Raw genomic sequence first — 72,089 nt, forward strand, 5'->3', positions numbered from 1 at the left:
ATATTTATTATTACAGTAGAGTCTCACTTATCCAACACTCGCTTATCCGACATTCTGGATTATCCAACGCATTTTTGGAGTCAATGTTTTCAATATATCGTGATATTTTGGTGCTAAATTCATAAATACAGTAATTACTACATAGCATTACTGCGTATAGAACCACTTTTTCTGCCAATTTTGTTGTCTAACATGATGTTTTGGTGCTTCATTTGTAAAATCATAACCTAATTTGATGTTTAATAGGCTTTTCCTTAATGCCTCCTTATTATCCAACATATTCGCTTATCCAACATTCTGCCAGCCCGTTTATGTTGGATAAGTGAGACTCTACTGTATATGCATTCTCATATAACATAGTATGGTATTCTACTGGTACTTATCGAGAGCTTGGAAATATTGCAGTTTGGAGCTACAAGTTCCAGAATCTCTCAGCCAATGTGGACTCAAGGATTCTAAGAATCGTGGACCCAAAAGGAACATTTTTTAGGCTCTCTGATATCCTGAAAGCAACATGAACATCAAATTCAACCTCAAAAAGGGTAAAGGATTTAGTTGAGAGGTATATTTCCCAGTTTGTGAACTTATCTGCAATTGCATTGTGCTTCTCCCCCCCCCCCCCCCCACCCGCAATAATTCCATAGCTGTTACCATTCTCCTACAAAGCCATATTTTTTAAAACCCTGGGTTTGGCATCTGCTGTATGCATAAAAAACCATGTGAGAATTTGCATAGGCATGTCAATTGCTACATAGAAGTGGCTTATATATAAAGTTTTTGGGGTAGGGTGCAGGTTATGTGTGAAGTTAATCTAATCTAATAAGACTAACAGTCTAATGAAAAATATAATAATTTAGAAGCGTTCTTCTGTTGCTGTTGTACCAGTTAAAAGAAAGCAGGCTTTCACATTAGAGAGAGGCAGCAACAACTGGGAATATGTGATCATATTTCTTAGTGCAAATAATTATTTTAGAAAAGAATGGCAGGATTACAGAAGGTTAACAGGAACTTGGGTTGGAATTCATATATGAGAAGTTAATCAGGCTGGTATGTGTTACGTCATAGGTAAGAGATATGGCCTATCTGTTTTTCTCATTATTTACTCTGACCTTTGGTCCCTGGGGTTCTGCATCCACCAATATGCAATACGTGTTCAGATGTGCTTGCCATTTTCATCGTCAGCACATTATGCAGAACTGAAATAAATTATTTTGCTAAACCATACTTTTAAACAGCATTGTATTGTTTTACCAAAGTTGATCCTCATGTATATAATTTTCTAACACATAGGTTAGAGCTTGGAAAAGTTGCTGTTTCAGACTAAGAATTGAATAATTTCTTAGTGTGAAGACATGCAAAGGAATTACATGCATTTTCTGTGCAAAATGGAGGTGATTCTAAACAAGTGCCTCTTTTCACAAATGGTTTTGTGGATGTATTTAATTTTCTTTCTTTCCCTAATAATTTCTTTCTACTAAGTAAAGGAATTAGTGGTGATTTCAGTCACCAATTACCTCCTGCCAAAATATGAATGAGCAGACTTCAGTGGGACCCCCTGGGTGGTTGGCAACTGAAATCACTGCTACTCTGCTCCATGTGGCTTCAGGAGGGCACAGCAGGATCTCCCCGCCCAGCTCTAGCAACACCCCCCTCCCCACACACACAATCTTCCAGAGAGGCTGTCCCCTCTCTCCCACCTTTTTCACGGGCGCGGCTTGTTGGAACAAGGGAGAGGGCCTTCTCTGTCGTGGTTTTGGAATTCCCTCTCTAGGGAGATTAGACAAGCTCCTACCCTGTCCTTCTTTAGAAAACAGCTAAAGACATGGCTTTTCCAATGTGCATTCAAATAATCAATCCCTTGTTAGATCCCTCCTATAGAAATATCGCTCCTCTGCACTTTATTCCGCCCTGGTATTAGAAACAACTTACTCCCTTCCCCCACCCCATATTCTCCTAGATAATTTTTCAGCACGTTGTCCAGGCACTTTATTAAAGTCCTTGCAATTATATACTTTTGCACTTTTCGACTTGACCTCCCCCATTCTACTCATTAGTGGTGATGTATCTTGTTTTATCATTTTATCATTATACCTTGTTGTTGTTGTGTTGCATTGTACAACTGTGTTTTTAATTTGTTTTATCATATTTGACTTGTTTTGTTGATACTGTTTATTTATGTTTTTAACTTTGTTCACATTTTGTTTTGGGCCTGGCCCCATGGTAGCCGCCCCGAGTCCCTTCAGGGAGATGGTGGCGGGATAGAAAAAAGTTATTATTATTATTATTATTATTATTATTATTATTATTATTATTATTATTGTATATAGCAAACAAGATAGATATGTTGGATTTCATTTCACAAAATCACAAGTCAAACACTTCCCAAGTGTCTAGGACTGTGTGATGTATTTTCGGATGATGCGCGCAGATCCCAGTAGGGTGGCCTTTTGCAGTTGGCAGATTGTAATTTTGTCAATGTCTATTGTTTCCAAATGCCGGCTGAGATCTTTTGGCACGGCACCCAGTGTGCCCATCACCACCGGGACCACCTGCACTGGTTTCTGCCAGAGTCTTCGAAGTTCAATCTTGAGGTCCTGATAGTGGCTGAGTTTTTCCTGTTGTTTTTCGTCAATGCGACTGTCACCTGGTATGGCAACATCAATGATCCAAATCTTTTTCTTTTCCACAACTGTGATGTCTGGTGTGTTGTGTTCCAGAACTTTGTCAGTCTGGATTTGGAAGTCCCACAGTATCTTTGCATGTTCATTTTCCAATACTTTTGCAGGTTTGTGATCCCACCAGTTCTTTATTGCTGGGAGGTGGTACTTGAGGCATAAGTTCCAATGAATCATTTGGGCCACATAGTTGTGCCTCTGTTTGTAGTCTGTCTGTGAAATTTTCTTACAGCAGCTGAGGATGTGATCAATGGTTTCGTCGGTTTTCTTGCACAGTCTGCATTTTGGGTCATCAGCTGATTTTTCGATCTTGGCTTTAATTGCATTTGTTCTGATGGCTTGCTCCTGGGCTGTAAGGATCAGGCCTTCTGTCTTTTTCTTCAGTGTCCCATTCATGAGCCATTATTTGAAACACAACAAGATGAGTCCACAGCAGACACTGTTGTATTGGATCCCATGTCAGACACTTCCCAAGTGTCTAGGACTGTGTGATGTATCGGTGAATAATTCATGCAGATCCCAGTAAGGTGGCCTTCTGCAGCTGGCAGATGGTAATTTTGTCAGCACCGATTGTGTTTAAGTGCAGGCTTAGGTCTTTAGGCACTGCACCCAATGTGCTGATCACCACTGGGACCACCTTGACTGGCTTGTGCCAGAGTCTTTGCAATTTGATCTTTAAATCTTCATATCGTGTCAGCTTTTCCAGTTGTTTCTCTTCAATCCTGCTGTCACCTGGGATTTCAACATCGACAATCCATACTTTGTTTTTTAACATGATCGTGAGTTCAGGAGTATTGTGCTCCAAAACTCTGTCTGAATTCGGAAATCCCAGAGTAGCTTGACATGTTCATTCTCTGTAACTTTTTCCGGCTTGTATTATTATTATTATTATTATTATTATTATTATTATTATTATTATTATTATTATTATCAAATCATCTTAAAGGCCGGGTGAACAAACCTAAGATGCTCCAGATGTGAGAAGTGGATAAACCACTGTTTTCTGAAAGAAGAAAGACATTCTTTAATGTTAAGTGTTTCCCCACTTCCTTTGCCTCCTGCTAGTACTTCTAGTGATTGGGAGTAAAGGAGGAAAATAATTCATTCTGTATTATCAAGTTTTTCCTTCTCCTATGAGTGAATGTGATAAACTTGAAAATAATAACAATGGGCCATTTCATCTCTAGATAAAATAATTTCCTTGTGCTATCATTTAACTTGGGAGTAGTGTTTGACTAACGTACAGGAGTAAGATAACATGAATGCCTTTGCAAATAACGTGCCAGGCCAGATCTATGTTTCATTCATGCCTGCTGTAATATGATACATGCTTCAAATGTGAGTATATTAAATGAGGCAGTTTTGGGGGGTTTCTTTCTTTCTTGAAATTTTGAAGTGGGATAGACAAAGAATGTTTTGTGTAAATGAATGAAAATGAATGCAAGAACAGAAGCCATATCATGAGAGGATATAGCTTCACTTCATGCTCCTAACAATGAAATCAAATTATTTCCACTGTTCAAAGTTCATACAATACAACTAGTTAAGGTAATAGACCTCTTAGTTTTATTTCAATGCTATTTGGGGGCCAATACAGTTAAATGAAAAATAATCAGAATATAATGGGGCATCTTTTAAAAACTTGCATCTGAAAAGAATTCAAAGACTTAAAGGTAAAGGTTTCCCCTGACGTTAAGTCCAGTCATGTCTGACTCTGGGGGTTGGTGCTCATCTCAATTTCTAAGCCGAAGAGCTGGCATTGTCTGTAGACACCTCCAAGGTCATGTGGTCGGCATGACTGCATGGAGCGCCGTTACCTTCCCGCCGGAGCGATACCTATTGATCTACTCACATTGGCATATTTTCGAACTGCTAGGTTGGCAGAAGCTGAAGCTAACAGCGGGTGCTCATTCCGCTCCCGGGATTTGAACCTGGGACCTTTTGGTCTGCAAGTTCAGCAGCTCAGTGATTTAACACACTTCGCCACTGGGGCTCCTACAAAGACTTAATCTGGGTGTGCCGTCCGCCGGACAATAAAAAACTATAAAACTGAAACGTGCCGTCCTTTATCCGGGCGAACTGCAAATCCCTATAAGCTGTCCTAAAATATTGAACGACTGAGTCTGGAGAACTTCAAAAAAGGATGTTTATTCATACAAGGTTGTAAACCTGGCACAGATCTTAAAGTTGCAGAAAATGAAACAAATTTCTATAGGTTTTAGGTACAGAATTATCCCTGGTTCCAGAAAGCAAAGGTGATTATAAAACCACTATACCCTAATCACGCTGCCTATATTAGAAGGAGAAACTCTTTCCTTCCCTATCTTTACAGCAAAGATTAGTTCTAGAAGCGACAGAATAACCCTGCTCCTCCAACTAGATTTCCTATTCCAGATCAATATAATTCAATACTTATCTAATTTGGATAGGCTTAGATTGGCCTGGTTTTGAGGATGATTTGTCCCAGTTAGCCTTGCACAGCTCCAGCACGTTGGAAGACTATAGCCAGAATGAAGCTCCAAAATGGAGACTAGACCCTGGTAAAAAGGGCGGTCCTAAGATGTTGCATTCTTTGACCAATCACTGCAAAGAAAACTGCAGCCAGCTCTTGCAGATTCCAAGCCATTTTTCCTAGGCTTTTGCAGCCAGAGGCTCAAACAAAATGTAAAGGAGGGAAAACAAACAAACGACCAATAGGTAAGGCAAACCATCGTCCTGGGGGACGGAACACTCCCCGCTAAATTCCCAGGATATGGGAATTTACCAATCAAAAACATACAAACACCTTTGTATACACAACAATACAAACACTAGAACTTTAAACATCTCCAATAAGCAACACGAGGTCACTAATTGGTCTGTCCAAAATGGACACTTTGCCTCTGTTGCAAGTCTTTAATTGAACTTTCCTGACCTTACCGTCCGGGCAAGGAAAGGTCTTTAATACAATGCCCATGGGCCATGCATGGCGGGGCAAGTCTTTGTCCTTTAACAACACAACGTTGTTAACCTCAATGTTGTCCTGTGGGCTTTGCCAGATTCTTCTAGCTTGAAGCTGGCTTAAGTATTCGGCCTTCCACCTCTTCCTGAAGTGGTTGGCTAAGGTCTGCACATGCAAAATTGGTGCCACAGTCCGATCGAATTGACTTAATTGGCCCTCTGAGGGCTATGAACCTTTTCAATGCATTTAAAAATGATGAAGTGTCCATCCCTTCTATGACTTCTATATGGACAGCTCGTATTACTAAACAAGTAAACAAAACTGCCCACCTCTTGTTATTTACAACACCACCCCTGGTTTTCCTAGTGACAACCTCCCAAGGACCAAACACATCGATTCCCACATGGGAAAAGGGTGGGTCTGTCAAAGTCCTATCCTGAGGTAGTTCTGCCATCAACTGACTTTGACAGTTTCGCCTAAGGCGCCTGCATTTAACACATTTGAAAATACAACTGTTGACCAACCTTTTGGCATTAACTACCCACAGACCTTCATTTCTAAGGGCTGCCTCAGTTAGAGTTCTACCCTGATGATGGATCCTTTCATGGTGATGCCGAACGAGCAGCAATGCAGTGTGACTATTAGGGGGTATGATGATGGGGTTTTTTATGCACGCCTTGAGTTTAGCTTTGGCTAACCTTCCTCCAACTATCAAAATACCCTCCTTGTCTAGAAATGGGTTTAACTCATTTAGAAGACTTTGATTAGGGATGTTGAGCCCTTGCTCTAGCCTAGCTATTTCCTGCTTGAAAGCAGATCTCTGTACTGACTTGAATATGACGCTCTTAGCCTTTATCATATCCTGGACCTGTAAAGGCTCACTATCTTTGCAAGCTAAACGATGTATAAGCCTAGCAATTGCTCTAAGAAGACTGTGCCACTCCGAAAAACATTCAAAACGGTGTGGTTCCAGGCAAGATCTTTGGCCCATCTTTATTTCTGTGGTTGATTTGCAGGCTTTCACCTCTGCACTTCGTGAGACTTGAGCATTCATAATGTCCGAAAACCTTTGCTCATCTTTCGAGAGCGCTGTGGCTTCGTCTCTCTCAGAGACTTTGAAGATGGAGGAATACTCTGGAGTTATTGCTTGGCAGTAGACTGAGATGTGACTTAGGCAACTGCGCACAAGTGTAGGACGTCCACCTTTAAGCACCTGTGCTTGATTGGAGTTCAACGACGATGGTGGGTGCATCTTGTTTATGCACACTGGGCCTATGACTGTCCAGCCTAATGGCAATTGTTGTGCGATAGGTGCACCTGGAGGTCCTTTAACTTGGTCGTTCACACAGAACAAGCTCGGGCAGTCCGAGCCAAGCAAAAGGGCAATGTCCACATCTGGCCGAAAGGCTGGTATAGCATTCTTTAACCGTCGCAAATGTGGATGAGCCTCCACAACTTCTCTGGTGACAATCTGCCTTTTGTTCCGGGGAATAGAGGAACACTCAATCAGGTCTGGCAACTTGAACTGTCTCTTCTGGTCGCAAGAGGAGACAACGAAGCCAGATGCTATGCGACCCTGCAACTTCTTTTTTCCTGCACACGTAGTCATAGTGTAGTCGACCATCTTGGTTTTAAGGTCAAACATGCGGAAGAACTCTGGAGTAGCCAGGGAGGCGTCGCTCTGTGAATCCAGGGCCACATAGAGTCTCTTTCTAAGCCAAGGGCTCTTGGCTGGATATACATCCGCTAGGCAGATAGGATGACAAACTCTGTACTGGTGCGAGTCAGAACACAGCTCTGTACAGGCGACTGCTGAAACCTCCACCTGCATCTCTGGTACGACTGGCTTGTCGGTGTCTTCGACTGCTGACTTTTCTTTTGGTGAAACGTTCCCTTTGGGGTGGGAGATGACACTGGAGTTGTGCATTGCGGTGCAATGCTTGAGGCTGTTGCATTTCTCACACTTGACGTTTTCTTTGCAGTTGGACGCAAAGTGTGGAGTTGCTCCACAGCATCTAAAGCAGATTCCCTGCTTTTGAACTAGCTGTTGCCTTTCTTTGTATGACTTTCTACTAAACTCCCTGCAGTTGGCCAAGCTGTGAGGCTTTTGGTGGATAGGGCAAAGCAACTCTTTTACCTCCGACCTGGGTTCATCAGTCTTGTGTTGAGTTTCGACTGCCTTTACGCTGACAGGTCTATTGGCCTCTCTAGGTGGTTTTTTCTCCACTTTAGGTGCCTTCTCTGGCTGGGTCCCTTGGTATAAGGTGGGGAGGCCCGTCTGCGGATCATTCCTTTCTCTGGCCGCCCTGGTGATGAACTGGACCAAATGAGAAAATGGAGGGTATGCCTGGGAGTGGGCCTCCTTGTAGTTGAAGACCTCCTGTCCCCAGCGTTCTTGCAAAGTGAAGGGCAGCTTGGTCAAGATCTGCCTCTGGGACAGGTGCTGATCGAGGCACTTCAAACCGGGCAGTTCTGGATTCTCCTTGGCCGACTCTAATTCCGTAAGGAGATCGCTGAGGTCCCACAAGAGTTTGAAGTCTTTGAGTTTCAAAGCTGGGAACCTTTGGAGTTTGTCCATAAGAGATGCTTCAATCTCTGTGCTGGCCCCATACCTCTGCTGCAACCTGGCCCAGGCCTTTTCCAGGGCTTTGTCGGGATCGGCTACGTGGGCTGCGTAGATCTTCTTAACTTGTGAGGATGAGGCTGGGCCCAACCATGCAGCCAGAAGAGTCAGTTCTTCCTCAGGCAATAACTTTAAGTCTCTGATTGCTCTCTGGAAGGTGGCCTTCCAGAGAAGAAATTCCTCAGGCTTGTCCGAAAACTTTTCGACACCCTTGTCCTTAAGATCTCTTCTGGGGCTTCTGATGATGGAGACAAGCTGGGACTCTGGCGTCGAAGGGAACAATTGAGGAGTTTGCTGTTGTGGAGTGGACTCCCACCGTGCACCTTGCGTCAACCTTTGGCCTCTTGGAGGGATGACATCGACCACTGACGAATCGGTGGCTCCCTGTGCAGCTGTCTGTAAGGGCCAACTAGCACTTGGCCTTGAGGCCCTGATTGACTGACCTAGGGATTTAGCAGGAGGCACAGGTAGCTCGGGCAAGGGTGAGCTCCCCGCTATGACGCTCTGCTCTGCAGGAAACTCAAAAGTGACTTTGGGGCCCTGCTCTGGGTAAGGAGAGAAGTCTTCCTGTTCCTCATCCGAAAACTGGCTGTTTAAGCTATTAAGATGCACAAGCACCTTGGAAGAAGGGTCCTGCTTCGGCAACTGACTTACATTTTCTTCTGTGAGTGGCTCAATTAGGGCCTTGGCCAAAGTCTCAGCCCTTACCTTTTTGGCAGTAGCATCCATCCTTATTCTAAGCATTTCTATTTCACCTTGCCTTTGGGCCTGTTCCATTTGCATTTCACTTTGTCTACGGGCCTGTTCTATTTGCATTTCGCTTTGTCTACGGGCCTGTTCTATTTGCAGTTCGCTTTGTCTACGGGCCTGTTCTATTTGCAGTCGTTGCTCTTCTTCTTTAAAGGGAAGGGTGAGATCAGCTGCCTTAGCATCAGCTTCCGCCCCCGCTACCTTGCTCTTTAGCTCCAGACGTGCAGCCTCCTTAATGTGCAAGGCAGCTAGGGAAGAGATGGCACTCCCAGCAGCAGAAGACTTGCTAGAGTGGCTATGTTTAGATGATGCACACTCCCTTAGTTTAGATACCTGGCTAGAGCGGTTGGACTTAAGACTAAGTGCCACAGCAGGTGATTTTAAAAGATTGGTCTCATGGCTGCTTAAGGAAGACTGATTTCCTTTTGGCTCAGACCTTAGATTAACAGATGGAGAACTAAATTCCAAGGCATCTAGAATTGCCCTCACCTTATTTTCTTTCTCATTAGTGTCAGCTAAGACACTCACTATTTCTAACTCTGAATCCTTGGCGTTAATGCGCTCGAGGACCTGGACTATCTTAGACACCAAACCCCTCCAAATACCGAAGGTCTCTTCAAGGTCTGTCTGTAATATGGATGGCACCCTTGTAATACCCAAGCTCTCAATTCTGTCCATCAATGTTACAATTCGCTCCCATGCCGAACCTAACCTCACATGGAGGAGCTCCTTTTCATCTATTAGATGGGCTAGCATCTTGGCTGAAGGGTGCTTTATCCTTTGGGGCCTTTCATTCCTACTTTCAGCCTCAGAAGGAGGTATACCATCTGTATCATCTTGAAATTGCATAGACATTATGTATCCTTAATAGCAAGTAAATTTACAACAAAGGCAAATACAACATACCAGCAAGTAAATTTACAATAAAAGCAAATGCAATATATAATACAATGCACAACACTTAACCATAGCAATATATATCACTAAGTAACTATACTTTACAAAGATTGTGACCTTTGGCGCCAGATTTTAGTGGGCAAGCTGCAAAATGCCAACTGACAGCAACTTGCCACTTGATACCTCCCTTGCCCGAGTGACGTAAACTGCCAAAATGGCGACTTCGCCAAATTTTCAAGCACCTCGTGCTCTGCGGCTCGAGGCCTGCCGCCGAAGGAGCACCGAGGCTGGCTTTGGAAAGGAGGAGAGAAAAGACGCCTCCTCCCCGCTGTGAAGGGAGGTCACCACCGCAGGACGATGAAGCAGGTCACCACCGCAGGATGATGAGGCAGGTCACCACCGCAGGACGATGAGGCAGGTCACCACCGCAGGACGATGAGGCAGGTCACCACCGCCAGGCGATGAGGCAGGTCACCACCGCAGGACGATGAGGCAGGTCACCACCGCAGGACGATGAGGCAGGTCGAAGCCGGCCGAGTGCTCCGGCCGAACTCGCAGCAGCGTTGCCAGGCCTGTCCAGGTTCTAGCCTGGTTCTGGTGGGCTTCACGCCTCAGAGCCAGCCAAAGAACTGTCGCTGGTGCTCCGCGGCTCGAGGTCTACCGCCGAGGGAGCCCTGGACGTTGCTGGGAACTGCACAGCCTGTGCAAACCCAGAAAGCCACTGGGCCACGTGCGCACACGCGAGCCAAATAGCAAGGAAATAGAGCCCCACTATTTGACTCCTTCAGGTCTGAGAGCCGGCTCCACTGCCTCAGACGCTGGTAGAGTCTTTAGGTATGCAGACTGAGCTCAGGCGGAAAAGCCGCGGCCTAAACTAAACTTCCTAAACTATAAAAAACTATAAGCCGTGCAAGCTAGCTCAAGCGGAAAAACCGCTGATCTACCTCAAAACTGTGCCGTCCGCCGGACAATAAAAAACTATAAAACTGAAACGTGCCGTCCTTTATCCGGGCGAACTGCAAATCCCTATAAGCTGTCCTAAAATATTGAACGACTGAGTCTGGAGAACTTCAAAAAAGGATGTTTATTCATACAAGGTTGTAAACCTGGCACAGATCTTAAAGTTGCAGAAAATGAAACAAATTTCTATAGGTTTTAGGTACAGAATTATCCCTGGTTCCAGAAAGCAAAGGTGATTATAAAACCACTATACCCTAATCACGCTGCCTATATTAGAAGGAGAAACTCTTTCCTTCCCTATCTTTACAGCAAAGATTAGTTCTAGAAGCGACAGAATAACCCTGCTCCTCCAACTAGATTTCCTATTCCAGATCAATATAATTCAATACTTATCTAATTTGGATAGGCTTAGATTGGCCTGGTTTTGAGGATGATTTGTCCCAGTTAGCCTTGCACAGCTCCAGCACGTTGGAAGACTATAGCCAGAATGAAGCTCCAAAATGGAGACTAGACCCTGGTAAAAAGGGCGGTCCTAAGATGTTGCATTCTTTGACCAATCACTGCAAAGAAAACTGCAGCCAGCTCTTGCAGATTCCAAGCCATTTTTCCTAGGCTTTTGCAGCCAGAGGCTCAAACAAAATGTAAAGGAGGGAAAACAAACAAACGACCAATAGGTAAGGCAAACCATCGTCCTGGGGGACGGAACACTGGGTCTTTTAACTGAGAGAAAGAAGTTGGCTGCATAGTTTTCGTAGATTAGTCTATGAAATCGGCTTCAGATTCATTGCTTTAAAAAACATTCACAAACATCTACTAACTTCCACCTCACAACAGCAATTGGCTTCCAAATGAAAACTCTGCCAGTTTCTACCCATCAACATCTACGAACTTCTGTCAGGTCTGCTGGAAACCACTGTCTTATATCTTTTCCAGAGATTTTTGCTTCTTTCTTGGGCTGGCATCCCTGAATCCCATATTTTTCAACCTTATTGGAAATGGATATGACACTAGAGTGCTCCCTTTTTCTTTTTCTTTGAATGCCCTGATTAACCCGATTTTCCTCTCTTATATTTTCTGTTGGTAAATTGATCCCCTAGTATCAACTACCTATTGCTGGCATTAAGTTTCTTCCTCTGAAGATTGCTATTTTATTCTATTCAAAACTAAAAACGTGGATATGGGATCAAGCTTTTAGTCAGTAATCTTTTCAGTGAAATAAGTTAATACGGAATAGAGCAATGACAACTGGAACTGCCTCGGACTTTGATTTTGGATTATGGTACATGGTTTTTAATAATTGGTTTTATATTGAGTTTAGATGGTTTTAAGTTTTTGGTTTTAATATATAGGTTTACTTCATTTGTATGTATTTTTGTGCAGCATCTATTGTTGCCTAGTGTAAGCCACGCTGAGTTCCCTTCGGGGTGATAAGGGCAGGGTATAAATACAGCAAATGAATAATGAATAAATATTGCCAAACTCTTGTTAGCTATTAGCTAACATTGGTCAGACACATTAAAAGGAATTGGTGAAATCTCAAACCATAGCAACTAGAGGTATCAAAGTTGCAGGGACTTTAGTAATTGGCTGAAATTGAATGATGTCAACTATCTTTCAAAACAAAATAAAGTGTTATTATAAAATCAGGTCTTCATATTCTCATTTTGTCTTTAAGACTGTGAAATCCATTGTTTAAAAACCACACATGAATCCTATTGGCATGGGGACCATTCACACGAAACAATTATAGTGCTATGACTCCATGCTATGGCTGCACCCTAAGGATTCTTGTGAATTGAAGTTTGATGATATACTAAAGCTATCTGGCAGAAATTTCTAAATTATTATAAAACTAAAAACTCCAAGATTCTATAGAATGGATCCATGGCAGTTAAAGTAGAATCAACCTGCTATAATTGCATATAATTGCAAACCATTACAGGGTTTCAAGTCATCCCTTTCAGAAGACTCTTTTGCATAAGGCATGGTTAACAATTAGACAACAAATGGAAGAGAAACAGCCAAACTTCTCTTGAGTGTGCAAAGCTCAAGAGTAACTCATTGGATCTTTGCCTTTTGAATGAAGTCTACACTTTTCATTTTTGTAATTCAAATACAGTAGAGTCTCACTTATCCAACACTCGCTTATCCAACATTCTGGATGATCCAACACATTTTTGTAGTCAATGTTTTCAATATATTGTGATATTTTGATGCTCAATTCATAAATACAGTAATTGCTACATAGCATTACTGCGTATTGAACTACGTTTTCTGTCAAATTTGTTGTATAACGTAATGTTTTGGTGCTTAATTTGTAAAATCATAACCTAATTGGATGTTTAATAGGCTTTTCCTTAATGGCTCCTTATTATCCAACATATTCGCTTATCCAACATTCTGCCGGCCCGTTTGTGTTGGATAAGTGAGACTCTACTGTAGTTGAACTAGAGTTCGAATACAGTTGTCACCCCACATTTACGATTTTGACTTTTTATGGATTTAATTATTCATGGATTTAATTAAAGGTGTTTTCTCTACAAATCTCTTGGTCCTCCAGTGTGACTATATGGTCAACCTCTTCCTGTCATGCTCGAGGACCATGGGATTTCTAAACAACTGTCTAGAAATTTCTAAATCTCCAATGCAATTCTGTGGAAGTTGGCTATAGAATTGTGTCAGAAGACCTAGAAATTTCTGGAGAGATATTCTCTCAGGTTAAAAAATAGCAATGTCTATATTTATGATTTTCCACTTTAACGCATGTCCTGTGTCCCTATCCCCAGTGAATGTTCAGGACTGACTGTATTCAGGAATCTTCATGAGACATTCTGCAGATCTTACACATCAATAGGCCTTTAGCAATACTGGGATGTCTTCTCACTGACAATTTCGCTTTTATTTGCCCTTACAGTACAAACTATTATGCTAACACTGGGGGAGGGAGACTACACAACAACTAGCTTGATAATCTGGATCAACAAAAGACTACTGTGTTTAGTCCTATGCACTACAACCCAACACAACCATGAAAGAGTGAGTGCTCGCAATCCACCCAAAGACACAAAAACTATTCAAATATTTATATTTCTTAGACCAAAGCCAAAGTACAGTACAGAGTTTTAAAAACACACACACACACACACACACAAGGCAGACAATCTGCCATTAATTTGTTGTTTTACTTCCACATTTTTTTAATTCTACATCAAATAGTTGTTGTCATAATCTATCTATCCCCAGGGTCAAATCTCCTTTTATGTATTGATAGTATTCATCTATTATGGTGGGTTTATTCTCCCATATGATAATGTGTCACAACACATTAATGAGGGACAGATGCAGATCACAACTGCTGAACACAATACAATCTATAAAGTGTGTCATTAGAACAATGTCCTAACATTGGCATCACAAATCCCAGCAGGTGTCCTCAGAACAGAAAAATTATCTGTAATTATTATAAAGCATCTACAGCAGTCAGAGGACTTATAGGAAACTGATATTGGTACAAGTACGTACGTATGTATGTATGTATGTGTTTCCAAGTTGCCTGTCAATTTATAAGGACCCCATGAGCTTAATAGGGAGATTTTGCTCAGAGGAGATTTTGTCAATTTCTTCCTCTAAAATATAGCTTACAGCACCTGGTATTTATTGGTAGTCTTCCATCTAAGTACTAACCAGGGATGACTTTGCTTATCTTCCAAGAATAGACAGGATCTGGTGCCTTAGCACAGTAGGGAGCAGAGATACAAGCTTGCTCCAACTTCATTTTATATAAGGGTTACCATTTTACTGTGTCCGCTGAACTTGCTGACCAAAAGATCGGCAGTTCGAATCCGAGGAGCGGGATGAGCTCCCGCTGTTAACCCCAGCTTCTGCCCACCTAGCAGTTTGAAAACATGCAAATGTGAGTAGATCAATAGGTACCGCTCTGGCGGGAAGGTAATGGCACTCCATGCAGTCATGCCGGCCACATGACCTTGGAGGCGTCTACGGACAACGCCGGCTCTTCGGCTTAGAAATGGAGATAAGCACCAACCTCCAGATTCGGACATGACTAGACTTAATGTCAGGGGAAACCTTTACCTTTATACAATGTGACCTCAGCATCCGTGGATTTTGGTTTTTACTGAGGTTCTGGAACCAAGCTAAGGGTCCACTATAATGACATTTGTTTTATTTTAGTCGCTTTTATGTAATTTTCTTTTCAACTTCTAATATGATGTAGTTGCGCTTCCTTGCATTCCCTCTTTTTCATGCTCTCCTCATTATACCATTATTTGGATCAGTTTTATTTCCTTGTCCTATACACATTGGTTGTTTCACATTTCATGTTCACACTTGTTTCATGATTCATTTTCTTTTTTGCTCAGTCTCTTTTATGTGGTGTCCTGTTTTGGGGAAGGGTAGTTCTCAAACTCCTTTGGTTTAGTTGTCAAAGTTGCCAGTGTTTATTCAGATCCTCATTGCCTGTTTAAAAAATGGTCTGATTGCCTTTATTCTGTTCAAAATAACAGTTTTTCCAACAGGACTCCCTTTTCCCCATGCTTCCTGTACCCGAGGCAAAGATTGTGAACTTTTTAATCTTGCTTGTAATTATCAACACTTCTTTTCTTTCTTGTTGTTGTTCTTTCTCCTTTCTCCTACAAATCTCACAACCATATATCGGCTGCCTGATTTCATCTGTCTGAATAAAAGTCCCAGGTAATTCTGTTTCTTCTTTACTTGTCACAATTATAAGTGAAGCTGACCTGTCTCTTTTCATCTCTTTGTCTCCCCCTCCCTTACTCCACTGGTTTCATTTTATCACTCCTTATCAGTCTACCAGATCTCGTCTGGATTGTTCTGTTTCTCCTCCCTTTGATTTTACATCATCACGTCCTCAGTTATTCTATTCTAATCACATGTCTTCAATTTTCCTTTTTGATTAGATCTCCTTTTTTGATGTTTCATCACTGGATTTTGATTTATTTCGGATTTCATTTGTCTGCTAGTGCTTGTTTTTGCTTCTGCTTCAGCAGACTTTATTTCTTCTCTCTCTTTCTTCTCTCCTTCTGTTCTTTATAACTGTGGGCTATTTTACACTACGTAAATATAGTACTATCATTCTGCTTTGACTGTCATAGTTGCAGTTTAAGGAGAGCCCTTTGGAATCCTCAGCCAGAGACTTTTGGTGCCTCACCAAACTACAAATCCTGGGTTTTCATAGGATGTAGCCATGTATCATATTGTTCTAATTCTGCTGTGAAAAACTCCTTTGCCTTTTTTGTCCTTGTGCCTCCTCCTGACCTAAACTATTCCCTACATCAGGGGTCCCCAAACTAAGGCCCATGGGCCGGATATGGCCCTCCAAGGTCATTTACCTGGCCCTTGCCCTCAGTTTTAGATGTAGACTCGCTCAAAGTCTGAAATGACTTGAAGGCACACAACAACAACAATCCTAATCTCATTGACTATCTCATTGGCCAGAAGCAGGCCCACACTTCCCATTGAAATCCTGATAGGTTTATGTTGGTTAAAATTGTTTTTATTTTTAAATATTGTATTGTTCTTTCATTGTTGTTGTTGTGGGGGTTTTTTTGCACTACAAATAAGACATGAGCAGTGTGCATAGGAAATTTATTCATATTTTTTTTCAAATGATAATTCAGCCCCTCAACAGTCTGAGGGATTGTGGACCGGCCCACTGCTTAAAACGTTTGAGGACCCCTGCCCTACATTATCCTGATATTTGTCATTTCAGATTTTTTCACCACCATCCTCCCCCTGCTTTTTTCAGGTTTGCTGTTATTGCCAAATAAATTATTTAGGATCTCCCAATTTTTATTTAATTTAAACCCTGCCTTCCTCCCTAAACAGGATTCAAGGAATCCTATTTATTGCGTTGTTTTGTATCTCCAGTTCCCAAGTTATTTGTCATTTCTTTGCATCTTCTTTTTTTTCATTCTGCAATTCTTGCTCTCTGCTCTGGGAGACTCAGTTTATAAATGATTTACCACTTTTCAGCTGTAGACCAGGACTTTTTCTTGCTCTTCTTGTTGCTGTTGTCTGAGAATGCATTTCATGGAAATGCTTTCTAATTTGGGCTGCTATCTTTTGTTAATCTGGCTGCTGTTTGGGCTATTTTTTTAAAAAAAATGGCTGCTGGTGATTAATTGCAAATTAAAGGTTTTTATTGTTTATTTAGTTTTATTCTTTTCTTCCTGAATTGTAACCTGGGTGGGGGGCGGTGGCACTACAGGGATAGAAGCTGTGGGATAAAAACCATTTCAAATTAACAAACAAATATATAATGAATCAAAAAGGATCTTAAGCACTTCAAAAAGGTTTAAATATTATGACAACATTCATATTATACAATATACCTTTGATGATATTAGATCCTTAATTTGTGGAGTTAATCATTAATTTTTTGTTCTCCTTTTTATTTGCTTTCTGACATTATTGAACATCATTCAAGTTAGATACAATCTGTCATTGCTTCACATTCTCCTATATCGAACATTGATTTTAAAGACATTATTGCTGCTGTTATCCTCATACAATCAATATGTTTTTATTTTCATATTCATTTCTTTAAACCCAGTGCTTTCTCTAATCATTCACCACAAGACATACTTACATTACTAATTGCCAGCTTTTTGAATATGCCTGGTGTCTATTGTTTACTATTGTGTGTTCATTTGAATGTTTCTGGTTTTCACAGACAAAATATTTTGGTTCCTCTTTCACCACTTTTTTCTTACACCTTGTCATGTCTCTTTTTCCTCTCCTTGTTCTGTTTGGATGTCCTGGGCTGCAGTCGATCGTTTGAAGATTTACACTTCATAAGCACAATGCTGGATCTTGGCCACTGGGATTTACATTAAGTGCTAATTTATCAAGTTCTTTTTGATCCGACAGGCTTGCTCTAGTAAGGACTAACAGTTGGATGTTGCCCTTGCAGCTACCATGGTTGGGAGGAAATGGACACATTTGGATTTCTATTCTGGAAAGGGAGCAGAACTACTCTTGTGTATCAACCAGGTTTTCAGGCTTGCATCACACTATAGGAAAATGGGGAACGGAGACAGTGAGTATTGGATACTGTCTTACACAACTGTGCAAAGATTACAACTGCTGGTATAACCAGGAATAACCAGTGTAATGCCACAACACAGCCTACCAGTGAGTCTAATGTCTTGCCATTTTGATTTTGACAACATTTAATTCACTTAATAACACTATTTAGTTCATATTTAATCTTAGATGCCTTCTTCCCATTGAACTTCTAGTGAGTCATTCTTCTCAGTCTTTAAATGTAGCTCCTATTATTGTTTTTATTTCCCCTCCTTGAATTCATCATCCTTTGTGTTAAAAATTATTTGTCTAATCTGTAGATTCCCCTCAACCCCCCCCCCCAAGGCTGAAGTACCTCTGTATTTGGTCAGATTAACTAAAAGAATCCTATTAATGCTTGGAAGTTAGTCTCACAGTGTTTAGTTGATCTCTGAATGAGTATGTTCAGAATTGCAGCCTCTATATACAGTACTCAAAGAGTGTAGCCCATTGCTTGTTATTGTGTTGGACATAAAACTTTATTTCTATTCAATTCTTGGGAGCTATAGTGACACAATGGGTTAAACCCTTGTGCCGGCCAAACTGCTGACCTGAAGACCTGAAGGTCGGCGGTTCGAATCTGCAAGATAGGGTGAGCTCCTGTCTGTCAGCCCCAGTTTCCCATGCAGGGACATGAGAGACATGTGGTAACACATCTGGGCGTCCCCTGGGTAACGTCTTTGTAGATGGCCGATTCTCTCACACCAGAAGTGATTTGCAGTATATTCTCAATTTGCTTCTGACACGGAAAAAAATCCCACCCTATCTCCCCGTGGGGACTTAGGGCGGTTCACAACATAAAAGGCAAACATTCAATACCGTAAAATACAACAGTAGACTAAAACAATTCAAAATAAACAAAACAGAGCATTCAACAATAAAGCAGATCAAATGAAAACAACAATAATAAATTATACAATTTTAACAAACAATTAACATATGGACGTAAACAATATGGACAATTCTATGTATATTTACAAAAGCCCATGGAAAGCAATAGGATAGATCCAACTTTACAGCAGATTCATTGAAATCAATAGTTATGATTTCCCATTGATGAAGTCTGACTATAACCCAATGTATTAAGTGGTCATAGCTTTGTTGGAGTATAGCCATTCAACTTTAAAATTAAAGCAGTGCACCATCCCAATGGGATATTCTAAACCTTTTGAAAAAGCACAAGCAGACATCTTTCAATTAATTTAATTTTTTCCTCTCTGCTCAAGCTTAAAACATAGGTAAAGCATGGGTGGGATAGAGTAATAATAACAGTCCTCTTTAGCCCCATCATTTCAGGATGAACTGTAAGGTAAAATATGCTTTTTTATATATATAATATATATATATGCTTTTTGCCTTTGGGTTGAAAGAGATTTCCCATCCTTGCTGTACAGGCTAAACTTCGTATGCATGGCAACATGCCTTTCTGTTAATAATAAACAAATATCGTATTTGCATTAGGTACTGAAATATCTATGTTTTCCCAAGCTTTCAGACAGCAGATATGAAGTTGCCATGGCTTTGTCCCTTCTGTTTACAAGCCACTTGTAATAAATATCTCCCACATTCAGAAAACATAATTGGCCAATATAGGTGACACCATTCAGGTTCAGCTGATAGCAATCCCTGGTCTCTCAACAGTTTCCAGAAATAGCAAGGTAAAATACAGGAACAAATATACAACCACAGTGGTCTTCCCTTCCTCCTCCCTGCCCCCCAACCTCATTTTTAGCAGTGTCTTTCACTGCTCTAAAGCACACTGTTCCATATATATTTGTCTCATTAATACTGATAAATGGGCTAAGAAACTTGGTTTCCCTCTGTGAAACAGGCTGAGCGTTGATAAGATTAGACAGCTTTACAGCTAACCCTTGAGGAATGGGGGCGGGGAAGAGAGAAGATGAGACAGGAATGGCCTGGAAAGTGGAAGCACATTTTGTGCAGGGTCACTGGGACGGATGGGGGAGAGCTGTGAGATCACTCTAATTGTAATGGTCTTTATTCTAGAATATCTCAGTTCCCTGTAACATAACAGAGGTCCCTTGCTAATAACCACAGTGGCTTTACTTCTTGCACAGGGCTGAGATTCTGCATTGGGAAACGGATGTAACGGATGTCGGGCAGGTAGCTATGTGATGCCAAAGGCATTCATCGGGATCTCTGGTGTCTTTGGGAGGTCTATCCAGATTTCATTGTTGTAGCACATAATGCTTCAGGTTGTTATTACCGTTATTATTACCTCTAGTCATAGCCCACATTTTCCGCAAGACTGTGACATTTTCAATCAATTTGTGCGGTGTTAACTTTAAACAATAAAATCAATTAAGAGCACTGAAAACATACTAAGTAGAGTTATTTTGTCCACAAGTATTGGCAGGCACATGCATGTTGCCTATGTCATTGCTGTATCCAAATACAGTGGTTTGTCCATGCTTGACGTTTTGGAACTAGAAATTGTGTATATAGAGGGAACCATTTTCTTTCACAACAATGAATTGTTTTATGTGTGTTTTATAAACCTCTGGACATAGTATCTGTTGATCTACATTACATCTTCAAACCTCCATTAACAAACATAAGATTGATGTTATAAAATTTTATATAATGTGATTTTATTTTGTAATGGTATCTGTTTTATATGAACTGTTGATTTGTAGATTGTTTTATATGAATTGTTGTTTTTACGTTGTTTTTAGGCATTGAATTTTTGCCATTTACTGTAAGCCGCTTTGAGTCTCCTCGGAGAGAAAGGCGGGGTAAAAGTGATGTAAATAAATAAATAAATAAATAAATAAATGATTCCCCAAAGCCCTCGAACAACATGAAAATGGATGTATAGGGAATGCATTGTTTACAAAGTGGGTTTGGGAAGGATTGTGATAATTGTGTAGCATTCCAATAAAAATGTGAATTAGGATAACAAAAGTTAGACTTTCATGATTGTAAATCTATAACGATAACTGGCATCCTATGAGTGGAATAGACAGTAAAAAATTATTTCAATGTATGTCTATTTGTGATCACCACATAGATAGGTATTTTTTTCTTTCCTCCAGTGACAAAAGTGCCCCTCATCCTGTATTTATCAAGGGAATTGTCTACATCCCAAAAGAAAATCTGTACCTACTTCTATTCCTGTGCTATATGAAATACAACCTATAGCTGTTTTAACAATGAAAGTGCTTCTTTTGGGCCTTTTTGCTCTACAGTTCCCAGGAAAAATGTTTTTCTAATGTACCTGTCTGGATCAGGGTGGTGTCACAGTAGTAATGAGGCAGATGAATGGATGGCAAATGTCCCTTTTTTAAAAAATAAAATGTGTAGATCATCTGGCTTCCCTGCCAAGAAAATCCCTAGCAGCTTCCTGTTTGCAAAGTTTCTTGTTCTGAGTTCGGAATGAGGTGCCCAGCCATGAGATCAAGGGTTTATTTATTTTGTGTCAAAAGCATTGCATAAATAAGTATAAAAATTGGTAAAAATAGAGGGAAAACAAGTGACTAAATAATTTTAGACCAAAAACGGGCAACAGCAACCGCATTGTCTGTAGCTTTTAAAAATTCTTCCTCTGTGCATGAGGCAGGGCATTGTGGGCGGAGTTGTTTGTTCTGCTCCACAGTTGCACAAGGTGGAGGATTCTTCTAGGTAGTGCTATTTTGTCAGGTTGTCTTTTGATCTGCCCACTCCGCTTCTCAGTCTGTTCAGGGACTTCCAAATTGCCCATTCTTGGTTTGCCCCTGGAGGAAGACCCTCATGGGGGGCCATCCATTTGGGATGTCCTGGTTTAGCTGCCCAGAGCTTGCTGTTGCTGGGGAAACATTAAGAGGAGCGGTGGTTCATCATGAAGCTTTTCCTTGATTTGAGTCTACTGGGAGGAGGCTGATATCCATACAGAGGATGGCATGGAGATCAAGGGTGAAAACTAACTTGAACACCAGACAGCAAGAGGCATAAAGTGACATTCTTCCACTAGCACTCAGCGTCAGAGCCTTTTAAATAGAACATTAACTAAAACTTTCTGTTGCACACAAAGGGATTATAACCATCCCCTTGCCAAGTTACAATTGTACTTAGACTATATCTTTACTTACTGGAAATTGCCTTGGTTCTAAATCAGTATCTGTCATCAGTAATGGACCGGATGAGGGCAAACAATCTGGTGGCAGCTCTGATCACCTGAAGTTTCCAAACACTCTTCAAAGGCAGCCCCAGGTGCTTAGTTTGTGATCCAAATTGGCTGTAACAAATAGAAACTTAATCCAGACAACACAGAGGTGCTCCCGGTCAGTCCAAAGGCAGATCTGGGAATAGGGATTCAGTCTTTGTTAGGTGGGCTTACGCTCCCCCTGATGAAGACACAATTTCTCAAATACAATGTTTAATTTGGAAGACCAGGTTTCTGTGGTGACCACAAGTGTTTTTGCAAATTTAAAACTTGTGCATCAACTGTGCCAGTTTCTTGAGATATTGGATCTGGCCACAGTGGTATATATATTTTTCGTGTCAGGAGTGACTTGAGAAACTGCAAGTTGCTTCTGGTGTGAAAGAAATGGCCCTCTGCAAGGACGTTGCCCAGGGGATGCCCGGATGTTTTTGATGTTTTTACCATCTGTGTGGGAGGTTTCTCTCATGTTCCTGCATGGAGCTGGAGCTGATAGAGGGAGGTCATTCACGCTGTCCCCGGGTTGGATTCAAACCGGCAACCTTCTGGTCAGCAGCCCAACCTTCTGGTCAGCAGTCCTGCTGGCACAAGGGTTTAACACACTGTGCCACCAGGGGCCCCTACAGTGGTACATGACTTTGTTACATCCAATTTGGGTCGCAAACTAAGCACCTGGGACTGCCTTTGAAGAGTGTTTGGAAACTTCAGCTGGTCAGAGCTGCTACCAGATTGTTAACTGGGGTAGATTATTGAGATCATATTATGTTCCTATTGCAACAGCTCCGCTGACTGCCAGGTTGTTTCCGGGCACAATTCAAAGTGCTCATTATGACCTATAAAGCCCTACATGGCTCAGGTCCAGGCTATTTGGTTGATCGCATCTCCCTGTGTGAACTTGCCCAGGCCTTGATATCCTTAGGAAAGCCCCCCCCCCCTTGATCCCACCTCCATTGCAGGCTTGGCTGGTGGGAATGAAAGGGAGGAGAAGACTGCCCCTCATCTCTGGAACTTCCTTCTCCCCAGGGAAGCCACAATGCTGTCCCTGCTGTCTTTTTGGTGGCAAGCTAAAACCTTTCCATTCAGACTGGCTTTTAAAGAAGGAAGTTTTTAAAAGACCAAGCCAGGGGGTGCTGTAGCTGAAGAGTTTTAAAGAGCTTACTACTTTTTTAGTTGTATTTTAACCAAAGTGAACAATTTAGAATGTACAAGACAATGTAATCAAAGAGAAATTTACAAAAACAAACAATAAAACAGAATCAAACGATTTACATTTCTTTCAAATATTATGTTTTAATTGTATTATTTAAAAACGTGAGCCGCTTTGAAGTCCTAATATCGGGGAAAAATAATAGGTACAGTAGAGTCTCACTTATCTAACCTTCGCTTATCCAATGTTCTGTATTATCCAACACAGTTGGCCTTTTAGTAGTCAATATTTTTGTACTCTGTGTTTTCAATACATTGCGATGTTTTGGTGCTAAACTAGTAAATACAGTAATTACTACATAATGTTACCATGTACTGAACTGCTTTTTCTGTCAATTTGTTATAAAACAATGTTTTGGTGCTTGATTTGTAAAATCATAATGTAATTCGAGGCTTTTCCTTAATCCTGCCTTATTATCCAACATTTTCGCTTATCCAATGTTCGGCTGGCTCGTTTATGTTGGGTAAGTGAGAGACTACTGTATAACAAATTGTTTTTTAAAGCTTTTAATCTTTTAAAATTGCACTTGGTTCTTTTATTTAGAGGTTTGTATGATTTTTATACTGTCCATAGTTTAATTGCTGTAATTTTTCCGGGCTGTATGGCCATATTCAAGAAGCATTTTCTCCTGACGTTTTGCCCACATCTATGGCAGGCATCCTCAGAGGTTGTGATGTCTGTTGAAACTCAACAAGTGAGATTTATTTATCTGTGGAATGTCCAGGGTGGGAGAAAGAACTCTTGTCTCTGTTGGAGGCAAGTGTGAATGTTGCAAACAATCACCTTGGTCAGCATGGAAAAGCCTTGCAGTTTCAAGGCCTGGCTGCTTCCTGCCTGGGGGAATCTTTTGTTGGGAGGTGTTAGCTGGCCCTGATTGTTTCCTGTCTGGAATTCCCCTGTTTTCAGAGTGCTGTTCTTTATTTACTATCCTGATTTTAGAATTTTTTTAATAATAGTAGCCAGTATTAAGGAAGGAATCAGCCAGGCCTTGAAGCTGCAAGGCTTTTCAATGCCTTCGACTGTCAGCCTCAATGCTACGGAATCCTGGGATTTGTAGTTTCCTGAGTTCACCAGCACTCTTTGGCAGAGAAGAACACCACTCAGAAAACTGGAATTCCAGACATGAATCTATCATGGCCAGGTAACACCTTCCAACAAAGGATTCCCCTAGGCAGTAAGCAGCCAGACCTTGAAGTTGAAAGGCTATTCAATGCTAATCCAGCTGGCCAATTGCAACATTCACACCTGCCTCAAGCAGACAAAAGTTCTTTCTCCCACAGATATATAAAGCCTTCTTGCCTAGTTTCCAACAGGTCTCAATAACCTCTGAGGATGCTTGCCATGCCATAGATGTGGGCGAAACGTCAGGAGAACATGGCTATACAGCCCGGGAAACCCACAGTCTTTCCAAATGGTTTGAACTTCCCTGAGCACGTTGCAGGGGCAGGAGGAGAGGGGAAGGCTTTGAAGCCGCCTAAAGGACGCCCGCCCGCCCGCCAACCAATAGAAGAGATCGTCAGCGTTCGAAAGGGAAGCGGGCCTGCCAATGGGAAGCGCGCTCCCCCTCAACGGGGAGGAGCCAGGGCGATGTGTCTGGCTGGCGGAGGAGCGCCCCCTGCCGGCAGGCCCCGCCCCCTCCGAGATCATTATGTCATTCGGCGGCCCTAAGAGCAGCAGCAGCAGCGCAAGGCGGCAGGAGAGCGGCTTCCCCGTTGCGGTTCCCGGTGGCTCGCTCTCCGCGTCTCCCGTGGTCCCGCGGGCTCGCCAAGGGGATGCCGCCGCAGCAGCAGGAAGGAGAAGCCGGCTACATTAGCAAGCCGCTCCCCGGCGGAGCAGCAGCAGGAGGAGGCGCGGGAGGCGGAGAGGTGCCCCCGGTGCCCCCGCGCAGGGTCCGCAGCAGCCGGGCGGCGGCGGCGCTAGGGGCGGCCTTGGGCAGCCGGTGCCGGGCTCCTGGCGCGGGGGGCGGACCGGGGCCCGGAGGAGGAGGAGGCGCGGAGCCCCGGAGGAGCCTCAAGTGCGTGCTGGTGGGCGACGGGGCGGTGGGCAAGACCAGCCTGGTGGTCAGCTACACCACCAACGGGTACCCCACCGAGTACATCCCCACCGCCTTCGACAATTTCTCCGGTGAGTGAGGACTCCCGGGAAGGGCTTTCCCTCCCCCCTCCTCCTCTTTCTTTTCCTCCGCCTCGTGGCGACCCCCAAGTAGGGCTGGAGGTCGGCCGCCATGCGCTTTCTCTCTCTCTCTCTCTCTCTCCCCCTCCCCAATTGCAATCCCTTCTTTTGTGCTTCTCGGAGGGAAAACTCAACCCTCCCTCCTAGACCCCCAATTCCCTGCCGCGCGATTCTTTGGGTGCACCTGCACTAGAGTGAATGCGGTTTTCAACACCTCTCGAACTGGGTGGCTGGGAGTTTTCCTGTGTTGTTGTGTGGCCATGTTCCAGAAGCATTCTCGCCTGACGTTTCGCCTGCATCTGTGGCAGGCATCCTCAGAGGTGGTGAGGTCTCTTTGAAACTAGACAAGTGGGGTTTATATATCTGGAATGTCCAGGGTGGGAGAAAGAAAGAAAGAACTCTTGTCTGCTTGAGGCAGGTGTGAATGTTGCAATTGCCCACCTTGATTAGCATTAAATAGCCTTTCAGCTTCAAGGTCTGGTTTGCTTCCTGTATGGGGGAATCCTTTGTTGGGAGGTGTTAGCTGGCCCTGATTGTTTCATGTCTGGAATTCATAGAATCAGAGTCAAAAAGACCTCGTAGGCCATCCAGTCCAACCCCCTGCTAGGAAGCAGGAAAATCGCATTCAAAGCACACACACACACACACACACACACACACACACACACACACAAACCTTCAGGCACTGCTTAAAAGCCTCCAAAGAAGGAGCCTCCACCATACTCTGGGGCAGAGAGTTCCACTGCCGAACAGCTCTCACAGTGAGGAAGTTCTTCCTGATGTTCAGGTGGAATCTCTTTTCTTGTAGTTTCTTGTTCCGCGTCCTAGTCTCCAGGGCAGCAGAAAACAAGCTTGCTCCCTCCTTATAACTTCCCCTCCCATATTTATACATGGCTATCATGTCTCCTTTCAGCTTTCTCTTCTGCAGGCTAAACATGCCCAGCTCTTTAAGCTGCTCCTCATACAGATTGTTCTCCAGACCCTTGATCATTTTAATCTCCCTCCTCTGGACACTTTCCAGCTTGTCAACATCTCCCTTCAGCTGTGGTGCCCAGAATTGGACACAGTATACAGGTGTGGTCTGACAAAGGCAGAATAGAAGGGTAGCATGACTTCTGTCTTCTCTGGTTGGATTAGCATTGAATGGCCTTGCAGCTTCAAAGCCTAGCTGCTTCCTGTCTGGGGGAATCCTTTGTTGGGAGGTGTTAGCTGACCCTAATTGTTTTCTGTCAGGAATTCCCCTGTTTTCAGAGTGTTCTTTATTTAATGTCCAGATTTTAGAGTTTTTTTTAAATACCAATAGCCAGATTTTGCTCATTTCATGGTTTCCTCCTTTCTGTTGAAACTGTCCTTCTTGTGGATTTCAGTGGCTTTTCTTTGTAGTCAGACATGGCGGTTGTTAGAGTGATCCACAATTTCTGTGTTCTCAAATAATATGCTGTGCCCAGGTTGGTTCATCAAGTGCTCAGCTATGGCTGACGTCTCTGGTTGGATTAATCTGCAATTACTCTGGTTGAAGTAGTCCCCACTTGCCTAGTTTCCAACAGACCTCACAACCCCTGAGGGTGCCTGCTATAGATGCAGGCGAAACATCAGGAAAGAATGCTCCTGGAACACAGCAATACAGCCCAGAAAACTTAAAGCAACCCATTGATTCTGGCCATGAAAGCCTTCAACTACACACCTCTTGAACTGCTATGTTTCAAGGCCTAGGGAGTTGTAGTTTGACAAGATCTGTAGCCATCTCTGCCAAAGAGCACTGGCGCCTCACCAAAGTACAAATCCCAGGAGACTGGCAGCTTAAGCCGCTAAAGCCGGGTCTAGACTGCATTCATTCTCTAATAGGAGATGTACTCTTGAGCTCTTGCAACTCCTTTTCCAAAGGGGCGGTTCCCCCTTGGTTTTAGTTCTGCAGCCGGGAAACAATTGCCTGGCTTGAATGGAGATTTCCCGCTTTCTCCGTTTGATTATTGTACTTTACTTCGTTGTAATTCCTCAGCGTGGGTGGGGAGACTGGTAGAAGGGAAAGTGGACAATGGTGTTCATCTACACTTTAGAATTAATTCAGTTCATCATGACTTTGAACTGCCAGGGCTAAAAGGAATCATGGGATTTGTTAGTTTGGTGCAGCACCACCACTCTTTTGACAGAGAAAGCTAAATAAAGGACCTTGTAAAACAGTCATGGGCAAACTTGGGCCCTCTAGGTGTTTTGGACTTCAACTCCCACCATTCCTAACAGCTTCAGGCCCCTTCCTTTTGCCCCTCAGTCGTATGCGACATACAAAGCAGTGTTGAGATTGGGATTTGTTTATTTTATGCAAATTTAGCATATTTATTGATTGAAATATCCCAAATAGGTTCAAATCTGAGAATTAAAACCAAGGCTGCCATTGTATGCATGTTGCTTCTTCCACTGTTTTTGGAACATTCGCGCCTAATATTTTCCCAGCTTATAAAGATCTTCAAAAGGTGGTGAGATCTATCCTGGATCTTTAAAAGGCAGCGAGATCAGCTTATGGGTTGTGTGTTACTCTTGAAGCATATCCTTGGCAGATGTTTGATGTTTGTAGTGTAACTTTCAGAGGCATTTCTTAAAGGTCATGGGCACGTAGCCGGCTGGATTTGTCCCCAGATCAGAGGCCCGATCTTGAGAGTGTCGTGCCCTTGGATCATGCAAGTCCTTATTTTCCCCAGAACGTCACACTTTCCTCTCATCTTGGAAAATCCTCTTGGCTTGTCTTATAATCCTTATCCCTTTAGTTGGGTTTAGAAGGGTGAAAACGTAAGCCCCTTTCCCAGCCTTTTCCCCTTCCCCCACCATCCTCCATGTATCTCGCTCTCCATTGATTTAAAAAAAAATACAGAAAACCAGCGTGGATGGATGGCTTTCTGCTCTTTGCCTCATCAGTGGTTGTAATTAAATCACCCCTGTCAGACTCCCCACTTTTTCAAATGAGATTGATAAGTGAGAAGCTGCCAGATCATAATCATTTCTGTTGTCTTCACTTTTGGGGGATTGGGATTTCTGGCATGACTTCACCTTTTGCAGAAAAGATAGGCTCATATTGCTGAAGGGTGATTGGTAAGCATTTAAAGCCCTGTGTTGTTGTTGAATGCTTGAACCAACCTGGACACATCATATTATTTGAGAACACAGAAATCCTGGACATTAACAACTACCAGGTCAAACTACACAGAGAAGCCATTGAAATCCACAAGCTGGTGGACAATTTCAACAGAAAGGAGGAATAATAATAATAATAATGAACCTTTATTTATATACCGCTCCCTCTCTTCGAGAGGACTCAGGGTGGTTTTCAGCATGTACAAAACAGCCAGTTGTCAAAACAACATACAACAACATGAACCAATAAAAACAATATCATAAAACAGCAGTAAAAACAGTTCAATCTAAAATGAACACAGTTACAGTACCCATCAACCATGAAAATGAACAAAATCTGCCAATCAGTATTTTAAAAACACTCTAAAATCAGTACAGTAAATAAAGAACACCACTTAGAAAACAGGTATTCCAGGCAAGAATCAGTCAGGGCCAGCTAACACCTCCCAACAAAGGATTCCCCCGGCAGTAAGCAGCGAGACCTTGAAGCTGAAACGCTATTCAATACTAATCAAGGTGGCCAATTGAAACATTCACATCTGCCTCAAACAGACAAGACTTCTTTCTCCCACCCTGGACCTTCCACAGATATATAAACCCCACTTGCCTAGTTTCCAACATACCCCACAAACCTCTGAGGATGCCTGCCATAGATGTGGGTGAAACATCAGGAAAGAATGCTTCTGGAACATGGCCATACAGCCCGGAAAACTCGCAGCAACCCATTTAAAGCCCTGTGCCTGGAATTAGGCACATTAATATCAGAAAATTGCATTGAATGTATCACATCAGCTCTAGTTTCTTAGTTATGATTATCATGGTTTTCTATGGGTGAGCAGATGGCGACTAGTAGATGGCATATGTTCTGTATCTCAAAAACTAGAGGAAAACTGGTGTCATTATTTGGAATCAGTAGGTCAAACATATTCCAAAACAAGTCTAACATTTGTGGCATCAAAATGTATGTTGGCCAATACGTATCCTTTTGTGTGCGTGTGTGGATTTCCATATATTCAGGTATCCCCCAGGCATTACAGAAATTACCTAGTTGAGCTGAAGAGATGCAGAGGCTTGTTCTTTGTTGTAATGTCAAATGAGGCCTGCTTTGAGGAATAGGGTCTTTAATCCTTGAGTCACCCGAGGTGGTCTTTGTTGTCCTTGTGTATTTTCAGGTCATTTCCACATTATGTCACTCTAAAGTGAATCCCAGGAGCTGTCGGCTATATTTTAGAGGAAGAAACTGGCAAAACCACCTCTTGAGTATCCCTTGCCTTAAAAAAAACCCTATGAAATTCATAGGCCTCTATAAATCATCAAGTGACATGAACTTTTAAATGAAGTTTGCTTGTCAACATTTGTTCAGAGGGGTTTTGCCATTGCCTTCCTCTGAGGCCCCTTCTACACTGCCATATAAAATCCAGATTATCAGGATTTTCTCGATAGACTCATATACTCCCGTTCAAAGTAAATAATCTGGATTATATGGCAGTGTAGAAGAGACCTGAGAGTATGATATACTCAGGATTTCCGCAGTTGACTCATATACTCCCGTTCAAAGCAAATAATCTGGATTATATGGCAGTGTAGAAGGGACCTGAGTGTGACATGCTCAGGATTTTTGTGACCAAGTTGGAGGTCTCCAGAGTCCTAGAATGCATCCACACAGTAGCTTGTAGCTTTCAAGGTCTTCAATCTTAAGTGCTAAATAATGTTCGTCTCTTACCAAACTACAGATCCCATAATCCCTCAGCATTAAGCCATGGCAGTTAAAGTGGTATCAAACTGCATTAATTCTGCAGTGTAGATGCATCCCCAGTCAAACTATACAACTTTGACACTGTGGTGGTCTCCCTCTTCATTAAACCACCTTCCATCCCTGTGATTTGCAACCTAATCCAATCCATGCAGTATTTGGAAGTAAGTTTCATAGAGCTCAGTGGGAATGTAGTCTTTAGCATTCATACTTTGAGGAACTTAGATGTGTTCAAAGGTTTGTGATTATGATTGGATGCTTGATTTCCTAGAACAGCTCTTGAGCCTTTATTTGTTTTTCCCAGGGCAGGTTATTGCTGCCTGTTAAAACTGCAAGGGGGTCTCCTTTATAGTCAAATGTTGCTGATTTTAAATCGCTGGAGGGAAGCAAAGATTTCCTGCACCGTTGCAAATTGAAACAACAAAGCTCAGAAAGCTGGGCATTCACAGCCCTACCAGGGAAAAAGTAAGCCAAATCATGAAAAGGAAAAGTGAACCAAACCAAGCCTCAAAATGTGCCTTTAAACAATGGAAAGAGCTTACCAACAGACTTGTTGGCACCAAGTAGTTTTGCCTGCGATTACACATCATGCTTGCTTTTTTGTAAATCCCCGAAATGATAAATTCTCTATTCAAAATTGAAAAGGAGTGAGGGAGGAAAAAAAGAGGAGCTTCCCCAGGGAGAGCATGTAAATATTTGCATTGTCTTCTGTGTGATTTAAAACAAGGAGAGGTTGCAGGGTTCCCTTTGTGCCAGGGCTTTGAAAACACAAACGTGACAAGAAAATCAATCTTGGAGCAGGTTGGGGCAGTGGGGAGGGAAATCCAGCTTGGGTGGATGGGACGGCTCTCTTTTTGTGACTCTTTTTGAAATTTGCTACTCACCAGTTGGAGTAAAATGAATTAAGAAAAAGCCTCAAAGGGACTGTGGAAGGGTTTGTGAGCAGGCCCTGGAATGGAAGGGGAGGAGACTGACTTTCAGCTCCATGGGCTGTTAAATCAGTTGGTTTAAAAGTTAATGGAAAAAATTGTGGAAGAAAGACACAATACTTCATGAATGGCTAAAGTTTTGACTTGTTTTTCCCCCTTCCTTTTCTTCTAATTCAGCTGTTGTGTCCGTAGATGGCCGACCAGTGAGACTCCAGCTTTGTGACACAGCCGGCCAGGTCAGTATGTAATACTACTTGATTAATTTAAACATTTCAGCTTCTCATTTACATTAACACAGGGTGGGTGGGTGGAGCTGTGCTAGAAAGTAAAGTCTGAAGTCCTTTGAAGAAGACTTCTCAACTCTCTGTTAAGAGATGTCTGTGATGTTTAGCTTTGTCAGATCAGTTTTCTTCCTGTTGCCCTTTACTATTTTCTGATGCTTTAACAGTTGAGCCCACTCATTGTTCCAAAGAGGGTTCTGGAACTATACCTGAGCTTGCAATGTTCCTGGGCCATTTCCCAAAATGATATGAGAAACTTAGGATGCAACAGGAACCCTTCCTGTAGCTCTATGCCCATATTTGCTGTAAACAGTTGTCCCAAGATCACCTTGCTTGTACTGGGAAAGGCTTGTGTGTGGTCTTCTCAATTAACCTAGAGACAAGGGAAGGAGCAGTGCAGCAGCAGCTCCTTTGTTACCAGAGTAATGCAAGTACTAGCCACACCATGCAAATTCAGCAGACTGTTTCCCTTTTAAAAGGAGACATGCTTTGGCTTGTGATCTGTTAGGGCTCTGAACTTTGTGGTGACTATAGTGATAGCACATTTGGTTGCAATGCAGTTGTGATACAGTATATACCAGGCATGGGCAAACTTTGGCCCTCCAGGTGTTTTAGACTTCAACTCGCACAATTCCTAACAGCTGGCAAGCAGGCTGGGATTTCTGGGAGTTGCAGTCTAAAACACCTGGAGGGCCAAAGTTTGTTCTGCCTGGTCTACACTCTCTACTAGAGTCCTGCAATTTCACCTGTATGATTCACCTCTTGCCTAATTGACAAAAAAATCCATTTTTTAGTGGCATGACATCATCAATTGCAGTATCGATTGTTCCATTTGGCAGTGAGGTTGTGTGCTCTTTAACTGGGCAAATATTTGCAATGCCAGCCCTTGCAGAAGAAGCACCCAGCTGCAGTGTGGGGGTACAGCTTGCTCTGGTTCTCGCCCTGCCTTCTTGGCCCAGGGTCAAGGCTCTTTGGCTCTTGCTTGCTTCCGGAGGGGCTTAAGGTTGTAAAGCAAGTGAGCTAATGATCCCTGCTTTCCACGATTCTTGTCTTTTTCCTAAACCTCTGCTTCCCTTTGTGAGTGCCCCTGAAAAGAAATGTATTCATGTGGAAAGGGGGGGCCCATGGGAGTGATTTCTTGAACTGTGTGTGCCATAGAGCTGCTTATTCAGGAGCTTGAAAATCAGGATCTCATACCCCTTACCCAAAATTAACATGCAAGTGCTAGTTTGGCAACAAGGGGGATTTCAGATTGTGCTTTCTCCTTGCAGTTGTTAATTTAAGATCTTCTGAGGAACATGCTGAATTTTAATTAAAATGCCACCTCAGCAGACCTAAATCTGTTTTGTTTGGCTTTTTTTTTTTGAGGCAGTGACTGCTGTGTTTTGATTCTCCTGTCAGCATGAAAGCAAAGTGTTAATCTTTGCCTCCATTTTCTTTCCTCACCTGCAGTTCTTGGGAAACCTCTCATGGTCTTTAAGGGCGCTATGTTGCAAATTTCCCTGTTGTTATTAGATAGCCTTCTTTCCTGGAATAGTAGGTTGAATCCACAAACGAGGTGGGGTATTGATCTGCAGAAAGAGTTACCAGTGACAGGGTTGAGTCAGGAAGAGGCAGGATAGGGGGCAGGGGACATAAAATGTCTTTTATTCATAGTGATCAAAGGGTCTGAAGTGTAACTTATTCAAATATGTGGGAATAATAAATATGAATCTAAAACTGCAAACTCAACTGGACTGTAAACTGGTTTCTTCCAACGCTGGGCACACCTGCACTGTAGAATTAGTGTAGTTTGACACCACTGTAATAGCAAACAAATAACCCAATCGGTTATTGGTTTATTATTGTACTATCATTGTTTTATTTTGATTGTTGTAAGCCGCTCCGATTCCCCTTGGGAAGATGGGACAGGGTATAAATAAAGTTATTGTTGTTGATGTAGTTGTTGATGTTGTTGTTATGGCATGTAGAATCATGGGAATTGTAGTTTTACAAGATCTTTGGCCTTCTTTGTCAAAAAGGACTGCAAACTACAAATCCTAGGATTCCATAGCATGACAGATAAAATGGTGTCAAATTGCATTAATTCACAATATAGCTGTACTCACAAATAATTATGTATGCTCCCTTTATGCTAGAATTTATCCTTACTTGCTACCCTGTTTCCCCTAAAATAAGACATCCCCAGAAAATAAGACCTAGTAGAGGTTTTGCTGAAATGCTAAATATAAGGCCTCCCCCGAAAGTAAGACCTAGCAAAGTTTTTGTTTGGAAGCATGCCTGCCGAACAGAACACTAGAGCATGCAGGATCGGTAAATGTACGTACCATGGAGTGTTGTACATGGAAATATTGGTAGTAACAAAAAATTCTTGATAGGATTCACAGTTTGTCTGGTTATGCTGGTTTGTGATGACAACTATTGTACAGTATATAATAAATGCTAATTTTTTGGTTCAACAATAAATGTGAATTCTTCTTCATGGAAAAATAAGACATCCCCTGAAAATAAGACCTAGTGCATCTTTGGGAGCAAAAAATTAATATAAGACTGTCTTATTTTCGGGGAAACACGGTATGACAAGGTTTGTCTGGATTTAGTATAAAATCTCCACTGATGCTTGTTGATCATGCAAAAGCATGACCTTTTTGCACCCACAAAGTCAACAAGCCACATTGATCAACAAGTCTTGAGCTGCCTTGGCTAGAGTGAAGGAGGTCAAAAGGTGCTCTCGGCCACTGCCCCTGTCCCCTTTGAAAACAGGCCATTCATTCACCAGTTCTGTCACAAATCAGCCTGATGGAATCACAGTGCAAGGACTCCAGGAAGAACAGGTCATAAGTAGATTTTCAAAGAGCAAAGAGATTTTCAAAAATAAATAAATGTTCCAGGCCACAGAATCCCCAGAATTAAGATAGGATGTAGAGGAGGTCTAGACCAGCCTTCCCTTACTTGACAGCAGTGGTGTCAGGGAATTAAGGCTTGCAGACCCTTTTATCTTCGGGAAATATGGCATTACCTTCCACCCTTCTTGTACTCACCTGTTTCCTCTCAGTTTAGCTACAATATGGTAGCTGGAAGGGAAATGGATTTTCACAACAGTTATGTATTCTTATCAATGTCCTCAGTGTGAAAGACCATGTGGATCTATATGATAGTCATTTACAGACCTACTGCCAAGACTCTACCTCTGGAAGACAATCATACTCGGACACAAGTGATCACCTATGATATTGTTATGTATTCTGAAATATTTGGAGATGGCTTTACCTGTTCTTGTAAAAAACTTGGTAGATAGAGTACAAAAAACCTAGAAATACTTAAGGATCAACATAGCCACCTCACCTTTGGACTTTCTCAGGAGTATTGCTGCAGAGACTATCCTAGCAAAGGCTTGCACTCCATAGATACATAGTCCCAACACTAGTGCTTTGTTTCCAATTTTCCAACCCTAAATTTGCAGGATGTGTGTCTACCACAATATCAAAAGATGTACTTTGGTTTTATTTCCATTCTTATTTTGTTCTTCTCAACTATAACCCCAACTGTCTGCCCTGGGATCCAAAAGATTCGTTTTGAATAAGCCAGCCCTGTGTATCCACGAATTTCATATAAATGGATTCTACTTCCACGGTTTTCAAATACCCCTCCCAAAAAAATTCAAAAAGCAAAATTTGATTTTGCAATTTTATATAAAGAGTACCATTTTACTGTGCCATTGAAAATACAGTGTTCCCTCACTTATCGCGGGGGTTACGTTCCAGGACCACCCGCAATAAGTGAAAATCCGCAAAGTAGGGACACTATATTTATTTTAATATTTGTACATTATTTTAGTAGTTATACACTATTTTAAGTCTTTATCAACCAATCATGTGTTGATAAATCGCCTCCTGCTCCTCCTGTTGCCGATTGGGCTACTTTTCTCTCCCTTTGGCTTCTCCCTCCTCCCTTCCTTAGGCTGTAAATTGTAATTTTTTATGATTTATAATAGTCTTTTAGAGTTTATTGAAAAACCGCGCAATAGCGAATCCGCAAAAAGTGAACCGCGAAGTAGTGAGGGAACACTATACACATTATATTAGTAGTTAGGTGGCCTTTCTCCCCTTCGCAAGCCTCCTTCCTGCGCTTCTTCTTGGCGGCCTCCTCTCCGGTGCCTGCCAGTTTCCCTTTTGCACATGTGCCTCCCTCTCGTTGGCATCCAGACGGGCCTAGCTGGACGCCGACGAGAGGGAGGGCGCATGCGCAAAAGGGAAACTGACAGGCACTGCCGCTAAAAAAAACCCCAGTGAAGCAGTGAGGGAGCAAAAAGAGAACCGCAAAGTAGGGAGGGAACACTGTAATGGGATTTGAGCATCCACAGATTTTGGTATGTGTCCGTGTATGTATGTCCTGGAACAAAGCCCCTGTACTTATCAGGGACCCACTGGACTAAATTTAGCAGTTAATCAATGAGTTATTTCCATCAAAGTATTAGGCTAAATGTGAGTGGTATACAAATGATTTCTTGGCCAGTTTATGCCTCAGTGTTGGAACAGTTGGAAACAGACACTGCTGGATTGTGGGCAATTCACCCTTTCATGGTCTTCCGTCCTTTACGTATTTATATTACATTTTCTAAGTCTGCTTATCACATGTAGACTACACCAGCATACTCCTGCTGCCTTTTCAGGATTATTAATGAAAATACTAAGTGAAATTCAACCCAGTACTAATATTTGAGGACTCCCATGTGCAAGTTACACAAAAGCCATTTTCTTGAGCCAGTTCCATTTCCTGTTTGTGCACAGCACCTAATGCTACATACTCTGCCTTCATTCCAGTATTCCTTCTGTATGGCTAAACTATATGGTCAGCAGAATCATGAGGGCCGGACCTTCTGGGATTGTGCCAATCATGCAGGAAGTGGGTCTCATGCTTGGCACATCGTAATTCCTCTTTCCTTTGCAAAGCTTGCCTGTCAGGGTGGGAAGTTCACATTTAGGAGTTGTTTGGGAATAGCTGTGTGTATCAGCTTGCTGCCTCAAAAAGAAATTTGATTCATTTTGCAATCCAGTCCTTTGCGGGAAGCAAGCGACCGTGAGTTAACATGATAATTCCTTCAAATATGACAAGTTGGACGGTTTTTCCCATGTTTTGCATTGTAGAGCATTGATGGCGCTCTTGTTGCTGAGCAAACTGTCTCTCTGAATTCATGTTGCTTTTTCTTTTTGTGCAGGATGAATTTGACAAACTCCGGCCACTCTGCTACACCAACACAGACATCTTTTTGCTGTGCTTCAGCGTTGTGAGCCCTTCCTCTTTCCAGAATGTGAGTGAAAAGTGGGTGCCTGAAATCCGCCGCCACTGCCCCAAAGCACCGATTATTCTCGTGGGGACCCAGTCGGACCTCCGGGAGGATGTTAAAGTCCTCATTGAGCTGGACAAATGCAAAGAGAAGCCTGTGGCAGAGGAGGCCGCCAGGCTCTGTGCTGAGGAAATAAAAGGCACCTCTTACATTGAGTGCTCCGCTCTGACTCAGAAAAACCTCAAAGAAGTCTTTGACGCAGCCATTGTTGCCGGCATTCAGTATTCGGATAGCCAGCAACAGCCAAAGAAATCTAAAAGCAGGACTCCGGACAAAATGAAAAACCTTTCCAAATCTTGGTGGAAAAAGTACTGCTGTTTCGTATAGTGGATTTTGCAGAGGCCACAAAAAGAAAATAATTTCTGAAAAGATGCCGTCTGATATCAAGAGCTACATTAGCTCAAAATCTGTATTTCAGAGTGCAAAGACAATATCCTACAACTATATCTGCTGCTAAAGCCATCGGTTTCTGTAGAAGTTGGGGCAAAAAAACAAAAACCAACCCAAAACCACCCTGTTCTGTTTGTCAGGCGGTGGAGTTTCACTGCTAAAATCGAGTTGCCTCTTTTCAAGGATGACTAGTTCACTTTCTTGTGAAGTTCAAAGCTATATAAATGCATAGGCTGTTTGTAGAAGAAGGAGCTAGAAAATTGCCTCTTTTAAGCAAGCTATATGGATGCAATGGAGGACTCTGGAAGAATGGAGCTCTGCAGGTGAATTTTAGAAAATGTGTGCCTCATGGGACTTGGTTTGCAAGCCAGTTTTCCTCAACATGGTCTTCAAAAATGATTCGATGTGTTCCAGAAACCTTTGTAGTATTGGTGAATTAGCAGAATCTGTACACAAAGTCAACATACTACTCTTATGGTGATGTGCCTCCTTCGTGCGCAGTTTAGGGATGTTTTAGTCCAGTGAGCTGCTTACATAACTGGATCTTGATGGATCGCTGACTGACTGATCCCTCTTGTATGACATGAAGTGCATGCCTGATGACTTTGCAGAGAATAAAATGATATTTTGAATAGCAATGGGGCTGCTGTACAGTTTATAGAGATTCCACAGCAGTTCACTTTTAATACATTTGTAAAGGATATTCTTTTCTTCTTCTTAAAGAATGCTCCAGATCTCTGAGTAATACCAGCCCCCCCCCCTTGGTGCTCATTGACCTTAACCATTAGTCAAGGATGATGATACTTGCAATCCAAAACATTAGGCATGTACCAGATTGTAGAAGCTGGCCCATGTCATCACGTTTACTTCCTATCTAATTACATTAGCTTTCTTTCCATAGTCAAGAGCCACACATTTAGGCATCTCAGAGTTATTTCAATACTTGTCAGTATACATTAGGCCCTCTACTTTTGCAAGAATTGGGGGCAGGGGACCCCACTATTTTGTCTAGGACCAGGTATCTAAGAATCTAGATCTTTCAGAGTATCTCTACTGAAGTTTATCATAGAGTCACAGTGGGGGACCTACAGATTCCTAGCAAGAACATACTAATCAACCCTTCAGACGTTTAACCCATAAGGGCTGGCTGTTGTGCAAAATGGAATTTGGAAGGCTCGTCAGTCATAAACATTAAAGCAGGAGTGGATGAGAATGTTTATTTCAATCATTTTTTTATTAGAATTGCAACATTTCAATGCCTTAGAAAGTGGAACTGACAGATTTTCTTCAGTTGAATCCTAAATCCAATTGCTGGCCTCAATTAGAGGAAAATAATTGAATCTGTGACATTTGCATACCCATCGACTTCTCATTCAGCAGCTGATTGAGTGAATCTACTCTAGTTGAGACCAGCAGTTGGATTTAAGCCTAAGAATTCCACCCACTGAAGGTGATGGAAATTTCTTGCAAGCAAATGTGTATGGCATTGCAGTGTCTAATTACATGGCCATGTCTGTTGGCCCTGATTCATAATGTACTGGAAGGTTTTTCTGCCAGTTCTCACATAGCAATTAAAATGTTTAAAAAGTGATGGAAATTGCAGGCTGCCTGGGGTTGTAGCTGCTTAGACTATAAGCTTTGTTCAAGTTTGTATGGTTTTCCATGTCACCTTGGACAAAGTGAACAGTGGCTGGACGTGCTGGATATTTTTTGTGACTTAAATCCTTTTTCAGACCATTCAAAGAAAACAATGACAGCAAAACTGTTTCCTTTTTGTAATAGATTAAACTGGGGAGAGTCTGATATGTTGCAGAATGTTATTTATCTTGATACCTGTCTGTGGGAATCCCTGTTCTAATTACAAGAATGCAAATTTTGAACTTTTTTTCCGTGTCAGGAGCAACCAGAGTTGCTTCTGGAGTGAGAGAATTGGCTGTCTGCAAGGACGTTGCCCAAGTGATGCCTGGATGTTTTTTGAACTACAAGACGAGGACACATGTAGGCAAAACAGACTTTTTTGGAATCCTAAAGTTTGCAGAGCATTAGGTTAATGTTTCCTTTTTTTTCTTTTGTTTATCACCTGATTTTCTCACCTTTGACTTTAAAGTGGCCTTCGGAATTGTTCAGTGATTGTCTTATGTTGCAACTTGGTCTTGGGTTCAGAGTTAATAGGGAATCAATGGTTTCTTGTTGATTTTATGAGCAAGCCATGGGGAGCCTTGGTCAGACTGGCTCTTCCTCTGTTTCTTCCTCCTTCCCCTTTTATGAGAAAGAGAAAGGACACATCTGGTTTCACTTTAAAACTAACCACAGTTCCTTGTGGTGTCTGAACTCAGGGAGGAATACTTTGTTTAATTAATTCTAATTAAGACAAAACTAAAGTGAAACTATCGCGGCTTGTTAGCTGTGCAGTCATCCACATTTGCAATTATGACTTTTACGAATTCGATTATTTACGGATTTAATTTAAATGTTCTGTCTAGGACTTTCTGTGATCAGCTTCCTCTGGTCATGTTAAAGGTGATTTCAAGAAAAAACATGACTCTAGGAACATCTTAAGTTCCCCTGTGCAAGTCTATAGTCAGTTCCCAGCAGAAGTCAACACAGAGTCATACTGGAAGACATAGAAATGCCTAGAGAGGTGTTCTCTCAGATAAGAAAATAGCAATTTATTTGTTTGCAGTTTTTCACTTCATGGAGGCCCTACGCCCCTAACCCCAATGAATGTGGAGGGTTGACTGTAGTTTACCTTAAAGAGATCATAGTTCTTTGAGTTTAGACATCACAGGGAAATTGTTTGTTTAACATTAAAGGTAGATTCTATCAGTTTGTACTCTGCTGTGTGCAAAAGCAGAAGGTGAGAACAGTTGTGAGTTCAAGGCTCCCAATAGATCTTTCATGTAGCAGAGAACCTGGATCAATTTTGTATGGGGATATTGTCCTAAAAAATGTATTGATGACTTCATTTTCCTTTTAGGCCTGCCAGGATGTGTTCCCAGTTTTTAATGTAGCTTTACATCGACTCACCTTCCCTCCTGCCCAAATAAAATAGAATTGTTAAATTTTTACCTTTAATGCATACAGAAAATGTATCATTTAAAAATAAATTGAATAATAAAAAATAATAATTCACAGTGGCATGTTGTTCCTTTCAGATGGAAATTGTGAGAGATGTGTATTGAATTTGTATGAATTGAACTTTATGCATTATGTTAAGGTATCTCCTCTTCACAAACATGTTCAAAACATACATAGGTTACAAACATATAGTAAGGATAAAATTTAATAATAGGGGAAATTCAAAGGTAAGCAAGAAATTGGTAATATATTGATTTATGTTCCGAACTTGTGTATTTCCTAGCACATATTACAGTAGTCCTCAGCTTGGGGTCCCCAGGTGTTTTTAACCTACAACTCCCAGAAACCCCAGCCAGTTTACCAGCTGTTAGGATTTCTGGGAGTTGACGGCCAAAACATCTGGGGACCCACAGGTTGAGAACCACTGACATTGGATCTGTGTTATCGTGCTTATGTGTTATTCCTTCTATCAGTGGCAATAATATTAATGGAGCCTCACCCAACAGGAATGTTCCCCTTTTCCAGTGTAACTACCCTGTTCTGCATAGCATGGAGGGCCAAATTCATAAAATCCAGGAAGGTCACAAATGGCTAACTTACCATTTCAACTTTTAGTTAAATGGCAGAGAACTCAGATTATTTTGTTTACTAAACTTCATAGAATCCTCCAGCCATCTTATCCAATGGTCTTGATGGGATTCTGGGAGTTGTTGTCCTCTCCAACTTCCTAGTGGCGCTAAGAGATAATGTTTCTTTGAAATGATATCTTTCTATGATGTTATAAACACAGGCCCATTTATCTCATCCTAGTTGGTTTGTTGCGGAAATAATATATACATTCAGAGAACTGTTATCTGAGAGCTCACTTTTCATTGGGAGCCTAATCGAGACCGTCCGTGCAACTCTTTCACGAAAAGCAAATTTGATAGACAATGAAAGTTTTGTAAAAAGTAGTGCTAGGATTTTCTCCCACAAATATTGTACTTTATTGTGACCAAATAAAGTATTTTCCTAATGGCCACATTAGGTAGAGGCACCAGCGTAGGGAAGATGGTCATTCAAAGCCTTCACTAAAATAAGCGATAGTCTGATCTAGCTGTAGAAAAGTTTGAGATATATACCTACAGTTTGGAATGCCTGACACTTAGGAATAATATCTGTTGAAAGCTTCAGATTTACTTAGTGGAATCATATGACTCTGATTCAATACAAATATTTTGGCACCTGCAGTGTCACAGTCTGGAAAATCAGTTTATCATTGCACCACAACTATATATATTTTCACTTGGCTGCATTTGGTCACCAATAAATGCATTATGGATAGAAGTTAACATCTGGTTTTTGCCCGGAATTCTTTTATATAGTGCTTTGGCATTACCTCCAATTGTACAGACATTGATTTGAATTCAATATTAGCAGTTCCCCTATCCCCATAGCTTCTTGCTATTCTGTAATGGGAATAAAAGATGGTGTCTTCAAACCAATTACTGATTTTAACTAGAATTGTCATTGATTCCATAAAATGTATATAAATGATTTATCATTTAGCACCATGCATTCTAAGGATCTGCTCTAGATGGGACTAGCAATTGAGTCCAGAATACACAATATTTTAAATCAAAAGTAGTATAAAAACACCATGCTTGCTGGAATTTGAATTGATCCTTTCCTATCTTGCAATCAACTCACAAGAGCACAAAGACAAGACTTTGAGTCCATAAGTTGGCTTCCTAAGATTTGAAAAAAATGTTTGAATTGTAGTCTGTTAACAATTGTTTTGTGTAAAGAAGAGGATGTGATAAAACTTGAGAACTTAATCAGGTGTTTACCAATGAAGTGATTTGACAGCAATGTGTATTTCCTTCTACAGTATGTTTTCTAGAATTAAGAGTGCTGTGTTCTTAATGAAAATTTTCAAGTTGAACAAGGATATTACACTTTTTGTCTACAATGCATTGTGCCTTATGAGATTTTTGCTTTCAGATTGTAGCCTGTATTTTAAGATGGAAGCTTTCTGTGGGAATTATATAAGCTATTTTTCTCCCCCTAGATGAATTCTGCCCAGTCTACCTGTTTTACCAATAGCTCTTCTCCCCATGACCCCCCCCCCCCCCCCCAACAACAGTCTGGAGATCTCTGCTTACATAACCCTCTGCCAGCATGAGGCCACTTGCATGGCCTGAGGGGTGCATTTCCAACGCTGCTGTCAGCTTCATTGTTGGTGCTTAAATTGCACACTGTGTCTCCTTCTCAAAACCTTAAAATAGTTCTATACAGATTACATCGCTGGTTCTAGTGCTTAGTGAAATGGAAAAGGGTGCATTTCCATCATAATCTAAGTCTGGTAAATTCTTCTTCAAAATAGTCGTCTTCTGTATGAATCCTGGTATAGACCATTAATTTAAGTATCTGACGTAACCTTGGAAAGATGGGTGTCCAAATCTTAACTCAGCCTGAAACTCAAAATGTTAGCCTTGAGCAAATCCTGCTTTTTAAATTTCAGCTTCCCATTCATAAAACAAGAATGTGAAAAACCTTTATAAAAATCATTGAGAGAACACTGTATTTACATCAGGTTGGGCACACACTGGACAAGCAGGTCAAAGTACATTTATTTATAATGCATGTGTTATGTAAAATACCTGCCTATAAAATATGGGTGGAGGAGACTTGGTGGCTTTCCAGAAGTTGTTCATTTACAATTCCCATCAGACCTCACCGTTGGCAATGATGTCTAGGGCTGATGAAAACGAGTCTAGAAACATCTGGAGGGCCAGATGTCTATAGGTAATTGTGATTCCTATTGTGTTATTATTACTTTATAAGGCCCCATTTACAAGGGAAAGGATTTTGAGACTGCAAAGATAAAGTGATATATATGAGGCTGTTCTCCATCCTTTCTATGCTGTTGCTGAAAGCTTGTTCCTCCCCCTTTTCTTTGCCTGCCTGCTTCTCTCAGCACCAGCCCAATGATGCGAGAGAGCATATAAAATGCGAGGACATTGACCAAAATCATGGAAGTTGGCTCCATCCAATTTTGGATAATTCCTGTCTCAAGAAAGATCTCATCAACACGCTAACAGGAAGAAGACATGGTTAAATTTATTTTAAAACAAAATGATTTAAGTCGGAATTTCAACTTAAATCATTCCCTAGAATTAATTAATCATGTGTTACTAATTAAATGATCCTCCATGGTAAAGGACCTTGAAGGAAAGAGAATAAGGATTGAAGAGTAACCAGGACACTAAACTAATTACTCAGTAATTCTAGTGGGATTCATGTGGTTTAGGGCCTTTGGAGATTAGCACCCTGAAAAGTGTTCTTCCCTCCTTTCTAAAAACGTTGATGATGTTTATTCATTCAGTCCAAGCCTATGCCAGAGCTCCCTGTCGACCGTTGTCACCACCCCCAGCTCCTTCAAGGTCAAGCCAGTCACTTCAAGGAAACCATCCATCCATCTAAAAATTTAAGATCTGTAATACAGAAAAAGACACTTCACATCTATAATATTCACAAGATTTCAGAAAGTACTAAAAGCCAAATTTGTCAAAACATAAACTTTCACACAGGTAAAATTTGGGAAGTGGCATATTCAGATCTGTTTAATTTGAGCTAACCTGAAGATATGCAATGAAACACATAATTGAATGTGTTTCACACGTTCACGATTAAAGCAATGTTCTCTTTCACACTCATTCCCTCCTCCCCAGACCTCCATGAGAAGAGGCGGGGGCAGAAGCTGTGGAAGAGGTTCCCAGAATTGTCTGTATGATTATTAATGGGATCAGGATATAGTCCGAGCAACGTAATGCTTCCAATCTTTGAGGAAGGAAAAGTATAGGGACTTTCCTTTGATGAGCCTTGGTTCACTTTTGTTAAATTCGAAGTCTCTAACTTCAGTTAAATTTTGAGAGATCCAAGCAATTTGATTCCGACTAAGAGACTCATTCTTTATTATGCTTTTTAAAATGTGGAAAATTAAGACCTCTGAAAGGCATGCTGTTTAGCTTGGCACGTTGTCCAAAGAAAATATGGATAGGGACGTGTTTGAAGTGTCAGCAATTTTAATTTCCGGCAGGTAACCACTGCAGAGGAATTACATCAGATACAGCATATGTCTTTAAGGAAGCAGGGTTCAACTTAATTCAAACATGTAATCTGAGCCCGATAAAGCTTTGAAATGTAATCAGGACTTGCTTTGTTTCTTATAGGACATTGGGCTGACTGGACAGGAAGCCCACATTCCAATTTGCTTGGGAGCTTTCTACAAATTCTGTTTCTATCCCGAAGCTGAGGATATAATTTTAACTTCCTCCTCACCCCCCAAATGTTTTTGCGAAAAGCTGGGCTAAAACAAAATGTATGTGTTTCAGACTCTTTTGCTGTTCTGGAAACTATCCCTGTGCCCATCTGGATATGACCACGTATGGCTTTGCGAGGCCTGTCTGTCCTCCGCCTTGCAGTAATTTTGCACATGTGCATGGTGGTGTGATCAAAAGGTCTTTTCAGCCACCCTGCTTGAAATATTGGGTGACGTGGGAGCTGAGGCTGATAAGAAGGCATTGAAGTAGTCCATTGTAAATAAGCGCTCTCAGGAACACTAAAGCCTTTGTCATTTTCTGATGGATGAACATTCCTGAAGTGGAATTTTATATTAAAACCACGTTCCTTAAGCATAGCTAGGAAGGAGGGATAGACGTGCCAAAGTTTTGATTCATGGCAGCATTGTCTCACCACAGCGACTTGTGGCTTGCTCCTTCAAATGGAACTTGACTGAGGACTTTTTCTTGTAAAAGAAACAAACATATTCCAAGTTGCATGCTTCCTTCTTCCTCCTTCTTTGAAAAGGCTGGAATTTTATAAGATTCATATACTCCCAAACTGACATTTTGTGAATTTTGATAGGTTGTGATCAAAACAGCTCTAAAATGAAATTCTTGCCCTTCCCTGGGGATGGACAAGTTTTCTCATACATTCAAAATTTGTAAATTTGGGGGGAAGATGACAAACAAAAAAATTATCACCTATTCCTAGTACTGTATTTCTTTGATTTTAAGATACTGTTGATTGTAAGATGTACACTAATTTCAGTACTATAAACAGAACATACAGTAGAGTCTCACTTATCCAACCTTTGCTCATCTAGCGTTCTGTATTATCCAACGCAGTCTACCTTTTAGTAGTCACTGTTTTTGTAGTCAATGTTTTCAATACATTGTAATGTTTTGGTTCTATATTCATAAATACAGTAATTACTACATAACATTACCATGTATTGAACTGCTTTTTCTGTCAATTTGTTGTAAAACATGATGTTTTGGTACTTAATTTGTAAAACCATAGCATAATTGATATTTAATAGGCTTTTCCTTAATTCCTCCTTATTATCCAACATTTTCACTTATCCAATATTCTGTCGGCCTGTTTAAGTTGGATAAGTGAGACTCTACTATATATGTATAGGAGGCCCTGGTGGCGCAATGGGTTAAACCCTTGTGCCAGCAGGACTGCTGACCAAAAGGTTGGTGTTTTGAATCTGGGGAGTGGGGTGAGCTCCCATCTGTCAGTTCCAGCTTCCCATGTGGGGACATAAGAGAAGCCTCCCACAGGATGGTAAAACATCTGGGCGTCCCCTGGGCAACGTCCTTACAGACAGCCAATTTTCTCACACAAGAAGTGACCTGCAATTTCTCAAGTCGCTCCTGACACGAATATATATATGCGCGGGGGGAAATGTATGACTCACATTTGAAGAAATACAATATATATTCAATGTTGGTATTACGGTAGGTCTGCTAGGTGAACCTATACTCGAAGCTGGTTCTTAAAGGATCTCCTATCTTCACTGCTTGCCAAAAGTCACTCCATGGAAAAGATACCTTGACAAAGTATCATGGAGGGACCTCTATTTCTTTTCTTATTCTGCATTTTAAAACATAGTCTGGAGTTCACTACTGTGGTTATGAATGAATAGTCTAGAGTTCCAGAATCTGGATTTACCAGACAGCACCTGCTTCAAGCAACAGCAGTCTGCTTTCCAGTCAATTGGGTTGCAGAAGATCGACATCTTCACCCCTTTCTGACAGCAATCTTCGGTGTGCAAAGGAATTATAATAGGGATCCAGCTTCTGGCTGTTGGCATGGAAATTACTTGTGGGAGTTTGGAAACATTAGTCGTATCATGATAGACTAGGGAGCATACTCCTGCTGCTTGCAGCAACTGCCATCCAGAAAACCTGGATTGGGATGGGTGTGTCAAGTCAAAAGATGCTTGGCTACTTAACTATATAACAAAGGTGGTTATGTAACTAAGCAGCTGACCTAGAATCATGGCCTATGTAAGCCAGTGATCATGAATTAATTAGATATTGTGTGAAAAAAGCAGGGCTTGTTCTGCCTAAGCAGAACATGACCTTACAAGTTGTGCTACAGAATATTTGTATGTTAACAAAAAGAGTGCAGCGAGTTTGGGTCAAAAAAGAAACTCTCCCAAAACCTATGCCCTAAGACAGCATCTTCTCCTATTCCCAGCATAATAATTGAGTTTTGAAGTTTTTGTTCAATATTGGTGTGAGGAAACAAGCTAGATTCATCATGGGTGATCATTCCTGGCTGAGTATGATTGCCTTCCAAGGGTAGAGCCATGGTGGTGGATCTGCACATGGCTGTGAAGACCTATTCTGGATCCACATGGTCTTTTGCATTGAGATAGAAGGCGGAGTGCAGTGGAGTCTCTTTCTCTGGAGGTTTTTAAACAGAAGGTAGATGGCCATCGGTCAAGAATGTTTTGATTCTGTGTTTCTGCATGACAAGTTGAACTAGATGACACTTGTGATATCCTCCAACTCTATGCTTCTATAATTCTAATTTTTTGTGTATGTCAGGAGTGACTTGAGAAACTGCAAGTTTCCTTTGGTGTGATAGAATTGGCTGTCTGCAAGGATGTTGTCCAGGGGATGCTCGGATGTTTTGATGTTTTTACCATCCTTGTGGGAGGCTTCTCTCATGTCCCCGCATGGGGAGCTGGAGCTGACACCCAGGTTGGATTTGAACCGGCAACTTTCAGGTCAGCAACCCCAACCTTCAAGTCATCAGTCCTGCCGGCACAAGGGTTTAAACCACTGCGCCACTAGGGGCTCCATATAATTCTATGATTCATCACCTTGCCAATGTTCACCTTTAAGTTTTGCATGTGTTCGAAAAAACCAAAAGAAAAATGGTATAAGGCCAACATTGCTAAAGACAGAAAAGGCGAATTAAATGAATATATGCAAGAAGCCATATAAGTAGTTTACATGACAAACTTTATAACAAACATCATAGTATTAGTTGGGTTGTGATAGTTGAGCCAGCACATAGCACTGAAATACAAAGACTTGTTGATGAGCAGGCATTATGATGTCACTTGCCACACTTCTTGATCTTGTCTCTCTAGTTTACCGGAAATCTGGTAGCAATTTTCATTGTAGCAGCAAGAAAATAGGTTTGCCAGAAACATTGTAATGCAAAATATTTAGCTGTGGTTTGCTTTTAAGTGAGCAGTTAAGACCCATTAACTTTACAAAAGACCTGCATTTAGTGGTGATTAAAATGAACTGGCTTGCTAGGTATTAAAGAGAATTTTTCTCTATGGGACAGAGAAAATATAGTTTTGATAAAACATTAGATGGTGATTTTATGTTGTTTGGAGATGTGCTGTGCTCCCCCTCCCCCTTTATTTTCATGCATTTCATATTTCTCCAGCCAGATTTCAACTCTTCTTTGTACTCATTTTATATAAATTTCATCCAAATAAATAATGTGTACCAATGCTTTGTAAGGATGTACACTTGCACACATACTTGCATGTATGTGCAGAAAAAAACAGACAGATCAATCACTGCTAGGTTACTATTACTGTTCTATACTACATTTGCCAGAATCCCCCAGCTAGCATGGGCAGTGCCCCAGGTTCTTGGTTCAACATAGCTACCTGAATTCTTGGACATTATGTGCTATGGGAAATGTTATTTATGATGAGATCAATATTTACCACTCTAGGTTTTTGTTTTGTTCTTCTGGGGAAAATATGGGAATCAGGGAGATGCTGTTATTGTTTTTTTTCTCTTCAGGTTGGAGAAGAATGGTTGTCAAATAAGAGGAAAAGAAACAGCCACTTATTGCAACAGAACAGAACCTGTTTCTTGTTCCTTGGCACTCACGTACAAAAAACAAAAAGCATACAAAACAAATGAAATGGGAGATGCCTTTTAGAAATAGAGGAATTGGCAGCTCTGATCACCTCCATTTTCAGGAACATTGTTGGATTTTACAAGTGAAAGAAAATCGGAGTTAGTACTTCCTAGCCCTTCCCTATTCAGCACTGATTTATTTTTCTCATTAAATTACATAAGCACTATAAATCAGCAACTGTGACAGCTACATTAAGTGGATTTTTGAAAAAAGCCCCCAACCTATCATATCACACTATTATTGGTTTTTTGGTTTATACAAGTGAAATGCCTGGGTAATGAGAAGCGGAAACTGTTATTATATCTCTGTCCTGAAGCCTTCCCATGTTCCGCCTATATTGCAATGGACTAATTAAAATTTGCCTGCTTGGTTTGTAAGAGAATATTGTCAAGAAATTAAACAGCTGAAAAATCAGATTAAAGGCGGTTCTGTTTGTCCTACACCTCTATGATTATTAATATAGTCCCTTTTATCACGCTGTTGTTTGATTGACTTCTTGGTGCTGTTTAGCCTCGATATCTCTCTGCTTGCACAATGAAATTCTGCTGCATCGTCTTTTGTAAAGAATAATTCAAGACTCTCACAGATGTGCAGACAGGAACACAGCAGAAAAGGGTAAATGTCTTCAGTTCATCATTAATAAGCTAAATATGAATGGAATTATATTTCTATTAGAAGGGGAAAGATTTCACTATTACGCTTATGCTAAATTGCCATTTAATGTTAAGTTTAATCTGCATATTAAAAAGCTTACCAAAACAAAGCTGAAAAAATAACATCCATGATATCCCCCCCCCACACACACACACACTTTTGGTGTTGGGAGAAAGGAAACAGCTACATGTTGAAAAACCCAATTTTTCATCTGCCTAACAAAAAAATAAAATAAAGCAAAACCCCTTCTCTCTTCCTTTTCTTTACTCCCTCTCTTAAAATCTCATCTCTTAAAAACTTTTTTCTTAACTTATATGGTCTCATGTGGAGTCTAGTAATTAATCTTGAAATGATCCTACCTGTTCTCAAATCATGAAAAAGTACATATGATTTGGATCTTGAACCTAATATTAGAATTATTCAACATTGCATGTTTAACAAAATGGATAATCTAGTTTTGAAAAATCAATGAGAACTAGGATGGAAAATATCAAATTGGTTGACTATTTAGTACTGACTTTCATCTGTTAATAAAACAATAACTTCTGGAATCAGGTTGATGAAGAAATTCCAACCTAACTCAAATGCTATAGTTAAACTTCTCCTAAACCAGGGGTTCTTAACTTTTCTTGTTCCATAAATGCCTTTGCCAGTCTGGTTTTTTTTGTGTCAGGAGCAACTTGCAAAACTTCAAGTTGCTTCTGGTGTGAGAGAATTGGCCGTCTGCAAGGACATTGCTCAGGGGACGCCCGGATGTTTGATGTTTTACCATCTTTGTGGGAGGCTTCTCTCATGTCCCCGCACGGGGAGCTGGAGCTGACAGAGGGAGCTCTCCTGCTCTGGCCGGATTCAAACCGCCGACCTGTTGTTCAGCTGTCCTGCTGGCGCAAGGGCTTAACCCATTGCTCCCCCAGGGGCTCCACCAGTCAGGTGAAAACCATGGACCCCTTCTCAAACTCCAACAGCAGATACATTCTGTTTCTTATCTATTCTTTGTTGCCAGATATGTTGCACAATACTTTGTATACAGCTGAACTGTGATTACATATGATCTAGCATCAGTTCTAATAACTACTGAAATTTCAAAGTATGGATGAGTGTAAGTGATTTTTCTAGATATGCAAGACCTGTAATGTGATATGAAATATTCTAAATAGGGTTGTGCTTGTGGGATAAACTTTGACTTGTTTCATGTCCCAGCTTTCGGTGGGGGCCCTGATCAGTTTTTTGGGAGGGCAAATATCTATTTTTGGTTTGGGGCTTCAAAAGATCCATTTTCTATTAGGCCATGATGGGGGGGGGGGGGGGGGGGGCTTCCCACCAGGCTCCCCTTCTTGGTGTGCGCTTTAATGAGATTTCTTACCTGCTGTTTCTACTGTAGAGTAAGAGACGCTCGGCTGCAGACACTGGTAGGTGCATGCGCTTTCTGGGCCTGCACACCATGCCACACATACACTCTCCTTAGAAAGAGAATCTTCTCTTTCCCCATGGGATAACAAAGAAGGTAAGCTGTGACATGGAAAAAAAGAGCATACCATGCCACACACTCTCTCCAGTGCCTGCAGCCAAGCATATCTTATTCTAGAGTAAGAGGCTCAACTGCAGGAACTGCAGGTGTGTGCGCTTTCAGGCCTGCATGCCAGGTCACACACACACTCTCCTTGTAAAGAGAGTACATGTGTAGTGTGGCATTCAGGCCCGGAAGAGTAAGAGGCGCTTGGCTGCAGGTATTGGCAGGCAGGCACTCTCTTTCCAAAGCAAGGAGGCAAGTTCTGGGAGGCACTTGGGTGCAGGCAACATGAAAGCAGACTTGGAGCTGGAATTGTGCAGGGAGGAGGCTTCCTGTTTCGTGCTCCTAAAGAAATGAAAGAAATGGAAGAAACAAATTCTACACACAGCTCTAATTCTAAATACTACTCTAATTCATTGCATATATTCATAAATGAAGAAAATGCTAGATTTCTATGAGAGGTCAGAGAAAATAAATACAATAAGCTGACCTTTTCCAATTCAAGCTCATAGACCCACTGAAATTTCTTCATGGATTCTTAAGTGGTCTGTGGACCCTGAGTTAAGAATCCCTGTTTTAGACCAAGATCCTTCATTGTGTTCATAACAAGATTCTAGCCTATACTGGAAGTCTGGCAATTTCACCTGAAATTTATTTTTAATTACTTTCTGGGCACTTGTGATTTTAAATGGCTTTGCTTGTGTATTTGTGCCCCAAACTCTCTCTTTTTAAATCTCTTGTTTGTAAGATTCCCTACTTTCACTTTACCTAACTTGCATTTTCACAGCCTGGTTACGTTGATTTTATTTATAATAGGAAGTGGCACTTTGTCCCAATTGTCTGGCTTGCATGCTGTCTGCCCGTATTTCTTGCTTGGCCTAACCTTTCCATAATGATTGTCCTAGCAGTATGTTGTCTCTTCCCCCTTTCCAGAATGAATCACATCTGGACACATGTTCATTCCTTACCTATATGCAGCAATCAGCTAGGGTGATGTTAACAAAATATACATCTGTGGCTTTTTGTTGAGAATGATTAACACTAGGAAGAGAGTGCCCAGAGGTGACAGGGCTGATAAGGAGGCACCAAATGCTTACGTCGTGGAGGAAGGGCATGATCTTTATGCTCTAATTGAGACAGAATTCTGCCCTGTTTCAAAGGACTTTGAAGTACCTTCCGGATTATCTTCTCCAGAAGATAACAGATGACAAAGAGAGGAAAGGGCGTCTCTTTCTCTAAATGGTTACGCATTTATCTAGCTTGCTTAACTGTAGCTGCCAAACAGAAATGAGACCCAGATGTGTGACCCACAAAGGAGGCATAAGGAAATGTTAGACAGAGAAGAAAAGTGAAGTAATACAACATAACATCATGTATCCAGACCTCCTGGGTCTGCATCTTCCTGTGTGCAAGGTATGTATATATGTCTGCTGTTTGTACCATTGAATTAGGTATACCAGACTTCCCAAAACTGCTCAGGCTGCTGTTGCAAAGCTTCACTCACTGTGTGGAAGATACAAGAGGTCTAAATGCTGTTTTACGGCGTTTTGCTTTGGGGAGCATGTTTATTTGAATATCAGATTTTTATGTCTCTTCAAGTTTTACAGGCAGACATGTGGATCCATACTGCAAAACTATAGCAAACTGATACCACATTAGCTGCCATTTATTTATTTAATGTATTTATATCCTGCCCTTCTCACCTCGAAGGGGGCTTAGGGCAGCTTACATGGGTGCAATTTGATGCCCTGAACATATCAACATAAACAAGATATACTTTAAAAGCACATCATTAAAACATATCAATTAAAACAATTGCTTAAAATCACACCATCTGAAAACATATGTCAGGAGCCATACTGCCATGACTTCCTGATTCATAATTCTGGGATTTGTAGTTTTATGAGATATTTACCTCTATGTTAGTTGAGTGTTGTTGCCACAAAATAAAAATCTCAGGATTCTATAGGATGGAGACATGACAGTTAAAGGAGTATCGAACTGCTATTATTTTGCAGTGTGCATGGTCTGATGAACACTTAAAAACCAAAACAAAAACAGCAGTTTTGAACATTCGACTATGACTTTGGAGACAGGGATTGGATTCCCCACTCAGTCATGGAAACCACTAGGTGACCTTGGGCGAAACACTTTCTCTCAATCCCAGGAAAAACCCATTGGCTTTAGGGTTACCAGAAGCTTGAAATGAAAGTACACAACAACAACATTAAAAACAACTTGGTGTCCTTGGATCAATCATTTGCTACTGCCATTGCCTCTGAGATTACTTTCTCAGGTTGGATCTGCACTGCTATATAATGCAGTTTCAGAATGCAGATTAACTGCATTAGCTGGATTATATGGCAATGAGGACTCATACAATCATGTTCAATACAGTTATTTTGCATTCTGAAACTGCATTATATGGCCGTGTAGATCCAACCTCAGTATTATTTAAGAGAAGCCTCATGAGTTCCATAGGGTTTTCTTGGGCAAAGAATGATCAAAGATGGTTTTGACAGTCCCTTTTTCCTGAAATATAACCAACAGCACCTTATATTCACATACGTGACGTGAATTTTAAAAAGGTAGATACCCAGTACAGTACTTAAAGGAGAAAAGGCTGTCTGCAAGATTGTTGTGTCTTTCATTTCAGTGAGTATTTAAATTTCTCCATTAGAAGCTGCAACTTGATATTTCTTTCTCCTGCCTGCCCCACCCCCAACCAATCCTTCTAGCTACAGCTGATAAAGATTACTTGGTCCTGGGTCAGTCTTGGCCATATGCAGCCTCATTAGCTAAGTAAAAGGCTCATTTCTTAGCCATTCGGTAATTGCACAGGGAGAGCTGGGGGTCGCTCTGCAAGTAGCCAGTTGGATAACAAAAGTCCTGATGTCATTCATGCTTTGCTTTGTCTTCTAAACTATCAGTGGGGGATGCTCACTTAAGCAATCGAGCAAGGTGTGATGAAATTGTCTGAAGACAATTTGCCTGTGGCTTGCTCTTATCTGTTTCCTGGCTGAAAAATGAGCTTCCTGACTGTTCCCCAAGAATTGACACAGAGGCAAAAAACTTGTACAGTTTTCACTGGTTATTTGTACTTCCCAAAGGGGCTCAGAAAATTATTCTACACAGAAACACACATGGGCAGAAATTTTTGATGTAAATGTTTTAGGTTTGGAACCAAACTCAGTTTTCACACAAAAATCATTTCCCCAGAAACATGTTCTTGATACAAAATTGTGTTTTCAGTGAAATCCAAAATTGTTGCTGAGATCCTTCCCCACAAATATTTTTGGAAACACTACTTTTAGTGCAAGATTTGATAAGATCATATTAGCGATACAGAATGGAGGCTTTGATCTTCCTAATACCTGATTTGCTCCTGCAGAATTCTGGGAAACGTAGTTAAGGGAAGCCAGGATCGCTCTAGCTGAGAATTCCAAAGGCCTCTCCCTAAACTACGTTTCCCAGAATTCTGCAGGAGCAAACCAGGTGATAGAGAGATGAAAGCTTCTATTCTATAACACTAATGTGATCTTGTCCATTGTGATTTTTATTTGCTTTAAAAATCTTCTGAAAACAAAGTTTTGGCAGCAAAAGTATGCTTTTTTGCAGAGAAAACCTCACCTGTGTTTCTGCAAACAGGCAGAGAGCATGCAAGCCAGACAATTGGGACAAAGAACTAGATATAGCAATTTTTAATGCCATAAATGAATACACGTGCATACTGGTTTTAGTCTGATTGTGTAGGTCTCCCTGCCTATAGCCTTTCATGTTTATTTGTTGTAAGAGCTTCTTAAAGACATATTTTTATATAGGCATGTCTGAAGCAGATATCAGATGGATTTTATTGCTGCCCTGACTATGTTATGATGTTACTATTTCTATTTATGGTTTATGGTAGACATGAAATGATGACCAACTTCTGCAGCTTTCAGGCAGAGGAAATCTTATTAGTCAGGCTACTTCTCTGTGTGTGATACATCTACTTATCAAAACACCTTTGGTGGTGTTGCTGCTGCACAGTCTTGACTTCTCAAATCTGAAAATGTGAGCACACAGGAGAGACTGAATAATAATAGGTTTCTTGGGGTGGAATCAAAATCTTTTGGAAGGAAATCAAACTTTTTAAAATATGAGCTTATGTTTCTTGGTGGCTGAGTTTAAATTATTGTGTGCTCTTCTTTTGGTTTCTAAATGATGGAATCATAGAGATGGAAGGAACCTCGCAGGCCACCCAGTTCAACCACCTTTTTGGTGAACTACTTATGGTAATGACTATCCAATCTATGTTAAACCATGCCTGAAGAAGGCGAACCCACCAACGTCTAAGGCAGACTTTTCCATTATCAGAAAGCTCTTGCTATCAATATTTGGGTGGAACTGTCTATCTGTCATAGAATAATAGAATCACAGGGCTAGAAACCACCACAAGGGCCATCCGGTCCAGCCTCCTGCCAGGCAGGAAAAGCACAAAGTTCCCCTGATAGGTGGCCATCCAGCCTCTCCTTAAAAACCTCCAAAGGAGGAGCCTCCACTACACCGAGGCAGTGAGTTTCACTGCTGAACAGCTTTATCCGGGCTCATCCAGACAAACCCAAAACATGGGACCTGTCTTGGTTTTACCAAAGATGCCTCTGGTAAAAGCAAATGAATGTGGAGTAAACTGGGCTTTCCACATTAATTACTGAAAGGCCCAGGTCTGATGAGGTTTTGGGCCTGTGGGGACTGACTCCCGAGACTGCTTCGGCAGTCCCGAGGGTAAGTACCCACGGCCATATTGCTTCTTCGGACTTTGAAAAGCCCAGAGGAGAGGGATGCCTCCCCTTCACCCAAGCCCCAAATTTAGCCCTTAAACCTTACTGAAAAAGCAGTCATGAAGTCTCTCCATGTGTCGTCCTGGGTGGGTGTCTACAATGTAGTGCTGATTTCACCCTGAGTCTGGACTACGTTGACATCTGCTGCAGCACATGATATGGCTGAACTTGGACTTTTCTGCAACTTTTTAAATGCATTGTATACCCTTAAATGCCTGCTACAGCATACATTAGAGCAGTGATTCTCAATCTGTGGGTCTCCAGGTGTTTTGGCCTACAACTCCCAGAAATCCCAGTCTACCAGCTGTTAGGATTTCTGGGAGTTAAGGACCAAATATCTGGGGACCCACAGGTTGAGAACCACTGCATTCGAGTGTGCATTTTTTTGCTTCCACTGTTTCAAATCATTTTGAAGTGACATTATAATGCCAGTGTAGATGGGGCCATAGTTCCTAAACCATTTATCGTCATATCTATTTAAATAAAGGTGTACCTCCGTTAACAAAGCCTTTAAACACAATGATGTGTTCAAATTTTGTAAAGCAGGGTATGCAAGTTGTATTCTGTTGCTTTTGGCAAGGAAACCTTTGCAAAATTCAGCATGCAAACTGCTTTCAAACTGAAGGAAGCTGATGTTGAACCTAATGGACTATTTTGGAAACTTGGATTTAGATTTTTAATTCTCTGTTCATCTCTGTGTTATGCAAGTGCCTCCCAATGATCATTAGTGAAGATGACAAACATCTGCCACATCCAGATCTTATTCCTGATCTCTTCCCAAGGGGGAAAATGTGCTGCACTGCTGCACTTGCTCTCAGATGTAGAGAAACACTTCATATTCATTTCAAAATAATCGGGACATGCTTCATACTGATTGCAGATTTAATTTAAACATGTTCTGATTATAATATTTCGATGGTAGTTCTTGAAAATGTGACAATTAAGCCAATTCATTGCCATTTGCTGTGTTATTCAGCATGGCAAAAGAAACCTGATGTGTTGTTTGAGTCATCATAATGTTGTCCTCATTGGTATCATAGAATCATAGAGCTTGGAAGAAACCCCATGAACTATCCTGTCCAATCCAATTCTACCATGCATCAAATCACTCCTGGTGGATAGCCACTGAGACTCTGATTAAAAATCTTTAGCGAAGAGAATTCCAGCATATGAACTATCATAGTTGGCACTTAACTTCTGCAAATTTGATATTCACAGATTTGATTAATATGGTACCTTGAATCATCTAGTTCTCTCAGTCAAATACATCTTATATTCATAGGTACAACTTTGTTAATTGAGATATACCCTGATCCATTACAGTTGCATGGCTTTTTCTCTGCATAGTTTATTGTTTCTAAAAAGCTTCTGGTAGTGCAGCATTGATAAAGGAAAAAAGAAACAACTGAAATAGTGTTCATGAATCTCCTTATCCTTTATTAAATACTAATTTGTGTATCCAGTGTTGCCTGGTATGCATTTTCTAAGGCTAATGATATTTATTAGAACTACCCATTGTTAGCTATGCACTTTTATGAATGGTCCCATTAGAAAAATATCTAGCTGTGTAATGAGACTTGTATAAAATTGTATATATAATGGGTTGAAATCCAGATCTGGCTCGCTGGAACTCCCATCAGTACACCAGCTACAAATCTCATCACTCCCAGATCTAACTGGATTGGAACTAGCAATGATGTGGATCTCCAGATGTGTCTGGACTTCAACTCCCATCATCGTCTATCATTCTCCCACACCCTCAAAAAAGAGAAACCAATGGCAGCATTTTAAGTTGGATCATAAAAGATACATGTATTAAATTTGGTTGAGATTATTCTGGGGGAGACTCATAAAGTTCTCCAGATGCAGCTAGACCCCAACTCATATCATTTTTGATCAGGCCTCCCCTCCACCTACCAAATCTTGCCAGTATTTTAAGTTGGACCATACAGGGTATATGTACCAAATTTGGTCCAGATAATATTGTGGGTGGCATGCTCACAGCTCTCTGGATGCAGCTGGCCTATAACTTCCATCATCCTCTATCAGCCTTGACCCCAAATCCTGTCAGCATTTTAAGTTAGGTCATGATAGGTATGTGCACTGAGTTTGATCAAGATCCATCAAGCCACGTAGGAACCTCTGTGGTTCAACGCAACCAATTAACCAACATATATACTTTGACTGATGATAGAGAGGAAGGGGGGGTCTTATTCTCCCACTGAGGAGATGCTGGTGTAAAACTCCCATACATTCACTTTGTGGTTTAATTTTTATACTCTTTTTGTCTCCCAGTACGCTTCATGCAATCTGCAGAAGTGATGGTACCAATTAGGACCCTTTTGAACTTTGCACTGGGAAAAAAGAGCTCTTATTTTTGACCCCAGGTTATCTTAGCTGAGAGAGTCTGGTCTAGTTAATCTAATTTTCCAGAAGTGATACAGTCTCACACAAGGTCATCCACTATAGATTTCATGTATAGCAGAGCCTTCTAACTTTTTACAGAGGCACTGTCTGTTCTATAAATGGGAAGGAAGGGTGAGTAGAGTTACACTTTTGGACCGCGTCTTGGTGGTTGGTTGTAGGATTCTGGGATCAGTTGTCCAAAAGAAGTAATTTTTTTCAAAGCACTGAGAAGAATATAAAATCATTTGAAAACATGTACACTTTAGTTCATAGACTCGGGATATGCCAGGTTCAACTCCCATTAGAACAAAGTCAGTAGATAAACAACATGAAGTGTGACTTCTCACAATATAGCTTCTTGTATTTTGAAAGATATTGCCAATTGTTGCCTCTGCATCTACTTGTTCCATTCACTTTGAGGACTGTTCATAACGATTTTTTTGTATGTAAATTAGGGCTCTTCCAAGCTTTTTTTTTTTTAAAAAAAACCTGGGGTATAATTTGTTGAACTGTTCTTGTGGTCTGAAGGACAATAATTATTCTTGTCTCTGATTTCTTAAATAAATTACTGAAGTTACATTGCATAAAATGCACTGATACACTATGACTCTATTTTTTTAAAAAAACAAAAACAAAGCCAAACATCAGGAAAGGATACTTTACAGTTCTGGAATATTTCACAATTGTTGAGGAAAGAAAGGAGAAGGATTTATTCCTTTCTCCCCACTTCTAACCTTGATTGAAAGTAAGCTGGGCTTTGGTGAATTAGGAAAGATTCTTCTTTCCATGGCTCCTGGCAGTACCGGTCATTTTTAGTCAGATTAAGAAAAATATATTAAGAATAGCACATCAAATAAAAGCAGCTGGCAATACAAATACGTTTGATCATGTCCATCATCTGAATATTACTGTCTTATTTGGCCTGAAGCTGTCTTGCTGATAGAAAATAGTTATTTTACATGTCATAAAGAAAAATTACACTCGGTTCTTTATGGCTTGCAGTTATTATTATTACAGTATCATTTATTTATATACTGCCATTGAATGTACATTGTGCTTTTCAGTCAAACAACCAAAATGCACTGGGTCCGTCAAAGGCTTACAATCTAAAATATTTGTTTATGTGCATACACAGACATAGGGCAAAAAGAATAACACATCGCAAAATGATACAATTGCAAAACAAATCATTCAGATAAAATGCAACTGTGACAAAAGCACACAGACCAATACATCTCATCAAAATAGATAAGATATCAAAACAGCATTGAACAAAATTCCCTAAACATTTGAAAATAAATGTTACAACTGAAGATTTGAAAACAACAAGGGAAGGAGCAGTCTGCAAATGCAGGGTAGCAGTTCCCAAGCGTATGGGAGAGCAAGTGAAAAAGGATGAAGATGAGCGAAAGAAGAAGAAACCTTTGGTTGAGTGAAAAACCTAGATTTCCTAGAATGCAGATCTTCAGAAGGCTGGTGAAAAGAAGAAAAAAACTGAAAGACAGGGGGAGTTAGGTTGTGTAGTTTTCCATAGGACTTTGTCAGACAGCCGCTAGGTTCAGTTTCCATACGTTGTGGAAAAAGAGCCCCATGAAGGTCATCGCATGGCGAAAGGGCACTTCTAGTGGGACTCTGTGGGGCTGCATTTCCACAGCGCATGGAAACGGAACCTAACAGTCATCTTCAGGAGTCGGGTGCTACCCAATTCCAAGCAGAAGAAAGCGGGGGGAAAGGAGGGGAAAAGCGCAGTAAGCACATGGGATGGCTGGCCATCCCAGAAGATGGGAAAAGATGGGAGGGAACAGGGTAAGGCTCTGCTTTTTGTATCAGCTTTTTGAGATAATTTATGCTGGGAGAGTTTGGCTTCCATTTTGTAGTCTTTCCCCTTTCAAAGAGTGATTCAAACTGTAGAAATAATAATAATAATAATAATAATAATAATAATAATAATAATAATACTTTACTTGTACTCGGCCCTATCTCCCCGAGGGACTCAGGGCGGTTTCCAACAAAAGTAACAAAATGGCAAACATTCAATGCCAAAAACAGACAATGATAAATCAAATCAAAACAGTGGATAAAACAATCTCAAGATAAATGTATAAAAATAAATAAAAATAATACATAATTGAACTTAAATAAACATAATATAATCCATCACACACAATTTCCACAGGCTCAAGTAGGTGTCCAATATCTAAGATGTATCTTGACACAATTTTAACCCATAATCTCATGGCACAATGCAACCAGATCATGGGAGTTGTAGTTTACAATTTCTTCTCTATTAAAGAGTCCTACTGCTTCACCCAACAACAAATCCCAGGATTCCATAGCATTGGTTCATGACAATTAAAGTGATGTCAACCTGCATTACAATGTAGATACTCCCAGGTTTCAAAAGCACAGAGCCTTTCACCATGAGATGTCATGGAACATTTAGCATTTCTAAGTGAACCTACTTCTTATATTTCTTTATGACAAAGATTAAGCCTGCCTAAATCCTATATGTGGGTACTACTGGTGGTGTAGAAATGGTTGTTGTGCATCTTCTGCTTTTTAAAAGTATGTTACTTATGAGATGCATTACTATTTATCAGATTATCTAATAACTATTAAAATTATATTAGTTTAATTCCATAGTGGAGGAACAAATTTATTTTTAATTCAGGATAGTATTTCCATTTTGAGTTCCTTGGGATTTGACAGCATAAAATAAGACAAAACCTTTTAATTATAATTATATTGATATACAAGAATAAAATGCCCTTCCCCAACTTAGTGACTTCTGGATGTGGCCAATGCTTGGGGGTGATGGCTTGAGGCCACTAGTTTAGAATTAATAATATTCAGAGTCTGCATATATGATTTTGTGCATATTTTAAGAGGGGACGCTATACAAATGAGTGATGATGGTGGTTCCAAATCCTGCTCCAGAAAGACCCTTGTTTATAAGTGGAAACCATGAGTCAATATAATCATTATAGATGCGGGGGAAATTAGCCTGTTGGGCACACTACTTCAATTAATTTTTAAAAGGTCTTTAATTAGAACCTAGGATATTCACTTGAACTGGGATCAATTCAAATGCCTTCCCATCAAAGAACAACCCACTGAATGTCTGTTCTCTCACAATCTCACAGATAACTTTGATGGCAGCATAAATGTATGCATCTTTACTCTTTCTCTAGTTTTGTCCAAAATATTTTTAAAGCTGTTAAATTTTGTGACAGCTGTAAATTACAATGACAAGCCTTAAGGCTGCATGAAATTCAAAAATTGTTTCTCTTTCCCTCCCCCCTCATGCCTCCTATGCCAATTTGCAGTGTCAAATTCATGGCTAGGCCACAGAGAGCTTTTTGGAAACCGGACACCTTTGGCTATCACACAGGAAGCTCAGGAAGAGCAATAATGAGACATTTTGCTTCATTTCTTTACTCTTGACCCCCATTTTTGAACTATGTAATAGTGAATATCCAAAAATCTTCTGCTCAAAAGAAGCTTTGTGCTACAGACCAGACAGTGCTATGAAAACTAGCTCAAGTTTCAGAACCTTTGTTCTAAAAATCCAATAAGCTGGCCCTAAATTATGGTCTTTTCTGTATTATATTATTATCATACTTTGATACTGTTTTAACTGCTGTGTCTCCATTCTGGGACATCCTGAGATGTTTAGTTTCATGAAGTATAAAGAACGCTCTGTCAGAGAACTGTAGTATCTCACCAAGTTGCAAATCCCAGGATTCCACAGAATGAAACCATAGTGGTTAAAGTGTTATTGAAGTGCTACTGCACATAGTGTATTTCACAAGTTTTTGTGGTCTCAGCAATCCTTACAATAGTCTTATATGAAGGATCATTATTATTTTGACATATTGCATATGGACAAGCCTAGTATAGGTCACAACTGAGTTTTAGGTTGCAGGTTTGAATCCGGGGAGCAGAGTGAGTGCCCGGTGTTAGCCCCACCTCCTTCCAACCTAGCAGTTCAAAAACATACAAATGTGAGTAGATCAATAGTTACTGCTCCGGCGGGAAGGTAACGGCGCTCCATGCAGTCATGCTGGCTACGTGACCTTGGAGGTGTCTACGGACAACGCCGGCTCTTCGGCTTAGAAATGGAGATGAGTACCAACCCCCAGAGTCGGCCACGACTGGACTTAACGTCAGGGGAAAGCCTTTACCTGTACCTGAGTGTTAAGAAAACATTTCCTGGTTTACATACTTGTTGATATTGTGTGCCTCCAAGGCATTTCCAAATTACAATTGATCTTATAATAGTGATTCTAGGGTGTGACTTGCCCAAGTCCCCTGGTTGGTTTTCATGGGTGAGTAGAGAATCAAAGTCACCCATCAAACTTAGTTCAATAGCTAAGTAACCATGTGTTGTTCTTGTTGTTGCTCTTGTATGTTCAAGTCATTTCTGACTACTGGCAGCTTTAAGGGTTATTTTTCTTTGTCAAGATTTGTTCACAGAGGGTTTGCCACTGCAGTCCTCTGAGGCTGAGAGAGTGTGACTTGCTCAAGGACACCCAGTGGGTTTTGATAGCTTAGTGAGGATTCAAATTCTGGTATCTATAATCATAACCCAACTCCAGGGCCGGTCGGAGATAAATTTAAATATTAAGCGGGGGTGCTGAAAAGCGCCCCCCGCCGGCCCCGCCTCCTGCGCCCTGGTGCCGCCTCCCACCCAGCGTGCCCTGGCCCCGCCTCCCACGCTGCGTGGGAGGCGGGGCCAGGGCACGCTGGGTGGGAGGCGGGGCCAGGGTTGGCCCCGCCTCCCATGCTATTTGCCCTGGCCCCGCCTCCCATGCAGCGTGGGAGGCGCGGCCAGGGTTGGAAAGAGGGAGGCTTTGCCACCCGGGGAGGAGAGGAGGGGATCCCTCCTCCCCTCCCCGGGCGGCAAAAGAAGGAGGCTTCACCACCCGGGGAGGAGAGGAGGGGATCCCTCCTCCCCTCCCCGGGCGGCAAAAGAAGGAGGCTTCGCCACCCGGGGAGGAGAGGAGGGGATCCCTCCTCCCCTCCCCGGGCGGCAAAAGAAGGAGGCTTCGCCACCCGGGGAGGAGAGGAGGGGATCCCTCCTCCCCTCCCCGGGCGGCAAAAGAAGGAGGCTTCGCCACCCGGGGAGGAGAGGAGGGGATCCCTCCTCCCCTCCCCGGGCGGCAAAAGAAGGAGGCTTCGCCGCCCGGGGAGGAGAGGAGGGGATCCCTCCTCCCCTTCCCAGGCGGCAAAAGAGGGAGCCACAAGGCCAGGGCGCACTGGTCGGGCGGCGGGGCACCGTCAGAGAGGTGCCCCGCCTCCCGCCCAGCCTGACGGCGCCCCCCGGGACCTGCGCCCGAGGCAGCGGCGTCACTGGCCTCTATGGTGGGGCCGGCCCTGCCCAACTCTCAAATCACTACATTAGGGTGATTCTCTAACCACCTGTTGTTGTGTGCCTTCAAGTCATTCCCACTCATGGCAATCTGAATGCAAACCTATCTTGAAATTTTCTTGGCAAGATTAGATCAGAGGGTGCTTGCCATGTCCTTCCTCTGAAGCTGAGAGAGTGGGTTTCCATGGCTGAGGAGGATCAAACCCGGGTTTCCATTGTCATAGTGTAACATTGCAACTATTACCATGCTGGCCACTGTTGCTATTTGTTTTTAGTGGGTTGCTGTGAGTTTTCTGGGCTGTACGGCCATGTTTCAGAAGCATTCTCTCCTGACGTCTTTCCCAATCCTCAGAGGTTGAGGGGTCTGTTGGAAACTAAGTAAGTGAGGATTATATATTTGTGGAATGTCCAGGGTGGTAGAAAGAACTCTTGTCTGCTTGAGGCATGCGTGAATATTGCAATTGGCCACCTTGATTAGCATTTAATGGCCTTGCAGTTTCAAGGCCTGGCTGGTTACTGCCTGGGGGAATCCTTTGTTGGGAGGTGTTAGCTGGCTCTGACTGACTTTTGTTTGAAATTCCCCTGATTTTTGAGTGTAGCTCTTTATGTACTGTTCCAATTTTAGAGTTTTTAAATACTGATAGCCAGATTTTGTTCATTTTTATTATATCCTCCTTTCTATTAAAATTGCCCACATGCTTGTCCGGAAACTCACAGCAACCTAGTTTTTCCAGCCATGAAAGCCCCCAACAACATATTTGTTTTTAATCTTTAAAAATGAAGAAATATTTGCATGCTATATTAATATTGATTCTAAAGATTTCAAGAATTCTACATAAGAACCATAATACTCTTTTGGTTAGCACCTTTTGATTGGATAGATGGGAAGGTACTTGATGAAAGAAAGGACAATTTTTCACATCTTCTTGGGCCAGCTCTTCTTACAAATGCAGGGATATGAGGTGCGAAAATCCCGGGGCACTGAAACTGTGTCAAAACTCCCAAGAGGCAAATGAGTGACGCAGATAATGGTGTCTCCAATGACTCATCCGACCTGCAGGGGCAGGGAGCTGTTTGATTCTCACGAAGTCACTGCTTTTACACAAATAGCTCTTGACATAGGCTACGTGCAGTTTGGCCAAGCCAGGCCCAGTGGCCGTCTTAATTCAGAAAGCCTCGGGTCTCCAATTACAGGCCTTGGGGAAAGAGTTGGAAAGGAGGGCTGATAAGGGCATGGCTCACTATGTCCAAGGTGAATGGCCATCAGAGAAACAAAAGCAGGCGAGAGCTGCAAGTAAAACTCCAAAGGATCACCCACCTTTAAATAGGGGGAAGCACATGACTCTTAAACACAGCTTGAAAACCTTCCTTTTGTGCTCCACAATTCCCAATAGTCTGGCAATTGGAGTCTGGAAGAATATTTTTATCAAGTTCAGCTACTGCACATTCTGCCCAACTGCTTTTCCCCATCCCGAGAACAAATACAAGCCTAGTGAAGGCTATGACTTAAATTCTTTACCAGGTATGTTTATTTTATATTAACAGTTCCTATTGCTACCCTGGGCCGAGGAGTGGGGAAGATAGCTTTCCCTAACCTCTGGCACACAAGTTTCTCTTCTCAGTACTACTCACAGATAAGGTACAGATAAAGGTTTTCCCCTGACATTAAGTCTAGTCATGTCCAACTCTGGGGGTTTGTGCTCATCTCCATTTCTAAGCCAAAGAGCCAGCATTGTCCATAGACACCTTCAAGGTCATGTGGCCTGCATGATTGCATGGTGCGCTGTTACCTTCCCGCCGGAGCAGTACCTATTGATCTATTCACATTTGCATGTTTTCAAACTGCTAGGTTGGCAGAAGGTGGGGCTAACAACAGGAACTCACCCCATTCCCCAGATTTGAACTGCCGACTTTTCGGTCAGTAAGTTCAGCAGCTAAGCAGTTTAACCTTCTGCGCCACTGGGGCTCACAGTTGGGAGTCTGCAATAAGAGCAGACGCATATCCTTGATCACATCTACAATGCATCTACAATGGAGAATTAATGCAGTTTGACATCACTTTAATTGTCATGGCTCAATACTATGGAATCATGGGAGTTTTACAAAATCTTAGCCTACTCTGCCAAGGAGTGCTGGTGCCCCACTACACTACAAATCTAAGTGTCAAACAGCATTAATTCAGCTGTCATTCTTCTCAATTATAGACCTATAAAGGAACTGTAGAATAGAAAAGTAAATACTAACACTCCACTCTGCTTGCAAATCTCTTTCTCTCTTATAAGCAGCCTGCTCCTACTCCAAGTATCTACATAATGTGTTGTCGAAGGCTTTCATGGGCGGAATCATTGGGTCGCTGTGAGTTTTTTGGGCTGTATTGCCATGTTCCAGAAGCATTCTCTCCTGACGTTTAGCCCCCATCTATGGCAGGCATCCTCAGAGGTTGTGAGTTCTGTTGGAAACTAGGCAAGTGGAGTTGATATATCTGTGGAATGTCCAGGGTGGGAGAAAGAACTACTGTCTGTTTGAGGCAAGTGTGAATGTTGCAATTGGCCACCTTGATTAGCATTGAATGGCCTTACAGCTTCAAAGCTTGGCTGCTTCCTGCCTGGGGGAATCCTTTGTTGGCAAGTGTTACCTGGCCCTGATTGTTTCATGACTGATTGTATCTACATACTCCGTGATGCATGGAAATTCTTCATATATACCACATTTGAGTACCAATCTATATATATAAAAATGTAATGTGTATAATTAGGACTGAGTTAGCAACAAAACCACTGGGCCAAATCACACCAAATTTGGCCACAATACTCAGCACTTTCCAAGGAGTGACCTTGCAGCTTCAAAGCCTGGCTGCTTCATACCTAGGGGACTCCATTGTTGGCCAAGTTGAATACCCTTGAATACCCTTGCAGCTTCAAAGCCTGGCTGCTTCATACCTAGGGGACTCCATTGTTGGCCAAGTTGAATACCCTTGAATACCCTTGCAGCTTCAATGCCTGGCTGCTTCATACCAAGGGGAATCCTCTCTAGGTCACCTTGAATGCCACTTAGGACTACGCCACAGCAACGCATGGCCGGGCACCGCTAGTCCAAATGAAATGCTTTAAAATGTATACTTTTTTAATGTGATTACCCTTATCTTGAACATGCACCACGATTATTCAGTTTTTGTTGCAACACGTATTTCTGAATAAGAGTTCTGTATAACCAAAAGCCCACATCTAGCTGTTCTGAACACAACTCAGTTCAACCAAGGTGTGGTGGTTATCATATTTGCAAAGACTCATGCCCACTGATATGGGAAGGGATGGCTGATTAACTTTTGTGAGATCAAGCACACCACAGTTGGGAAGCCATTCACTCCAGATTAAGCACCACAGCAGAACTCCAGTTTTTCTATCTTTAATTAGATTAATCTACAAGCAGACCCAGGAATACAAATGTCACTTTGTGCCTGCTCTGAGACATATACAGAGCCATTCTCTGAAAAACAAACACAGTTGCTTTTATTTGGCTAAAGCATTTACACACATTACCATACAATCAGGGAAAACAACACCCAAAGCTTTCCACAAAGGGACAGTTGTACTTCTTAGATGAAAGGCTGCTGGGAAGACACATGGCTATTGTGGATTTAATATTCCTTTAGGACATGAAATGCCAGAAAAATTTAAGACTCTGATCAAATGCTGACAGATGTTGCTGAGATAGTCTCACAAAAAGGAGACACCACAGAGGTCCTCTAATAGGGCACAAAGATGTGCTTAATCAGAATGTGAAAAAAAATTATTGGACTATAACTGTCAGAATCCTTCATCCAACATAGCTGGTGATTGAAGGATTATGGGAGCTGTAGTGTAAAAAAGGCTTTCCCCAGCTCTGCACCTTTTGCCACCTCAGCAGGATTCAGAATAATACAGTTTGCCAGATATTGTTGTATACCCAGCATTCCTCATCATTGGCTAAAAAGGTTAAAAGCAATGCTTTTGGGTTGGAAAGATTAGCCGTTAACAAGAAACGTTGCCTGGGGACGCCCGACTGGATTCATTCAGTCTTCGAGGAGGCTCTTTCTATGTCTTCTTACGGCAGCCTATGACACGGTGCAACATAGAAAAATGCTGCATAAAGTCTACCATATCACCCGGGAATTTGACTTTACAAAAACTGTCCAGACCCTCCTGGAAAATCGCAGCTTCTATGTGGAGTTTCAGGGCCGGAAAAGTAGATGGAGGAGGCAAAAGAATGGTCTACCCCAAGGCAGCGTTCTTGCACAGACTTTATTTAACATCTTCACGAACGATCAGCACAACCACCACTCACAAAGAGTTTTATATATACTGATGACCTTGGCCTAGCAACACAAGCAAAAGATTTGAAACAGTTGAAAACCAGCTCACTAATGCCTTGAAAGATCTTTCCAGCTACTACAAAGAGAACCACCTGAAGCCTAACCCTGCCAAGACACAAGTGTGTGCTTTCCACCTACGTAACCGTGAAGCCAACAGGAAACTGAAAGTTACTTGGGAAGGCCAAGAGCTCGAACACTGTTTCCACCCTAAATATTTTGGTGTCACCTTAGATCGAACACTAACATATAGGAAACACTGCATGAACACCAAGCACAAAGTAGCTGCACGCAATAACATCCTGTGGAAACTGACTGGCAGTGCATGGGGTGCAGACCCACAAGTAATAAGAACATCAGCTCTGGCCTTGTCTTTCTCAACTGCAGAGTATGCCTGTCCTGTTTGGCACAAGTCTGCCCATGCAAAGCAGGTGGACATAGCACTGAACAAAACATGCAGAATAATCACAGGATGCCTTAAACCTACACCTGTTGATAAACTCTACAAGTTAGCTGGCATTGCCCCTCCTGACGTGCGACAGGAAGTTGCTGCTAACAGTGAGAAAAATAAGGTTGAACATTGTGAAAGCCACCCACTGCATGACTATCAGCCTCCTCCCACCAGACTCAAATCAAGGAAGGGCTTCATGAGAACCACCACTCCTCTTGATGTTCCTCCAGCAACAGCAAGAGTGTCCCTCTGGGCAGCTAAACCTGGCAATCCCAACTGGATGGCCCCCCATGGGGGTCTTCCTCCAGGGGCAAACCAAGAATGGGCAACTTGGAAGTCCTTAAACAGACTCAGAAGTGGAGTGGGCACATCTAAAGACAACTTGGCAGGGTGGCACTACCTGGAGGAATCCTCCACCTTGTGTGACTGTGGAGCAGAACAAACAACTCCGCATATGTATGCTTGCCCACAATGTCCTGCCTCATGTACAGAGGGGGAGTTGTTTAAAGCTACGGACAATGTGGTCACTGTTGCCCGCTTTTGATCTAAAACTATTTAGCTGCTTGTGATTTCCTTTATTTCATCACTTTTAAATTTATTTATTATGCAATGCTTTTGACACGAAATAAAAAAAAATCATTGGCTATCCTGGCAAGGTCAAATTTGGATAGCCAGATGTTGTCTACCTCTGTGTTGTCCTATAAAATAATACAGGCTAAGTATCCCACCGGAACCCTCAGTGGCATAGCAGATTAAACCGCTGAGCTGCTGAACTTGCTGAACGAAAGACTGACAGTTCAAATCCAGTGAGCAGGGTGAGCTCCCGCTGTTAGCCCCAGCTTCTGCCAACCTGGAAGTTCAAAAACATGTAAATGTGAGTAGATCAATAGATACCACTCCGGTGGGAAAGGTAGTCATGTCGACCACATGACCTTGGCTGAGATAGTGACACCTTTGATTCAATGTACACAAACTTTGTTTCATGCACAAAATTATTACAAATATTATGCATAAGATTACCTTTAGGCTATGTGTTTAAGGCATATATGGCACATCAATGAATTTCATGTTTAGATTTGGGTCTCATCTGCAAGATACTTCATCTTGTACATACAGGCAAATAAAAATATTCCAAGATCAACATTATATATTATTTTTGAATATATAACTTTATCCCATTATGCATCCTCTTCTAGTCGCCTTGAATCCCCATGGGAGAGATGGGGAGGGATATAATGTTATCCCATAATGCATCCTTTTTTAGCCAGAGATGGGGAGGGATATAAATAAAGATTTATTTTGTTGTTGAAGGCTTTCATGGCCGGAATCACTGGGTTACTGTGAGTTTTCTGGGCTGTACGGTCAAGCATTCTCTCACGTTTCGCCCACATCTATGGCGGGCATCCTCAGAGATTGTGAAGTCTGTTGGAAATTGTTAAAAGGAGTTCTTTCTCCCACCCTGGACATTCCACAGAGATATAAACCCCAATTGCCTAGTTTCCAACAGACCTCACAACTTCTGAGGATGCCTGCCACAGATGTGGGCAAAATGTCAGGAGAGAATGCTTCTGGAACAAGGCCATTCAGCCCAGAAAACTCACAGCAACCCAAAGTTTTATTATATTATTATGATTATGATTATTAGGTCCCCAGAAGTTGTTAGTTTACAACGACCAGCATCCCTTTCCATTAGTCATGTTAGTAGGAATGATGGGAGCTACAGTTCACTATCTGGGAACAGCTCTATAGAGTACCATCGAATTGACAGAGAGGCAGACACAAAGAGATGTTGCCATTTTGAAGTTACTGCACGGGTTACCCATAATAATTGGAGTAGACGAATGTATTTGCAAGTTTTCAGAGAGATTCTAATTTGATTAACATTGACTCATGGTTATGCTTACAAGCTGTAATGTTTTTTTTAAGAAGGAGCTGGTACAAGGCTGACCTGTAAATCACAATTCTTGACTGAGCTCACACTCTTTGGGTGGCCTCCATCCACCCACTAAACTTTCTCATATTGTAGTTTTACCATTTATTGTGGGGCCACAGCCAGCTCCACATGTTGCAATATGCTGAGATCTATAAATACGTTTTGAGACTCTCAGATAAAAAAAAAATGTTATGGAATGATCATTCTGAGACTAGCCCTATCTGAAGACCATTTATGCACTGCTCGCCAAAATTAAATTAATTCCTTGTTATTGTTCTTATAATTCCTCCCACATGTTGAAAGATTTGTAAAATGCAGCCATTCAAATTGTATTTGAATCTGGCTTTGGTCCCATAAAGGAGTGGTATTTGCACAGCTGACTTCTTAGCTCATTCAAAACAATCAAAACCATATTTAAAATATTCTATGGCATTAGTTCTGCTTTATAGTGATTGCGGATTCTTTTCCAGCAATCACCCTGCAGAAAGGCTTTGCGATTAAAAAAAAAAGGCAGATGCACTCTCTAAATTGATAGAAAGAGCTACCCTACCTCAGAAAAAAGGAGTATCGGCAACTCAAATACTCCCATGCTAAAATAAGTTGGCTCAAATATTATAATCGAAATATTATATCATATTAGGTGTGTGCATTCAGTCTAGACTCTAGTGCCTTAAATCTTGAGTTAAATCTTAGGGCTCCACGGCCACAAAAGGTATTTAAGGGGAAGTCCGTGATGAAGTAAAGGTTGGGAATCACTGTCTTAAGTGTAAGGTGATAGGAACAAGGAACTGTGTACTATAGACTCTTGGTTAACCAGGACCTATGGGCATTAATAGATGCCAGATAAATGTAGTTTCTGGTTGCTTCAGTTACTATTAAAATGGGCTTAACTAATATTATACCACATATTATACCACAAACTCTGTATTGACTTGATAGTAATATTGAAATACACTCATTAAAAGTAAATAAAGATAACTTAATGTAACACTGTTTTACTGTATTATTAAAAACAGATTTGTGAATGCTGTTATTATTTCTTTGATTTTTTTTTGCTTATTGCTTGAGAGTTCTGATTACTTGAATTCTGGTTAGTTGAGAGTCTACTATATATTGAGTGTCTGTAAGATGGGCATATGGGTTACCAATATGTATGTTTGCTGTATTCTAGCTTCCAGCGTGGTATAGTGGCTTGAGCATAGGACCACAACTCTGGAGACCAAGGCTTGGTTCCTCACTAAGCGGCGGAAACCCACTGATTGACCTTGGATGAGTCACACACTCTCAGCTCCAGAAAACCCAGTGATAGGTTTACTTTAGAGCAGTGGTTCTCACCCTGTGGGCCCCCAGGTGTTTTGGCCTACAACTTCCAGAAATTCCACCCAGTTTACCAGCTGTTAGGATTTCTGGGAGTTGAAGCCCAAAATATCTGGGGACCCACAGGTTGAGAACCCTACTTTAGAGCCATCACAACAGTATATTTTAACCAAAGTAAAATATTACTGCTGAACTCTTACACACTATTACTCTAGATTACACTATTACTCTTGGGCCAGGGGACAGTTCCATCCTGCTTTAAGCAGGCGGTGGTAAAACCGCTACTAAAAAAGACCTCCCTGGACCCTTCTGTATGTAACAACTACAGACCAATTTCCAACCTCCCATTTCTGGGCAAAGTTCTAGAGCGGGTGGTTGCCGCACAGCTCCAGGAATTCCTCGATGACACTGATTTTCTGAACCGCTCGCAGTCTGGCTTCAGGTCTGGGCACAGTACCGAGACGGCTTTGGTCGCCTTGGTGGATGACCTCCGCAGGGAGCTGGACAGGGGGAGTGTGACCCTGCTGGTTCTCTTGGACATTTCAGCGGCTTTCGATACCATCGACCATGGTATCCTTCTGGGGAGGCTCTCTGGGATGGGGCTCGGTGGCACGGTTTTGCTGTGGCTCCGGTCCTTCCTGGAGGGTCGTTC

The 72,089-nt window shown here is 41.6% G+C and overlaps 1 protein-coding gene across 1 annotated transcript; it reads left to right on the forward strand.

Annotated features, from left to right (window-relative positions):
- Positions 1 to 24,816: 24,816 nt before the first annotated feature.
- rhou (ras homolog family member U) lies at positions 24,817 to 40,448 on the forward strand. Its single transcript, XM_003215864.3, has 3 exons — positions 24,817 to 25,440; positions 31,474 to 31,532; positions 36,796 to 40,448. The coding sequence occupies exons 1-3, from the start codon at positions 25,089 to 25,091 to the stop codon at positions 37,249 to 37,251; spliced, it is 867 nt and encodes a 288-aa protein (XP_003215912.2). The 5' UTR covers positions 24,817 to 25,088; the 3' UTR covers positions 37,252 to 40,448.
- Positions 40,449 to 72,089: the final 31,641 nt, after the last annotated feature.

This window comes from Anolis carolinensis, chromosome 1 (genome assembly GCF_035594765.1).
Source record: "Anolis carolinensis isolate JA03-04 chromosome 1, rAnoCar3.1.pri, whole genome shotgun sequence".
Classification (NCBI taxonomy): Eukaryota; Metazoa; Chordata; class Lepidosauria; order Squamata; family Dactyloidae; genus Anolis; species Anolis carolinensis.

Excerpts from the sequence above, each read along its gene's own strand:
- rhou (XM_003215864.3), top strand. The coding sequence starts at position 25,089 with ATGCCGCCGCAGCAGCAGGAAGGAGAAGCCGGCTACATTAGCAAGCCG. Across the intron at positions 25,441-31,473 it reads CGCCTTCGACAATTTCTCCG|CTGTTGTGTCCGTAGATGGC; the intron begins GTGAGTGAGGAC and ends CTTCTAATTCAG. Across the intron at positions 31,533-36,795 it reads TTTGTGACACAGCCGGCCAG|GATGAATTTGACAAACTCCG; the intron begins GTCAGTATGTAA and ends CTTTTTGTGCAG.